This window comes from Uloborus diversus, chromosome 2 (assembly GCF_026930045.1).
Source record: "Uloborus diversus isolate 005 chromosome 2, Udiv.v.3.1, whole genome shotgun sequence".
NCBI classification, from domain to species: Eukaryota; Metazoa; Arthropoda; class Arachnida; order Araneae; family Uloboridae; genus Uloborus; species Uloborus diversus.
In genome coordinates, this window is record NC_072732.1 from 66,879,621 (window position 1) to 66,951,709 (window position 72,089).

Below are 72,089 nucleotides of genomic sequence, written 5' to 3' on the forward strand. Positions count from 1 at the left end.
TTCAAATAACATCTCCCTCTGAAGATCTCCTTCATGAATTATTCCAAAAATCTTCATCAGTACAGGTCCGACTGCATAAAAACAAATTTTTTAAAAAAAGGAAAGAAATAAAGAAAGAACAATACTTTCTATTTTCGCTATTATAGTCGGGATATTAATTCCACAAAATCCTAATTAGCACCATTAATCCTTAAAAACACACACACAAAAAAAAAGAAAAAATTAAATTAAAAGTTTCATTAAAATTTTAAAAAAATCACCAATGCGCTAATGTATAGTCGCCTGGTGAGTCTGGAGACATAAAATGGATTTGGTGGATAAATTTACATTTTAATAGCAGTTTAATGTTATTTGAGCGTTTTGTTTCACTAATTTGGTGGATTAATTTTAACTGCAATACCCTATACATAGTATTTAATGGTATTTTTCCCAAAATTAGTTTGGCGAAGTTTTTACATTTTAATGCAAATTTTGTAATGGCTATAGCGCCAAGATTTTTGAACACTCGTCCCGACAGCGTTATCGTAACTCTACCTATCGAATAAGTTTTTAAAATGTCATTTTTTTTTTTTTTTGCAATTAAATTCATTTTCTTCAACGTATGCATTCTAATTCATTATCTATTTTTGCAATTAAAAGCAGCGTAAAAATGTAAAATAATCCAAATCCATTATTTATCGGAAAAAGGACCACAGTGCTAAACATTCGCCAGAGACTTGCCAAGTTTATAAAACTGCGTAAAATGTTTGCTTAATCTACATTCATAAGATATGAATTTTAATTCCGAACAGAAGATGCTACAAAGAAAATGTTTTGCATGTATTTGGCCTTTCCTGGTAAAAAATAAATATTTTTTCGACGGTAACTGGGGGTAGACTCTATTTTATAACTTTCTTTATTTAGTTACCAGATTGTTGTAGATAGCAAAAATATCCGGCGTTGCCTGGGTGTGTAATAATTGTGAGAAACAATATAGTTACTTTTATTCGCTTTCTTCTGTAACTGAAATAACTCAAAACACACCGCTTTGACGTGATTAAAAATTGAGCTTTTTCCTTACCCATAAAAATAAAATGGCAATAAATACGAAGGACAAAATAGCACTCTTTTAGAAACGAAAAAACGACATTTAAGAATGTACAAATTTGAGGAATTTCCAAAATATAAATTCAAAACTTCACTTGTTTAAAAAGATTTATCCTTTTTTTTTTCTTTTTTAACACAGTCTAAAACCTTGTCTCTATTGCTACTGAAGTACAAATTTTTAAAAAGTGTAGCTGCCCGTAATCCCTTACTGCGATTTAAAATGTTACGAAATTTGCGGTAATCGTTTTGGAATACCTTGGATAAGTCTCCCCCTCCCTACTTTGTAAAACTGTGTGTTATTAATTTTATCAAAGAGATAGTGTCACCAAATACTGAGAATTCTAGTGACCATGAAATGATGCTATCCGAAATGTTTCCGAAATAAGTAGTAAAGTCTGGCAATTGTGTTTGAAACTGTGCGCAAACTTGTGCTGTTTATGGATTTGATGAATTTAGTTGGCGAATCATTTTACATGTTAACAAATGATATAAAGAAAGAAATATTAAAGAAATGGCGATATTTTGGTTTCATGGGGAAAACCGAAAAACAGTATTCGCGTAGTTTTTAGCCTCAAAAACAGCGACAATTGAAAAAATTGCCACATGCCTTAGCTATTGAAATGATTCCGCAAAAAAAAGTTTGGCGAGATTCTTGCTGTTCGATCAAGCACACAGTCAACACAGATAAATTAAAAAACACAATAACCCATTAATTGCCTCAAAGTTGCGTAAAACTGGAAAATATCAGCCAAATCCATGTATTATTTGCCTATCTTGTGCAAAAAATCTTACTTTAAAATTTAATTTGAGAAAAGCCTTGAACAGTCAGACGAAAAGCAAAAATAGTCAACAATGAAACAATTATCTCTATCGACAGGGAGTTGAGATGATACCCTAAATACTATATTGTGTGGAGGAAAGCCTTCGAACATGGAACTAAAAAGCTCATAACTCGTTTTTTATTCTACTTAGAAATATAGGACAAGTGCCAGCTTCAGCAGAAAAATCAGAGCTTTCGATAGACATATAATGTTAATATGTGCAAGTATTTTTTCATCCTAAAACATATTTTTCATACGAAAACTGGGTTTTATCGCCCCCAGGGGGTATTTGCCCCCCATAACGGAGTGAAAACTACCCTATGTGTTATTCTGATGCATAAACTATATTACTGTAAAGTTTCATTAAAATCCATACAGTAGTTTTTGCGCGAAAGAGTAACAAACATATCTTACTAATATTATATATGCGAAAGTTTGTCTGTATGGATGGATGTATGGATGTATGGATGGATGTATGGATGTTTGTTACTCTTTCACGCAAAAACTACTGAACGGATTTTGATGAAACTTTACAATAATATAGCTTATCCATCAGAATAACACATAGGGTAGTTTTCGTCCCGTTATGGGGGGCAAAACCCCCTTAGGGGGGCAATAAAACACAATTTTTGTATAAATTCTCTAATATTGGGATGAAAAAATACTTGCACATATTTACATTATATGTCCATCGAAAGCTCTGATTTTTCTGCTGAAGATGGCACCTGTTCGAAATTTCTAAGTAGAATAAAAAACGAGTTATGAGCTTTTTAGATCCATGTTCGAAGGCTTTCCTCAACTCAATACAGTATTTAGTGTATCATCTCAACTCCCTGTCGATAGCGACAATTGTTGTATTGCTGACTTTCTTTGCTTTTCGTGATTGTTCAAGGCTTTTCTCAAGTCAAATCTTGAAGTAAGATTTTTGCACGAGATTGGCAAATAATACATGATTTGGCTGATGATTTTCCATTTAAACGGAACTTTAATGAAATTAATGGTTTTTATTATTATTTATGCTGATTGAACACTTACTCATTATCCAAACAACCAGCAGATCGCCAAAATATTTGCAGAAAGATTTCCGTAGCTGATGCATTTGGCAGTTTTTTCAACGTTGCTGTTTTTGAAGCCGAAGACTACGTCATAATGTTTCTCAGCTTTCACCATGTAAACAAAATATCGCCAATCAAAAAATTTTCAAAAGACTTTTTTTACTGTATTAAATAATCCAGCAACTAAATTAGGCAAATCCATAAACAGCACAAAAACTTCTATTAATTTTCCTTTTTGCACAATTTCAAACAATCCCCAAATTTTATTACTTATTTCGGTAACATTTCGGATGAAACTGTTTAACGCCATTTTATGGTGACCAAAAATATCTCAGCATCTGGCGACGATATCTCTGTAACGAAAATTAATATATCGTTTTACAAAGTAAGGAAAGAATGGGGGAGCATCATCGAAGGTATCCCGAAACGACTTTCGCAAATTCGGTAAAATCGCACCAAGAGCCACAATGATTAAAATTTCCCGAAATAACTAAAGCAAGTATAAGGGGAATACGAGCGCAGCTACTTTTTTTTAATCACTTCGTACTTCATTAGCCATACAGAGAAGGTTTTAGACTCCATGTTAAGAAAAAAAGTATCAACAGATTAATCTTTTTAAACATGAGAAGATTAATTTCATGTTTTTTAAATTTGTGTATATGCTTAAATATAGTGCTTTCGTTTCTAAATCAATACTACTTTGTTCTTTATACTTATTGCTATTTTAGTTTTATGGGTAAGGAAGAAACTCGATTTTTAATCACGTCAAAAAGATGTGTTTTAAATTCTTTCACTTAAAACAGAAAACAAAAGCAAGTAACGATTTTTTCTAATAATTATTACTGACCCAGGCAACGCCGGGTATTTTTGCTAGTACATCCATATATCCATACAGACAAACTTCCGCATATATAATAGTAGTAAGATTTACCCTATATATATATATTTTCAAATCAGTTTTAGCGTCGTTTAGGATTTTCTCTGAAAAGTTCCCTCGAGATTTGCTTCATGGCTGACTCGAACTTACGCATATTGGATCGCGAAGCCTACCCTTTCAGCTCGAGCCACCGCGGCTACACATACTCTACGTTCCAAGCATTTCATATTATAATATAAATTTTCCCGTTTTCATAACCTTTTTATATTACAGCTCCACTCCTATTAGTCATAGCGTGATGTTATATAGCCTATAGCTTTCCTGGATTATTCAACACAAAGAGAATTTTTCAATTCGAACCAGAAGTTCCTGAGATTAGCGCGTACAAACAAACAATCTCTACTGCTTTATATTATTAGTATAGATAAGTTTTATGCTATGTGTGATGACGTTAGGGAAGGTGTGGAAGGTTCGGGGACCCCCATTCGCAAATTTTTTTGAGTTGGGTATTTTAACTTCATTATTTACTATTCAATAAAAAAATTTTGAAAAAAAAAAAAAGAACCGACTTCAAAATTGCTCTAAAATATAGCACTCTAAAATATAGTGAAAAATAATTTTATTCTTTAAACACCATCGATAATACTTTTAAACATAATTTTTGAAGTTGGCGCAAAAACAAAAAGTAAAATCCAGTGTAACCATGCTTCGTTCATATTTTTTTCAGAAAACCATCCAAAGTTAGGAACAAAACATTTATATCGTTACTCAAATCTGCTGTTATCAATGCATAATGTATATCGTAGTGAAGAAACTAGGCCTGGTTAAATTTATAGTTGTAGTTGAGTTATATGGCTGTGAATGATCTTATCAATCGTTTTTGCGTCAACGAGGAGCCATTTTGGATCGGAGCGCGTGTTTGAGTGGTTCTATTTTCTGGCAAGTTATCGCGTTTGGTAATTTTTCACTGCGAACCATCAGTATAGCGGCACACACGTTTACTGTTTATTAAATAAAATATTATTTTTGGCCAATTTGGCAAAACCCGAAATTTTGCTGTGGTAACCCTAGCTCCGCTACAATGAGAAATCCGATCCAAAATGGCTAAACTTTAGCTGATGCGTCGGCCTGTATATATAGCGGCTCTAGGTTTATCCCTACTTGGAGCCGCTATATAGATAGGCCGACGCATCAGCTTAAGTTTAGCCATTTTGGATCGGATTTTTCATCACTGTTGCACTGCTAGGGTTACCACAGCAAAGTTTCGGATTTCGCCAAATTTGCCGAAAATAATATTTTATTTAATAAATAATTCCCATGTGTGTGCCGCTAATAATTGCTCATAGTGAACAATCACCAAACACGATAAATTGTCAGAAAAGACAACCACTCAAACACACGCCTCAAAAGGAGGGGAGGGGGGGGGGGGGGCTTGGATCCGCCACTGCCTTTCACTATACCACAGCTGAGGAGATTTAAATTTTACGAGCCCCATCAAGCTCGGCATACCCCAGTTGTCTTCTCCTCTTCTAGGGTTGGGCCTCTCTGGTTATCAGAAGTAATAAAGCTGAAAGCAAAAGATGTTGCCATCGGTTTTTAAAACTATTTGCACTGCACACAAACTGTGAGGTGCAAGGTGAAGAAGGTAGAATATTGTGCTCACATCATCTGGGGTTTAGAAAAGCGCATTTCCCTTCATAATGTAATCATTTTCTAAGTTTTCTTTTCATTACCATTTTCTCTTTTAGCCGCTTAAGCTTGTACATAAGTTGTTGAATACTTCAGGGAAAGATGTTAATGAATTCCATCTCTCGTAGGAGTAGATGGTAATGAGAGAGCCGATTTTCTGGCCATGTCTGCGAATGAAGATGGCGATCTCCCATTCTGTGAGATTTCTTCCCTTGCAAAGATAGTGTTAAACCATCTAGGGAGAACTCCTCCCAACCTGATTACCCGAGAGGCTCGGGAAGCGCTTGACCTTAACCTCCAAATTTTCAGGGGCCCCGAAAATGACTAAAAAACTGATTAAAAATGCCAGTTTCTTTTTAAATGCATTTTGCTTTATTTCATTATTTTTATTTATCAGAAAAATTTATGCAATACAATTTGCTCCTGTACTTTCTTTGTTCGAAAACAGGGTCCGATTCCGATACGTTTTCTGCGTGTGGGAGGGGGGGGGGGGGTGAGGCCAAATACTTTTCTGGGGTTCCCCTATAGTCAAACCTAACAATTCTAGCCATTGGCTCAATCGGTTTTAGCTATTTGGGGTCCTATTTATGACTAAAGAGCCCCTAAGCTATTTGTGTGTGGGGGTGGGGGATCTATATCATGACTATTCAGCAAGCACTGGTGGGAAATCTCTCAAGTATCCGAACGAAAACTAAGGAATCTAATTTTCTTAAAACCAAAATGGGGATTGGTAAATATTTTAGTTTAATGGAAATCTTTGGAGGAATTTAAGAACGCAAAGACATAGAAGCAAATTTAATAAAATGTGGTCTCCAATTATTTTTAAGTGCTAGATCAAATGCTCAACTTAGGGATTGTCCCCCCAAAGAATGGAGAGTCCCAACCACCCTTCCATATTTTGCGACCTTCTCTCACCAAGATCTTTCAAAACTGCCTATTTGCGATCCATCAGTGGTCATACCAAAGCCCTAACTTTTTGGCAGGGTCACAAGATCTTCCCTGATTGCCACTGGTGTAATGCCGATACATCCTCGCCTGACCATGTATTACATTGTGTGTGTGTTTGGGCTTCACAAATGAAGTCCTCCAGGATCCACGGCTGTTCCTTAAGTAAAACTATTCAGAACGAAACGAAATTTCCATGATTTGAGGTAATTATTATTTTTCAATTCAATTTTTTGGTGTATTCCAAATGAAAATTCAAAACAGATATAATTCTAATAAAATTTAAGCTCTTAATACCTTTTGCTTTTCTTGTGGCAGCTCTATTGTTGCAGAGCTCCGAAATAGAAGTTAGTTGCAGTTCTTAAAAACATGTAACAACTTTTTTAGAACTGGCTTTTATTTATTTATTTGCGCTTTAGAACATTATTTTTCGCCGAGACAAAGTAAATACATTAAAAAAGAAATAGAAAATACACTAAGTTATTATTTTATTTGAACTTTTAAGGATTGGTGAACATTATTTTATGTTTCTTTTCAGAGATTGAAGAAAAAGAAAACAGAAGACGACACATCAGTAGAGAAATTAAATGAAATTGTTAAAGCAGTGCCTGATTTTAAAAGTGGAGAAAGAAAATACGGTATATGGACAGTTTCTGCATGGTGTGACCAGAGAATTTATAAAACAAAAGAAGAGATTGTGGTCGCTAATGTACTTTCTCAACAAGAAATCTCTCTATTTGATTGCAGTGATTCAAAAATTCAGAACTCAAAGCTCGAATCCTTTTTTAATCAATATCTTCCACAAACAAATTTAAAAAGGAAGACCCTTGAGATTGAAAATAAAATGCTTGACTACGATTTAGAATGCATATTACAGTTATATAAACAATTTGGAACATTTTGTAAATGTTTTAACAATGAATTGCCAAATAAGGATGAATTTAGGACTAGTCTTTTTAAGGATATTTATGCATGCAAACAAAAACCTTTTATGGCATATGAAAAAGTTCATCTTTTAAACAAAGGGGAACATAGAATTTTGTCGGATTCAAGGTGGCTGCATTTGATGTCATGGTGGAAAGTGCTAAATCAAAATTTGAACAACTTTACTGAAAACATGGCTGAAATTGCCCACCATCAAACTCTGCAACCAGAAACAAATGCTTCACAAATAAATCGAGTAGAATTAATAGAAAATATAGACAACTTGTTAAGAAGACTAAAAGTTGCTCAGAGTTCAGCAGAAGTAACTGCTTTAGAATCGTATCTGTGTATCCAGAAACCAAAACCAGCTGCCGGTTGGCCTATCAGTTGGAGTCAAGGGCAAGTTTTCCTTCATAATTTAAATGAAGACTACAAAAGAACGATATTTGTAAAAGAGTGCGGCTACCACATTCTAAAATTGATTTTTATTGTTATGGAAACATTAGAAATGCATTTTGAAGAGCCCAGCATTAAGAAACAGGTAGAGCTAGTTTTGACCGAAAATTTGGAAGACTTTTATTTTATACTGCATACAATGGATGATAAAGTGACGTATCGTGATTTTCTTGCGCCCTTAGTTGAAACAACAAAGAACAAAATGAATGAGTTAATTGATCAATTTTGCAAACACCACTGCAAAAAAGTAATCATTCCACCATCTGCTTCTTCAAACTTGGTCCTCAAGACATTTTACGGAGTTATAGAGGCAGTAGTGAAGCGTGGATGTTTCGGCAAGTGTGATGAAAGGGACAGTTATGATTTAATAACAAACAATGTATTTGAAATACTTAAGTATGGAATAATGTTATCTGAAATGACATTCCAAAAAGAATTTCTCACAGAGGAACTCTTATTAAATATTGCAAAGCAGAAGACTGATCTTCCCGCGAAAAATTTCATTATTAAATCTGCACAGATGGCTTATGCCTTAGTTATAGCGCATAAAATAATGACTAGAAGCCGGGAATATCATATGCTTCCTTATAATTATACTCATCATGATTTTTTATCATTTTTAATATGCATCAATAGATACTCAGATTTTAATTCCTCAGAAACAGATGATATAAGTTTTCAATATTTCTTAAATATTAGAACTATTTCTGATAACTTAATGAAAGAACTTAATGAAGGAATGGGAAACACAGCTAGTTCAATCAATAGATTGAAAGTACTTTTATATCAGTGTCGATATGCAGCAAAGAGCTAATATTTAAAAAATAACCAGTGTTTACTGTTAATATGGAACATGTGACTTTTATCAAATTTTTAATGAACGATTTTTAATTTTTTTTAATCAATTTACATGCATGATGGTACAGGCAAAATAAATAAAATAATAACTATCTCTCAAAGTAGACTTATGCATATAAGACCATGTTTAATCTTCTTAAGAGAATTCACTGTTTGAACTTTAATATACATTGTATAAGAGTTTAAGTCAAATTTAAATTTCATTTTAAAAGCATTAACTGAGTTTTGTTTTATATGCTTTGCAATCAAGTTAGCACTTGCCATGCCTGTGTAAGATTTATGTCGTGTAAATATATTGGTGTCTTCCAATACAAATTTGTAAATAAATATTTATGAACTAGACTTAATATTTGCTTTAAAAAAAAAAAAAAAAAGACTAGGTTGGTTTAAAAATATTACCCAAAACATAACACAAATAAAATAGGAAGTCAGTCTGCACATACGTTCTTGATACAAATGCATTTTGCGAGTAGCATCATTTTAAATTTTCTTAGAATGTTTTGCTGATGTATAGATGAAGCTGTAAGCATCTTGTTTCAAAAAAAAAAAAAAAACCTAATTTTTGGTAATATTTTTTGGAGAACTAAAGTTTCATTCCATTTTAAGTGTATCAAAACACATGCAATGATCCCTCCCCCCTCTCCCAGATTTTACCATTGAAAAGTTTCAGCGCATCAAAAAAAAAATCATATTATAGTTTAAGTTGACTTATGGTACAGTTGAAAAACCATTTGACTACATTGGTAGTTAACTGAACAAAGAAAATATTTTTCACTCTAATATCCAAAACATCGATGATGTTTTGGCTAGTTTTCAAAACTTCTTTCATGTGTTTATTTCGGTAATTTTTTCAAAATTCTAGAAGATTTATGTCCTTTGCTCCTTTATTATACTCCCTTTTCTGGCACATTTTTCTACTTTTTAACAATCGTTTGCAGTATAGCCTAATAACGCTCTGCGCTTAAAAACTCAATAGTGTCAACCCATATAAATATACCTTAGCTTCAAGTTGTAAATTTTTATTCCTCTCTGTAAAGAAGAAGGCATTCTTAAGATCACCAAATTAAAATGTCCACGCAGCAAATGATGAAAAAATATCTCTATTTTTATTTTCTTATTGGCACTAAAAATGCAATCTACAGGTTCAAAGTTGACTAAATAGCATCTTAATTTTTTTTAATTAGTAATTTGGTATGTTAATTAGGGAAACATGTGGCATCTCAGGGTTATGCTTTCCATTAGTTCTTAAAAATTGAAGGGCACTTTTTTCATTTCATTTTCATAAGTGATCATACACAAATGATGTCACGGTTGGGGGGGGGGGGGGAGCAGAAAATTTGGAGTTTGCAAAGAGAAGGAAGAGAAAGGGTAATAAGAAGTGTGACATCACTCATTTTTCCATAACAATGTTTATTATAGTAATACATGTAAAAAGGGAAGGGGGTAAAGTCAAGTGTGACACTTAATGATGAGGGGGGGGGGGCAAATATGATAAAGTGTGCCACCATTTGAAGAGAGTCTCACAAGAAGAACAAAACCAATAACAATGTTTCAGAAGATATGCATACTACTGGAGATTAATTTTCCTAAAATTTCACTTCAGAAAGATCCTTGTTTCATCATATAAATCATACAATCAAAACTTGGAACTTTCAGGATACTCTTTTTTTCTAAATGAAGCATTTTACATACTGTCTGCAGCATATATGTTACTGTGAAAGTCAGAAATCTGGTAAAGGGTACTAAATAAAAATATTGGTGGAGGACCGAATATTTCCTGTGAATCACAGGAGAAAGTCAACGTTGTCCAATTTTAGTCTCTTTTACTGTAACATATATATATTTTTAGAACTAAGATCCAAAATTATGTTTTGATGCATTTCTTCTTTCTTTTATTAGTTTATTTACAGTTAAATCTCGATAACTCAAATACTCCTTTATCTCAAAGTTTTCCTCAAGTCCCATGGTCCCAAACTCTAGTGGAAACTTCCCATAACTCGAATGTTTTAGCCGGTCCCTTGGCACTTAGAGTTATTGAGAGTTGACTGTACTTACTTTTCAGGGTTCAAGTGTTTTGAACAAAAATAAAGTACTTTCACAAAAGGTTTTTTCTCACTCCTTAGCAATAATAGCAGAAGTAATTAAAAATTGCAAAGCAAAAATGTTCAGCATTTTTGTGATGATATGCATAGACTTTCCACACAAACAAGGCATGAGATAAACCTTCGACAATCACGGTAGATGGCATTTTGATTCCTCTTTTTGTTCTACTCTTTATCTTTCCTCTCAAAAGCAACATTATAATAGGAAACAGGGGGAAAAAAGTAAACACAGAGATCACAGTAGAAAAATATAAATAATTTACTGATTTTTATATATTCTGAAGTACAATAAATGAAAGAAATTTGGAAGTTTACTGTATAGTACAAGCATAAAATGGAGGATGCATTTACAGTAATTCAAGCATACAACACTTAACGACAAATAACTTCGATTAGGATTGAGTTTTGTACAAACACATCAGTGACGAAAATGCTGGGAGAACACATGAAAATTTTATTAAATCCATTCATACACACACACATAAACAAAATAAAAAATGAGTTTCATAACTTATCAATTAGTTTAAAGATTTCATTAAAGCTTGTTGACATATTTCATAAATCTTTCTTTACATTATAACATAATATGAATTAAAAACTTGTAATTTATCAAATAAAAACGCTTCAAAATAAATTACTAATAGGGGAGGGGGGGAAGCAATTTAAATAAATGGCAAGCATTTAAAAAGCAGTACTGTTATAAATCTTGTTTAAAGAATTAACGGCACATATTAAAATAGTATTGATAAAATTAAGATGTAATGGGAAACTGTAATACTAAAGTTGAAAACAAAACATGAGTAATAAAAACCTTTACTTGATAGAATGAGTTAATTATTGCATCACTCCCCCTCTTTGGGTTCAAGTTCATAACCATTGTTACAAGTTTGTCAATGTGATTGAACATTTCCTTCATTTAAAGAATATTTTTATGTTTCAGTTCATTTTTGTTTAGACTGAATCCTTATATCACAGAAATTTTTTTGTCCTGGCACTGATTTGAAAAATAGTAAATATTTAATTTTGTTTTAAAGTTTCATTTTTAGTTTAAATGCTGAAGTAGATTTTCGTATTAAAAATAAATTTAATATTACTGCTCTTTCCTAATGATAAAAATCTTTTATTAAATTATTTTTACCAGTTTCTCAAAACCTGATAAATTGAGGTTCCATACAAATATTCAAGCACTGCAACACAAGATGTACTGTACATGTATACTTATATATGCATGTTTAAGTGTGTGCAGTGCATGTTAAATACAAGTAAGTATAATTATGTTTTAAGCACATTATTATTAATATTAAATTTATTTTTAAACAAAATATAAAGATTTTGCAAACAGTATTTTATAACTATAATATTTTGGTTCTTTCTTGTCTCTAACAGTATTTTTAACAGGTGAAGTCTCAACATTAAGCATAATATTTTTTTTTCTGTATTTACATGGGATTTGCGTTTGCTGTTTTCATTATTCAAAAGAAAAGTTTTGAGTGTAATCATATTCAATTGTTGGGATCACAGCTTGCATAAATTTTAAAAATATTATTAAATACATGTGAACACCAAGATCTCCTCCTCCTTCAGTCACTGTTTGAATAATTTTTTTCATCACTTCTGCATGCCTATTAGGGAGAAAAAAGAAGACATAAAACTAAGTATTATATTTCACTGATGTAGCCGCTTCGAATTTCTGTTTAACTGATAGTGAGAAAAAGCAAGTAGCATGCATATGCTGCATTGGAATTAAGTTACACAAATCAAATCAAGACAACTCACTTAAAAACATCATGCTTATACAGAATTCCTGCCCTTTTCATTAAACAAAAATGAAGGACTTTTAAGGATCTCACAGAGGAAAAAGAGGGAGTTAATACAATAATTCATAATTAAACAAAACAATATGATTAAAGAAATGTCATTCAAATTATCATGGAAATGTAACATAAGGTCATTATAATTTAAAAATGAGTAAATAAATGTTGAAAATCATTGATATATTTAAATATTTGTTTGCAGAAAAGTTTTTTTTTTTTTTGACACAGTTCTGACGATAGTATTTATTATCTTCACAAATTCAGAAACTATCAGTTTTATTCCACAATACTAGATTGAATTATAGAAAACTGTTTAAATGTTCATAAATACCTGTTCAAACATGGTAAAAATTAGTTTAAACAAGGGCTGGGCGATATACCGTAATGTATCGATATATATTTATTACCGTAGTAACAATATTCAGATTTAAAATCTGTTTGATATATCGCCTGACCGGACTTAACTAAGAACTAATTGAAATAATGACTTAAAAATGCATATTTATTCATAATTCTTTGTGAGTGGATCAATCTAATGAGTGGATCATACCTGCCAACTCTTCCAGATTTCCCATAAGTTTTACGGTTTTTTATGCCTTTTTCACTTATTATGATTACCAGCAGACTTTTCCAGTATTTTCGTGCTTTGCAGAACCAAAAAATTGTATCTCGCCAGTTTCGGCACTAAGAACGTGTCAATGCAGCACCTCACCATGTCTAAAGCCAGGGTTGCCGTAAGAGAATTCACTTGCTTCATTCAGATAGAAACCAACAAGAGACACTTGTTCCATTGGATGAATATCATTCCAGAAGCTTAAGCAGTTTTTACTAGATTACATACTTCGAAAATGTACGTAAGTTTCCGTATTTCAGAAGTAAAGTCTTTAGATCGGTTGTTTTTCACACGTTTCGATTTCAAGCAGATACCAATATCAGTATTGAGTTGGCCTTGAAGTGGTATCAGAACTAGCGGGGTTACATCTTTTTCATTCAAGATCCGATAGTTCATTTGATATGACTTATCAAACATAGGTTGTAGAATTGGGGTAGCATATATTAGGATTTCCGGTTCTCTGCCAAACATCGATTGTCTTAAAAAATGGAGAATAAACTTGCATTTCTGAACTTGTATGGTTTTTGCAAATTATGTAAAGGAAGAAAATTTTAATGTGCTGATGATTTAAATATGGGTGCTACTCCCCCTCGAAAGTTTACATGGAATTTTCCTCCCCTCCTAAAAATGTTATTATCCAATAATGAGGTCTGTTTCAAAGACTTGAACATTTTCAAGCACCATTTGTAAAATTTTAACAATTTGGTCTGTGCTTGCGACTCCCCTCACCACATGAGCGGGGGGAGGGTAGTTGCAGCGAATATTATTGAAAAAATTACAGAAATATCACTTACTGAGGGCTTTTACCAATTGCATATCTTGATATGTATAAATATATGTCCAAGAGCCTTCCCCCCTCCAAATATGACCTCTTCAATTAAGATGACCCCCCCCCCCCGAAAATAAACATGACCTCTCATTAAAGAGACTAAAATTCGTTCAAAAACCTTTAATTATTTCAGTGATAAAGTCTGTCTCATGCCCCCCCCCCCTAATGATGGGCACTTCTATTTTAGCTATTATTATTGGAATAAATTACAGACTGACATATTTACGGATCAAGATTTACGATGACTTTTCTATACTTCAGATCATGCAGCTAGGAGTGCCAATTCTCCCCAAGTGCATTGTCAACCCCTCAATTTTACCAAGCCTCTCCCCCTCCAAAGAAAAGGATCTTCAAAAAACAGAGGCTAAGTCTTTTTGAAATAACATTTGATTCTTTCAGTTACACAATGGCCTCATGCCCTTTTCCCATGCAATTATCATTGGGATAAACTACTTTAATATTTAGCTTTCAAAATGTCTGATGGCTTTCCCTTATTGCAGATCTCAAGATACAAATACAGTAAAACCCCTCTAATGCGGACACTAGCGGGACAAATTTTTTTGTCCACAATGGAGGGGTGTCCGCTGGACAGGGGTTTAATAATGTTATTCGCATTGGAATCGGGGAATTAAAAAATGTTCGTATAAGAGGGGTGTCCGCACTTGAGGGGTGTCCGTTAGGAGGGGTTTTACTGTAATATAGTTAGAGAATCACCCCCCCCCCCCCTCTAACTGCAATGACACCCCTCAATTCAACTAAGTGTCATCCCCTCCCCCCAAAACCGGGTTCCCCTCGAGAAGAGTCTAAATTAATTTAAAAATAACTCCTTTGATATTTTCAGTGGTATATCCAGCCCTCATGCCCCCCCCCTCTTCAAATGGGCACCCCAGATTTATCATTAGAATAAATTGCTGGAATATTTATATTTCAAGATTTTTGTAGGTTTTTTCTCTATTGTAGATCTTAATATATAGATCATAATGCTAGGGCTGCCAATCCCCAATAAGTGTGATGGCTCCCTCATTTTTAATTTTACCAAGCCCCCACCCCCCCCCCACACACACAAGAAAAAAGCAAAAACAAGAGTCATTACTTAAGAGACTAAAATACTTTCAAAATAGGTTCCCAGATAATTTCAGTGGCATAGTCAACTTTAAGACCCCCCCCCCCCCCGCCGAATGGGTACCCTCTGCTCTAGGCATTATTATTCGCCTAAATTGCTGGAACATTTGCTTATCAAGATGGGTCGATGACTTTTCTGTATTGCAGATCTTATAATGTATGTGATGTAGCTGGAGTGCCAATTTCCCTCCCCAAGTGCGGTGGCTCCCCTCAATTTTATCACCCGCCCCAAACAAAAGAAAAAACGCCACCATATTTTTAATGGATTAAAATCCTTCTATAAAAAATTAAATGGCATTGTCTGCATCATGACCTCCCTCTCTCCTGCAAGGGCTGTTATTATTCTTAATGTTATTGCTATTATTATTTGCATAAATCTCCCTCCCCTCTCAAATGAATTGCGCTTTCCCCCCAAAACTCGACCCTTTATTGAAGAGATTACACTCCTCTTAAAATAACTTCTTTGATAGTTTCAATTGTATACCCAGCATCAAACCCCCCCTCCCCTCCTCCAATGGACTTGTCTGCTTTAGCTATTATTATTCGAACAAAACCGATTTAATATTTTCTTTTCAAGATGTCCAATTGCGTTTCTCTGTAAGCATATCTTAATATGCAGATGATTTAAATAGGGGTGCCCATTCCCCCAACTGTGATGGCACCCCCTCAATTTTACCAAGTCCTCTTTTCCTTCACAAATTGTGACCCACTCATAAAAAGACTAAAATACTTCTAAATTAACTTCTCCAAATGTTTCTGTGGTATAATCCTGCCTCATGATCCCCCCCCCCCTGACAAAAAACACATAAGAATCCTTGCTGTAGCTATATTGTTAAAACAAATTGCTAAAATATTTATTCACCAATATGGCCTATGGCTTTTCTCTGTTGCAGATACTTATGTAATAGATTTTGCAGCCCCCCACTCCCATAAAATGTTGAATTTAACGACCTAAATATATCAATATTTTGAGATTGATATATCACAGTATTAAAATTCTGATATCGCCCAGCCCTAGTTTAAACTGAACATGGAATGTAAACTAAGACACTAAATTGTTAACTTTAATTAAAGGGAGGTATATTTATCAAGGATGCATGTAGAAATTTAGTTTGGGAGAGGCGCAAGCCAAATATAATGAGAAATTTCCAAATTTAAGTTTAAGTCATCAAATCCTTATTCACACTGAGTGGTTCAAAATTTGTTTTGGAAGGGGTCAGGGTCCCTTAGGCTCACCTCTTGAATACGCCCTTGGTATTTATATAAATAACATTCATACAAATATATTGTCTATTTAACCATCTACAGTCAAATCCTGTACCAGCAAAGTCCATAACAGCAAAAATCTTGCTTCAGCAAAGGCTTTATTCCCATGAAATTGGAGTTGGGGGTGACCAATGTCAACATTTGTAATACTGGCATAACCAAATTTTGATACAGCAAAATGATTTTGCTGGTCTTTTTATACTTCATTAAAACAGGTATAACATTCCAAACAATAACACTGAACTTAGAATCAAATTACCTGCATGGATGAACTGATGCTCGTGGAGGTCCAGGCAGATGTGGATGAGTTTCCATTGTAACAGTTTTCTTCGCATGATCTTGGCTTATATCTTCATACATTTCTTCTATCGTTAGAGGCTTGCGATTCTATTATGAGATAAGAATACATATTAGTTTCAAATGGAACTTTTTCTTTCTTTTTCTTTTTTGTAATCTACCTTCATGTTTCATTCACATATGCATCTACAACCATTAACTGACAGTTGGCATTGAAGTTGTTGGCATGCAAAAAGTAGCTTCAGAAATATAAGTAATCTAGCATTATTCATATTTAAAGGTTTTTATATTTTGCATAGTGAAACGGGAATAAGTTTATGCAGTATGTGAACCATTTTTGTGAACCATAATTATGTGCTTTTACACTTATTCATGATTTACCTCAAAAATAATTTTAGTTACACAATACCAGTGAAAAAACTTTCTATTAAATATTACATAACAGCACAGTGCAGAAAAATATCTTCATTTGAGATCATAAAGAATATTTTATAAGATTATAAATAGTTCATTAATCATGAGACTATAGTAAATATGAAAATATAAACATCGAAATCCCCAAGAGAATTATGAAGGATCCTGTATACAGTGGCGTAGCTAGACCCGACTTTCGGGGGGGGTTACTTCTTTTATATATATATATATATATATATATATATATATATATATATATATATATATATATATTATATATATAATATATATATATATATATATATATATATGTATAATCGCTTGGAATTTTTTCCTTTTCTTCTTTTTTTTTCTTTCTCTTCTCTCTTCTTTTTCTCTTTTTTTTTTGAGACTAACTTTTCGGGGGGGGGGGGGGGGGGTTTGTCCCCAAAACCCCCCCCCTTAGCTACGCCCCTGCCTGTATAATATTTATATAAGATTTCATTTAACAGGTCAAAGAAAGAACTTTTGAGCTAGTTCTGTAAATCACAAACAAAAAAGAAGCATACCTCATCATAACCAAATAGCCACAACCTTGGAGTTTGATAATATTTATCATAAGTAATATTTAAATCATATGTACGAGTGGGAACAATTCCTGTTTCAGTAGAAGCCATATTCGAATCTTGACTTTCGTTGGGTTTTATAGCTGTGGAAATATCCAACGTAGCCTACACATAAAATAAAAATAATTATAAATAATTGAAAAAAGAACAAGAAAATGAATTATAACATTTAATATACAAATATCATTGTAAATGAAGGTTAACTTGAAACCAGGGCTGTTCGATTTTAGCCAGGTCAAAAAAGGCCGGCCGGCCTTTTTTTGGTTTAAACCGCTTAAAAAAAAGCAGGTTTTTATTAGAAACAGCTGGCTTTTTTAGAAAAATAATTTTTGGTGTATTTTTTATTGTAATTTAATCAAAATGATCTTTGTATTCTTAATGCAATAACTACTGCTTTAAATTAAATTCCATGAAACAAGAATAAAAATTTGGTAGTTAAATGACGTCATTCAGAAAAAAAAATATATAAAAACTCTATATTAAGAAATAAGTCTAGTTCAATGGAATTCAAATGATTATAAATCAATTTCAGAAATTCAAAAGCTCACATGACACTGCTGCTGTCATACCAGTCATTCGGTTCAGACTTTAAACAACAATGCACTTATACCTTTTTTTTAATCACCAAAACTGTTTTCTTATTTTCTGAAGAAAAAAGAAAAACATTAAAAAAAATAATAATGTTCTAATAAGAATATATAAGAAAACCAACCAGACTATGTTAGTGGATGAGTTTAAACTCGGCCGGAATGTTTTAGATCTACAATTGTTAATAGGTACATAACATAAATAGTTGCCTCTGTGAAACTGAGCCAACTGATCACTGTAATAATGTTTTGCTTCGGGCAGTAAAGTAGCAGGAACTGGTAGTTGAATATTTTTGGGTTTTGGAAGTACTTGTTTATGGGAAGAAAGAAGCACTTGAATCAGGTTTGTCTGATTTTGACCTGGAGAAGAAGGGGGGAGGGGGGGAAACAAAGAAGATTTTTTTAAGTTTAAACCACTTATAATGTCATTTAGTTTTTGTTTTCAGATATATTAAGGTACTAATCTACAGCAGCAGAAATCTAAACTATGATGTTTAATGAATGCAGAATTTTGTTCTGTTTTACTTATACACATCACGATTAATATTTAAAAAACATCAATAAGGCATGAAAAGTGTCAAATTATTGCGTAAAAGTGTTTTAAGGTTAGAAGGAAGCTATTTTTTTTGTATCAAAGACATCAGCTTAGGTGGAGGATCATCCAACAAAAGCATAAGGGTTTTGTCAGAAATGATTTGCAGTTTTTGTGTATATATTTCTTTTATTATTTTACTTTCAGCAAATGTATTGTTTTATTACTTAAATTAACATTTGCTAGTTGATTAAAGTGTACAGAGATGATCATTATCATGAAGAATACAGTACATGCTTTATAAAAGCCAGAAAAGACCGCCGTTTTTTTCTCAAAAAAGGCCAAAAAAGACCGGCTTTTTAAACAAAAGCCGGTCGGCCTTTTTTAGAAAAGGCCGGCTTTTTTGCAGCCCTGCTTGAAACAGAAACAGATTTAAGATGCAATCAATTTATATAAGCATAAACCAAACTTTCAGAAACAGAATACAATAAACTCCCTATTATCTGTGCTGCGGATTATCCATGGCTAAAAAAAAAATCAAATTTTTTTTTTTGGTGATTATAAACTGGATGCAGCTGAACACACACATCTTAACTTGATATCTTTAGATATTCCTATGTCTTCCTTCCTCCTTCCTTGCAATGACTTCAAACCTTTCAAGGTCACCGAAACCTGACAAGTTGAAAACTTACTTTTACATCTAAACTACTTACCCAAAAACAAGTGCCCGGACCAGTCTTGCTCGGAAAAATTCCCCTGCCCTATGCATTTTTGGTATAACCTAGCTTGATCTGCCTCGGTAAATTTGTTTGCATGATTTGCTCGCTTATCTGTGTAATGAGTTGGAGATTATGAGCTATGCTTGCTTTTTTACATACATTTGTTGACATATGCTGTTACGGCTTTAGCTATAGTTTAAATATATGCAAGTGTTATTGTTTTTTTAAGCTTTTGCATGCAACAGTATTAATTTCACTTATTTTTCAAGTCATTCGCAATTTTGCTTATGAGCGGTTAGCGTGCCACCCTATCCTGTGGATAATCGGAATTTACTGTAGATTTTAAAACAATATGTTAAATACCTTATCTTCATTTTCAAGCATTCCACTTTGCATAAAAGCATTCATATCTAAGGCTTCTTCTTCCTCATCATCATCGTCCTCTTCATCATCATTCTGCAAATTATCTGTTGGTCTTCCTATAGGTCTAGAAACAGTTTCCTAATAGTAAATGAAGCAATAGACTGTAATTAACAAAATAATTCAAGCAGTAGGATAATTAAGCAGCACTCTGCTAAAAAATAGTTACATATCCTGTAAATAGTAATTATTTTTGAGATTAATTTGTTGTAATCTGGCTAAATTAGGAGCTTATTCCATTATTTTTCATCTAAAATTATCTTAGTAACGTAACCTGTAAATAGCTTCTTGTAATGTACATACAACCCCCTAACATTCGGCTAAAGTATACGATCCCCCCATTTCTGAATGATAAGATTTGTGAATGGAATAAAAAGAAAATATGAGAAAATGGTAGAATGGTGTAGGATTTTCTGAAATATTTGAGAACTCTCTTTCGAGGTCTATAAATAGCCATGTGGCAAGCTTAAGGTCTCTCCACTGAGCCGTTGCGCTGAGAGCATGTATTTAGATCTGTGCGTATTAGCCTTTGCACTGTGTTTTTGGGTATTTGGATATATACACGTGTGCCATCATTGAGTTGACGGTGTTAGTTTATATTTGCCTAATTGCTACGGTTAATTTAGCAGTTGCTAATGATATTTCTTGTACATAGTTGTAAATAAATCTCCTGTGTTTTTCTCAAGAACTGTGCCGTCATGTAAAGAATTTCTAGAAGTGGCTGAACTAGTTACAGTATTTTAAAACTTTTAAATATGGACAATTTGAATGAAATGTAATTTTAAGAACACTAATTATGAAAACAGCAACATGTAATTCATTTGAATTTTTACAAAATTCGAAAACCTTTCTTTAAGTTTAAGCTGAACTTTATTAAAAATCAGAAATAGAAATAAAAATTGATTTTAAAGGTAAGTTTAAGAAACTAATGCATGAATACTTGATTCAAGTGGCTGTAGTTCTCAAGGCTGTTTATTTGATACCTTGGTTCTAATTTAATTGGTCATAAAATGGACAGTTAAGGAATGCAGAATAACAAAATCTTGATTTTATATTCTCACTGGCCTGGGAATACGAAAAGATGAAGACTCGATGAGCGTTGTGCAAATGCATCCAACATCACCTAATTACAAAAATACTGTCGTCCGCAGGTAAAGGGCCAGTGGCGCCGACTCCATGGGGCCTGAGGGGGCCCGAGCCCCCTCAAAAATATTTTTGAGGGGGCAGAGCCCCCCCCAATAAATCAAGAAAAGTATTAGTTTTATTATGTTTTCTAAACTCATAAATTTATCTTTTATTTTCCTTGTTTGAAGATAGTTTACCTTGTAATATACATTCAGTAATTAGTTAAAACAAATAATTATTACGGTAGTAAGCAGGTTAACTGAAAAGGAGTAGTGTGAATAATGATGGTGTTATAATGCTGCAAGCACACTTAAAATTTGTCCCAGTGCTCGAACTTACGGGTCAAATCTGTTGCCGGTGGGCAGCGCTGCGGCGAGCTCATCTAAGTGTTGCTGATCTGGAAAAAATATATGAGGGTTTGATTTGTATATTAAATGGGAGGCGTGATTAGTTTGAGTACTTTTGGGAATTGTGTTTAAAAGAAAAATCTTCACAAAATGATGATCCTTCGCTTCCTCGGAATCGACATATACCAAAGTATGAAAACAACGAAGCCAGTTCACCGCATGCTTTCAAAATCCCAAAGGCACTTTACAGTGAGGTTTGTGAAATGGTGCAATCTTGCATTATTGGGCGGTTTACATCAACTGAACTCGCACAGAACATTGCAGTTGAACAAGAGTGCTTGCTTTTATTAAACAGAGGTGAAACAAATTTTGAAAAATCAATTGAGTTTTCAAAAATAACCTAGACATTGATAGACTGCGTTTACATTTGAATATGTTAGACGGTATAACTAATGAAAAAACTGGTCTTAAAAAAAAACATGCATAAATTAAATTACCTTTTTACGAAAATACTGTGCGTGTTAGTGTTTATAATTCCTTTTTTCAAAGCCAAAAAATATGTGTCAGGCTTGTCGAGTTTTTGGGGTTCTAATGTTGATTATATGACTTTAAAATGCTTTAAAAAAACTTTAAAACTCACTACTTTTCATCTCAAATTTAGAAATTTCTCCCCGGTTCCCCCCCTCTCCCATTTTTTTAAAAGTCTGCGTCTCTGGGAGTGCCTTTCCATTCAAGTCAAGTGTCCTTCCTACGTTATAATATCAATGCTTAACTACGGCACTGCACGGCTCCCCATAAAATAGAACAAAAAAATCTCTTACTAAGACAAGTGATAGGATTTAACAGTTGAACCAGAAAATTTGTAAACCAATTTTTAGAATCTTTTACTTCGAAAACGCCGTGTCACATACTGTTTATTTGTTAAAATTATACACATCAGAAAATATGGCATTTTCAAGGTACAAAAATCTGACCTTTATTTGGGGTGGGGGACCTCGGAGGGATTACATAACACCCTAAACCCCCGGTGATGTCCGGCCCCCCCCAATAATTTTTGCAAGTCGGCGCCCCTGTAAAGGGCAGTAACTGCAAATTTTTCATTTTGTTGAACTAACATGGAATGATCAATTTCTCAGAACAGATTCTGAGGTCATAAATACTGCTATCACAAATTCTAATCCTTCATGCAAATTGGCTGATATTACTTTTTGGCAGATGTTCGAAAAAGGCTCCATAATTTTTATGTTATTTGCCGAAATATTGCCTATTTGTTATGAAAATCCTTGCAATTGTTCTTTATATATGTTTTTGAGTCTTTTCCAGCAACAAAGATTTTTCAATAATTTTTCCTTTTGATTCTTCAGTAAATATTTATTTCCAGCAGCAGACAGATGATCAATAAAGGCACAATTTATTTTTAAGCTTTATAGAGACTTTTAATTATATCTTTATTTTGATAAGTATTCATACATAAATTAGAATTTCTGCCAAAACTTGATCACACCAACCTGGTTGCTGTAATATGTAAATTTGCAGCGTCCCAAAGACTTATGGTTATACGTAAGATTCAAACATTCATAAGAAAGATACAGAAAAAAATGTTGTGAGGGCATAACACACTAGTTCAGTATGTTGGAAAAATTGAACGTGGCACTCATATATACATTTTTTCTCCAGATAGTTGCACTCTTTTTTCGTAGAAGGTTGACCAACTCTGCTTGCTCTAAATTAAGCAGTCATACTGAAATGAGCAAAACACACACATCAAGTTTTGATTTTTATCCTCATTCAGATAGTACACTATTAGACCCCAATTTTGGAACCCCGAAATCAGGAACTTTTTCCTTTAAATATTTAAAGAAAATAAAAATCCTCATATAAATAATGCTGATGATCAAGTAACCCAAGTATTTCAACAATGAAACTCTTGCCATTGCATGATAATTTGATAATGTGTTTTGGTAAAGTTTAACATGCAGGGAAAGGTTTGTATTGTGACAAGGTTGAACTTGATCCGGTAGCTTAACTGTTTTACTGGAAACACTGTGTCATTTCAGGGGAATGAAGAAACGAAAAAGCGGTCAACTGTGAACGCTACCTAATGGAGTTTACTGTAAGCCCACTGGAGTTAGGGTTAAAATTTCAACTATCACAATATCACCAAATAGGCAATTGCTTCGTTAAAATGTTGAAGCAATTTTCACCTTTTCATAAGTATGCATTACAAAGCCAATTGAAAAAAAAGTACAAAATTATTTTCAGTAAAAATATGATTCATTTAATTTATCCATAAGCACATTGCATAATAACAAGCAACATCCGCGGACTATATGCAGCTGCAATTTGTCTCCGACTTGTTTTGGCATAATTAAGTATACCTTCATTCAGATTGAGAGAAAAATAAAAGACATTTAGCGAAATGAATGATGCGAAGAAAATGAATATAGGGTTCAAATCTTCCTTACGGAAACTTTTTGGAATTGAAAACTCGAAATTGCAATTTTAGACACACTTAGGAGAAGACGTTTGGAAAGCTTCCCCCGAGCATTTTGCAAAATTTAAGTATTAAAGCAGCGATTGTAGACATCTCCGGTTGTGTTAGGGGGAAAAATGGGTTTAGTGATCATCCTCTGGTAACTTTTCAAAACTGAGGTTTCAAAAAATTCAATTAAAAAAAAAATGTTCCATGATGTTATGGGGGAAGGGGTTCTGAAATACTCCCACAGAGTTATCACAAAACCGAAGTTCTAAAATGCTATTTTAGAATACCTATTTCAAAGGAAAATGAAACAAATAATTTCAGGGACCTCCTTGGTTAAACCTCTATACTTTACGTGAAATACACCGCCAGCTCAATCATTTCCAGCCGAGTACCCCCCCCCCCAAAAACGTATAAATTAGATAGGTAGAAAGATCAGATAAAGAATTAACCGCCCCCTCCTAGAAAACTTTCTGGATCCACCCTCACAGCAAACCTAACTTATTCTTATTCCTCACTTGCCTAAGAATTTAATTTAGAAAACAAATGAAAAAACTCACTTTAGGTTCCATAGTCATTTCTTGAACCTGGTCTGCTATTGATGCAATTGCACCATCTGTAAAGAATATATTAAAATTAAAATATAGATGGAACAAAATCATTGAAAAAGTTATTTATCTTTCACTGCACCAGGAGATTCAGGATGCCATTTCTCTTTTTTCGTCATTACTTTATTCATTGAAGTCAGTGATGTTCCCATCAACTTTTCTGAGGGTATACTCCCAGTAATCTATTACGCACAATATGTGTTTATGTGTATGCGATCATATACATAATATGTCATGATATAAAATATTTTGGAGCTTGAGGGTTATACGCTATGTGGCTAAAAAATGTTTGAGAGTATATAGCACATCACACCCTACTGGAACACCACTGATTAAACTAGCGGTACTCACACGGCTTTGCCTGTAGTAGAAAATTAAAAGGTCATTTGGTTCGCCTATATATTTACAAATAATGGATGATGAATTTCTCGCCAATTTGCTATGTTAATTGCTCGCCCACATAATAATTTCGTAATTTACTCTTCCATGTTTTGATAATTTGCTTGGTTAAATGTTCTTAAAATTAGAATAGAAAAGAAAACAAAATCGAATTTTCGAAAAATCGCTTTGAGGTGCACACCCCCATACTACAAACAAACTTTGTGCCAAATTTCATGAAAATAAGCCGAACGGTCTTGGTGCTGTGCGCGTCACAGAGATCCAGACAAAAATCCAGATAGAGAGACTTTCAGCTTTATTATTATTAAAGATTAAAAGAGTTTTAAAGTATGACACATAATACTTTAAAGGTTCTAATTATATAACGCAAATTCTTTAGAAAATATTATCACAGCATCCTCATTTGAATAAACTTACTCAGTAACTTGACTTGAATTAACATAATTCAGATGAGTTATGAATGCTAAACCCCATTGCCCAATTCATTTGGTAATATGTCACCACAGAAACAGGTTTGTCCCACACAAAGCGGCTTGCCCCATCACTCGCAAGTCTTCCCGCTCCACTCTTTTCCCATCTCCACCCACTCATTCTTTCTACCCAAGAAAGAATGAATGCATCAGCAAACATTCTGAAGGAAAGATGATGGCAGAAGGGAGGTGAAGGGATATTTAGGGGATTGATTGAAAACGCTTGGCCAAGAAATGCAGAGCAAAATAACTTCTTTGTAGAACTGCGGCTTTCCGCTAATTTTGCGGAGCAACGACACAAGGTGCAAATCAGTTGGTTACCCTAAAGACGAAATTAATTGAAGATGGTTATAAGAACTAATCACTAAAGCAGGCCTAACATTCTAAAATTTTCCAGCGAGGTGAGGAGGACAAAGGGTATGAACTTAACAGCCCCATTCACATGAACATGAAAACCTTGCTTTAAACAGCATTCTGGTTATTTCCAGGGCAAATGTGGATCTTTTTCCCTACTGCTTTTGACTGCAGTAAATGCAGAGGATTTACCCAGAATGCACGTTGCAAAACGAATTTGTTCACTAGTTGGGTATAGCCGCTAAAGATCCTGGGTAAAACTGTTTTCTCAGACACTGGGTACAAGCTCTTTTTGCATGTGGACTGTGTGTATTTTCTAACTGGTTTTTTTTTGGAACTCGATTGAACCCCCCCCCCCAAAAAAAAGAGCAACAACTACACTTACTTACATGTGAATACATTAACTTTCTAAAGCTAAAGAGGAGGGGGCTGAATCATGGGATGTTACCATGGAGGACATTATTACAAGCCAAAATCAAATATTTGAATTTTAGTTTCAGAAATATGTGTTTAATGGTAACATATGACATAAGACACAAAATATAACAATTTTCTGTCTAATTATGACTGTAAACTAACATTTTCATAAAAAGTTTAAAAAGTTTAGAGTAAAAACTGATGATTTAATGTAAAATCAGTTGTCAAAAAGAAATTTTTAGAAGCAAAATATGACAAATGAACATTTATTTCAAACTGTGAGCAGGGAAGTTTTTTTCAAAGAGAAACATGGGGAGGAAATAATTCACATGACATGCATGCATACCTATTGTGAATAAAAGTCAGCATTGAAATAATTTTATGTAAGTTAATTTTCGCATGTCCTAACTTGCAGTGTCTAAGCAGCTTAACTCCCATGCCCTAACTAAAGTCACCGGATAAAAAAACAAACAAAAGTGCTTCTTCATGTAGTGATTGTTTTTTTAAAAGACATTTTAACAATAAAAACTTTCTTTCATACAATTAGAAAATTTCAGCAATAATCCTATTAGCAATATAGTTGCATTTTGGATGGATGAATTTTAATATGATTCAGTGCTTTATAATTATTTCTAATTTTCCGACACTTAAAATATTTCCAATTTATTACAAAATATTAAAAGCAAGTTTTAGTTTAAATAAAAGTTTTGGTAGGCTTTATGGTGCAGACTTTTAATATCATTAAAAGACACAACTTCTTCTTGAGAAATGAACAGCAAAACAATTTATTGGATTTTAGATGCCCATTCAATACATATTTTTTCTTTTTTCCTCCATTATTAACTAAAGAATTATGTTGAACTTAAAAAGTTAAATTTAGAAAAAGAACATAGAAAGAATTAAGGATTTAATCTACAAGAGCCTTAAAAGTTCTTTTTTTTTTTTTTTTTTTTTTTTGCCTTTTTTGAATTTGTACCTTCTGAGATTTTAAGCACAGGACAGGAAATATCATTTAACAGTGCAAATGAAAGTTTTTTTTAATGGATAACTAATGACACAGTATTTTATGTTTTGTATTTTTTTTAAGTGTTTTCCTTTTTTGTCATTTAGTTCAAGTTTTCTAAACAATAATTCAAAACTCATATTTACACATACTTATTTACTGAAGAGGATTTCTATGAAATAATTTGTGTAAAATGTAATAATTTACATTTTACACAAAATGTAAATTTACTACTGTAATAATTTACTAATTTTTGCAGAACAGCTTACGACCCCTTCCTCATGTTTCTCCATATTTATACTTTCTGTCACACCCCTACTACTTCAAACCACTCAACCCAGCTCTGCATAAGCCAGGGGTGATTGTGACTCCATGAAAAAATACCTGAACTTTTTTTCCAAGAAGTATTTTGAAGGGCATATATATTCACATTACGTACATATACGCATTATATTACGTTTTTTGTAACTTATATACATAATTATTGGATGGGGCTAACACTTGAAGTTTTAATTGGACTTAATACGTCCATATGCACAAAGGGAATTAAATTCTTTTAATTTTTCTCATTTCTTAAAATTTTTCAAAGAATTTAATTTTTCTCCACTGTATCTGAATTCTTAACCATTAATTACATTCATTTACTAAAAGTGCATAAAGATTTCAGAATTAAATAAAGTTTGGGGCAAAAGGGGCAGCATGTATTATGATCACTGTGCAAGTGACATCACACAATTCAGTCTGAGTGGACTTCAGTGAGTCTTCTAAGTTCAAGAGTCTCTTATGCTAATTTTTAGCCCTTAGTTTATTACATTAACAAATTCTGCAATTCTAATAATTAATTTTGCATTTGATAAGTGACAAAATGTTTTATTTCGTGAATTTTCAAAATTACACTTCTTTTATTTATGCAAAAAAGCTAAATGAACTTAAATCCAAATTGCGAATCCAACTTAAGGAAATAAAACGACTAAAATTTTAAATGAATAATGAAAATATTAAACAATAACCCACTGGTTAAACTAAGTACTATGTGTTTAATTTGCTTGCTATCCAATTTTGAAATGAAAATAAATTATTCGTTTTGAGATAGAAAGATCAAAATTTTGAACGATTACTTTACAATATACAAAAAGAGAACAAATTGCTAACACTACTTTTTTTACACCTTTCATCCTTCTATTTTTTAAAAAAAAGCACTAAGTTTTGTTTGTTTATTTCTCGCTTTGATGAAATCTGAAGGAGGAGAACGCTTTTGCCCTGTCGCAGAAGTGGAATTATTTGATGGACTTGCTACACAAGAAAGCTCAGAACTCTGTGAAGCCGGCACAATAATTGAGGAAGAGGCATCTGAAGTAGATATATATTTTTTAGTGGTTTCCAAAATACTAAATGTAGTAATAGCAGAAGAGGAAGTTGAAGCAGATATGATGGTGTTCTTGTTGATCAGAGAATCTTGATATATAGACCAACTATTTACTAAGTTGTCTCGCAACGTTTTGTTCAGAAACTCCTTTGTAGGGTTTTTAGAGCCAAAAGCTGCACAAGAAGTTTTTCAATAGAAAGTAAATAGCATTTAATAGTTTGGATGGAATCTAAACTATCACAGTTCAGGGATGTGCGGGATTCGGTGATTATATCGTATGTGCCCTCAACAGACGGTCTATGAAAACATGTTAATACTGCCTTAACTAATTTAGACAGAACCGGATATTTTTTTATCCCAAATTCTTCCATATTAAATACAGTGGTCCAGAATTTAAGGATTTTCCTGTCTTCAGAAGACTCTGTTGATCAATTAGCATCCACTTTGTAATTTCTGATCTCTTGATTTAATTCATCAAGTTCATTGCCATTGACAACATTTGGCAAATAGTCAGCCAGTTTCAACAGTGCCTGAAATGTTGTTTCTCCCCGCAAAGCTGGATTCAAGCCTGTAAATTTAACAAATAAAGAGTTTTTTAACGGCAGTTTTTTAATCATGTACTCTGTACACTTAATATAGCTTTGTTTGAAAACAGATATAGCTTCTTTCAATAAGGGATTCGTTTTTCCCAGACCACGAAGAATTCAAGAAGCATCACCACCAACAAAAATTAAGTTATCAGGCAAATGACACTCTATATCATTAACATTAATTTTTAATATTTGGTCATACGTTGCCAATTTGGCTACCACTTCATGCTTCATAAAATAAACTAAAAATTGTTTTATTAGTTCAAACAATTGGACATGAAGCAAATGAAGCAAACTCTCCCTGCTCTGAAACAATTTAATATATTTGTTCAAATGAGGGAGAGCTGCATTATAAAATCCAATGTAGAGTAGCGTTTTTTCTTTGTGCACAAAGAGCTTCTTTACGATCCTCTTTTCTTTTCTTTCCTTCAGCTGTCAAAGGTTTCTTTTTTAATAGACGACTGATCTTTTTGACTTCGGAGACTTCAACTTCAGACAGTTCCCTTTTTTGAAAATGTCATCAATAATTTCTTTGTAGATGCTTTGTTCAGCCATCCACGGAAAATAGAAAACTACTAAGGCATCCAATAAGTAGATAACCCTTTCCAGAACAGCCAAGATGTAGAGCCATCTATGATTTGGTCTGGAAAGGGGCTTTAGGGGTTTCACTTTTAGTAACTTGCATACTTCAAAAAAAATTTGTCGTTTATCGTGACTTTTGAGATCAATATGTATATAATCACATAAACTTTCTAAGTACCTTTTAAAGGGCTTGGAAAACTGCAAAGCACAGTTGTTCACTGTATGGCAAATATTGCCATCAATATCTAAAAGATTGGTAGCTTTGCTCTTCAATCTTTTTTCAACTCCGCTTTTTTTACCATGCATGGTATTGCATGAATCCATCAACACACTAATTAAATTACTCCATGGAACTTCATTTTTTTCAATTAGTGAAACTATTTCCAAATAAATAGACAATGCAGTTGATGAAGAGAGTTGAATGGATGATAGATGTCTCACAATTATTTTATTTTCTTTTTCACAATAGTACTGTGCTAAAACAGCTAATATGCTATCCGAGCCTCTTGTAGTGCTTTCATCCAAATTCAAAGAAAATTTTGAATTCCTTAAAATTTCCCACTGTTCATCTTTGATTGTTTTGGCAAGTCAGTTCAGCTTCAGTTTGTATGAAAGAGTGGTTCGATTTAACTTAAGGGAGTTCAATGCTTGTAAGTGTTTTGATAATGTTTTGGCTAGTTCCACAATTTCTGGAGCTACAGCAAATGAAAGAGAATGTTCAGCAATAAATGAGCACACTAAAGTTTCAGATCGACATTTTCTAGTAAGAAAATCAACAGTTCTGTTGTCTTCTTTCATCTCATAATCACCAGCTGGATAAAATCCACCTAATCCACCAGCATTTTTTAATGATTCCCGGTTTCTTTTATGAGTATTTGTAGAAGAATGTTGCAATAATGCCTTTACGCCATCATTAGCATATGTAAAGGGCTTGCTGCAAGAAACTCAAAAGCAAAATCCAGCCCTATCAATTTTTTTACACCATATTTCCATTTTTTCATTGTAGGAATCTACTCTGTTTAACCATTCCCAATTAAACTTGTTCTTCTTTCCTGCATCGATGAAGCCAATATCTTCAGATTTATCCAGATACCTCATTTTTTAAATGAGAACATGCAAAGTTCAAATGAATAAATTTATCAAACAAAAAGAGTAGCGAAATGAAAAGTAAGAGTTAACTAGTAAAATTTAATTAAACAAACTAATTTATATTTACGAGGAGCCTATTAATACTATTAATAACGATAAAGTATAATTAGAATTAGTTCAATAACAACAGAACGCATGCACACAAAGATCATACAGAATATAAAATAAAAAAAATATTGGCATACGATAAATTCCTCCAACTGCCATAAAGAACAAAGACAGGAGTCAAAGCTCTTATCACTTTTCTCTTCCTACCTCCCCCCCCCCCCCCCAAAAAAAAATAAAACTGGCCACCGATTTGATGATTTGATTTCACCCGTTCTCAGTTTGACCTTGAAGCAAGTGTGAATGCATCATCTGAAAAATAGTTTCTTTCGCAGAAAAAAAAAAAGGAAAAATGTTAGAAGATGAATCTTTTTCTTTTAGATACGCGGCCACAAATTAGAATACCTGACCTCAGCAGTGAAGAAAAATCGTTTGCGGCAACCCTTCCCAAAGGGGAAAAATATTCTTTCAAGTAACCCTCTTTCCTCTTCTTATCTAGCCGTTATTCTAAGCCCCACCCCAGCTGTTCTTCGATAATTACCATAGAGTTTGCAAAACATGACGGTGCTTTATACCAAACAAAACGTGCTTTATACCAAACAAAACGTCTTCAATTTGGAATTTCGGCATGCATTTCATTAAACATCGCCCTAAATTTACAAAAGCGGGTTTTCTGAAAATATAGGAGTTCCGGTATTTTCGAAGCTGAAGATACCGGAATTCAAGATGAAAATACCGGAAATCCGGTAAAATATCGGAACACAATCACCCCTGATAAGCTTTACACAATGGAAAAATAAGCAATTGCAAACCAAGAAATTACCAATATCATTTTGAAATGAATTTTCACTTTTACTGAACATGAAAAATATGGAAATTAAAGCAGACAAACATACCTGAATAGTGATGAGTATCAATCCAACCACCATCATCATCATCAGTTTCAATAAGTTCCTCATGGTGCTCAGTATATTCCATTTCCTTACAACGTTTGTAACAGGGTACTAAAAGAACAATTTAATAAATGGATGTTAAAAAAACTCTTTAAGTTAATGCATTGTAAAATTAACACAAAAATAATTTAAAAATTTCTAAAAAAGCTGTTATAAAAGCAACAATCTGAATAACTGACACCTGATACTACAAGGTGATACATGCTATCGGAGAGTGAAATAAAAAAAACATTAGCAGCTACTTACATTACAATTTTAGATAGAATTATTTTTTTCAAAGCTAGTAGTTTTTTAAAGCTCTCCAACAAGTTAAACTTTTAGTTAAACCAGATCCAACTTTTTTAAAGCTTTCCCCCAAAATTTTGGGAACACGAGAATGTCTATTTTGATGGATATTTATGTCAAGAATTGCTATGAAATGGATTTTTTTTTTCACAAGCACCTTGCTGTCACATCTCCAGATGGACTTTCCGACAGCTGAAAGTTTAAGCTCTTGTTGTTACAAAGATGATAAAAATAGCAAAAAAGAGGGATTTTTTACATATATATATCGTGGCCCCTGAGCAACAGTAGGATATCCTAATATTATTTTTGGGATTAGATGTCTTAGTGTTGCTCAGAAGCGACGAGATATATAATACACATATATAATATATATCTATATATATATATTAGAGATATATATAGATATATATATTAGAGATATAATATATATCTATATACATCTCTAATATATATATATATATTAGAGACGTACCGAGTGGCACTTTGGCCGAGTAGCCGAGTACTCGGCCTTTCACTACTCGGACGAGTTACCAAGTACCAATTATGTTTTAAGAAGAACCACCGACACACATGTGATGAATTTTGAACTTATTGGAATAGTAGTATAGACCTCCTTGTCCATATAATAGTTTTATAAACTAAATTCCTGCTGAAATTTAATTATGCATTATATAAACAATTTTGCTTGTGTCAAAAATTTTATAAAAAATTATTTTTAAAATTAAAAATAAATAAATAAATAAAAGGTATGATTAATCAAGTTGGAATTAAGACAAATTACAGTGAAATCCCTCTAATGCGGACACTAACAGGACAATTTTTTTTTGTCCGCTATAGAGAGGTGTTCGTAGGAGAGGGGTTTAATAATGTTATTTGCATTGGAACTGGGGAATTAAAAATTGTCCGCATAAGAAGGGTGTCCGCCTTTGAGGGGTGTCCGTTAGGAGGGGTTTCACTGTATACCAATCAATTATAGTTCTAGTCCGCCAAACATAAGTTTTTAAAAGCAGTAAAACAAATGTGCAGGAACACTGCAGACACGTGTTTCTGACCCCCTGTTACAAGGAACGTCTTTTTCAGTGCATAACACGTGAGCTAAAGAATTTAAAGATATACGACAAAAAAATCCGACTTTTGTCGGATGCCTTTAAATCCACGAGCTCTCATTTTGTGCATTGAAAAAGAAATTCCTTGTAATGCCAAAACACGTGTCTGCAGTGTTCCTGCACTGTGCTTTTAACGTTGTTTTATTTCCTTTTATTTTTTAAGCAAAGGTATTTTTTATAACTAATTTTTGTTTGTAGCAAAAATCCATTTTTAATCAAAAAATTCCATATTTTCTATACTTACCTTTTTTGCATAATTTTTAATAAATAAGTTTTATTAACTTTGGGGACATTAAAATAAAGATTTATTTCATTGAAGCATTACAAACTTCATTTTTCTCAAAATTTAAATTTGACTTATAGATTTTAATTGTAAATGATTGCAGAATATAATGCTTGCTCTTTTTTTTCATAAATTTTAGTATCTGTCTATAATAACTTGTAGAAAATTAATGCAATACTGCGTAAGACATGAATAGAACAGTGACAAACACAAGATTAAAAAAGAACAAACCTTTATTTGCAAGCACGGAAACTCAACTGATTTAGTGTTGGCGTTGCCAATCAAGAAGTGCAAACTAAACATCACAAATATTGATACGATATAAAATCGATATATTACAGTACTTCCCTTCAAAAAAATGTATAAACACTATAATACAATAAAACAATTAAAAGCCAAGTCTATCGGGTTTCTTCCTATTTCTCAATGGGTATCTCCTAACAGGAATTTTAACATCAACATTTTCATTTTGCATATTAGTAACATTATCTTGTACAATGCATTCGGGATTTACATTATTATCAAAAATAGGAGAACTAGTACTACAGTCTGGTACATTATTATTAGAACTTGACAAATTATCAGAAAATGATGAATTATTATCCAAACATGGTGTATCATTAGAAATATTAATCGGTTCACTGTCCTGAATAAAGTTATTTGAAGGTTTTATTTCATCACAATCAGACAGTTCTTTATGCATATCATCTTCAACTATATTTGAATCGGTATCAATAACAGAAGATGGACGGATTTGCTCATTATGCGCTAAAAAAATTTTACCATCAATGTTGACTACCCATGTGTTAAAACCTTTTGGCTTAACTAATGTGCCTTGAGTCCACTTTTGTTTACTTCTATGAGATCGTATCCACACAATTTGATTAGGTGAAAAACTATAATTTCTAGACTGGGAACGGTCGTGATAAAATTTCTGCTCGGCTTGTTTCTTTTCAACATGCCAAGAAGTGCAGGGATGGAGTAAATGTAATGTTGTTCTAATATGACGACCTAGAAAAAGTTCAGCTGGTGACTTTCCAGTCGTACTGTGAGGAGTCGAACGATACATTAACAAAAATCGCTGAATTTTGTTACCAATAGATGAGTTATCATTCCTATCAGCTGACATTTTATCTAGAGCATATTTAAACGTTTGCACAGATCTTTCGGCTAATCCATTAGATTTTGGATGATAAGCAGGAATCAGGGTATGCACAACACCAACAGATTTTAAAAACTGCGAAAATTCATGAGAAATAAATTGAGGACCATTGTCCGAAACAATTTCTAAAGGAAACCCATACCTTGAAAACAATTGCTGTAGAGCTGCTATAGTACTTGACGATACCGTAGAAGACATTTTAATTACTTCGATCCATTTGGAGAAACTGTCAACCACGATTAAGTAATTACTTTGACACTTCTGAGCAAAATCAATATGGACACGATGCCATGGTGCTTTCGGCCAGCGCCATGGTTGAAGCGGAGATGCAGGAGGATCTCTAGCTGTTTTCTGACAAGCCAGACATTGAGATGAGATACCTTCTATATCTTTATCCAAATTTGGCCACCAAACATGGCTACGAGCAATAACTTTCATCTTCGTTGTACCCTGGTGCGTACCATGCAGCAAATCCAATACTCTGCTCCGGTATACACTTGGAATAACAACACGCATGCCCCACAACAAACAGTTCTTGTCACACGAAAGTTCATCTCTCCTATTGAAGAAAGGCTTTAACTCAGGATTATCAGTACTTTCTGGAAATCCACTCTGAACATATTTCAGTATTACACCAAGAACTTTATCTACTCGCGTAGCACGAGCAATGTCATCCGACATCAGAGGCAATTCGTCAACATAAGATACCTGAAAAATATCAGAAGGATACATATCTGTTTCAATATTTTCATCCGGTAATCTAGACAAAGCATCAGCATTCTGGTGTAAAATTCCCTTTTTGTACTTAATTGTATACTTAAATGAAGATAATAATAGAGCCCACCTTTGCAATCGTGCAGCAGACATAGCAGGAATGGATTTATCGGGAGCAAAAATAGTCAACAAAGGTTGGTGATCCGTGACCAGGACAAATGCCCGTCCGAACAGGTACTGATGGAATTTCTTGCAACCGTACACTATAGCTAGAGCTTCTTTTTCTGTTTGTGAATAATTACTTTCAGCTTTAGTCAACGTTCTAGATGCATAAGCAACGGGACGTTCCTCCCCTTTCACTATATGCGATAAAACTGCCCCTAGTCCAACAGGGGAAGCATCACAAGACAGTTGTAAGGGCAACCTTTCGTCATAGTGAGCTAAGACAGTTTTAGAAGTTAACAAAGATTTACATTTTAGAAATGTTTCCTGGCACTGTTTGGACCAGATCCATGGGACATCCTTGTTAAGTAATTCATATAGAGGTGATAACAATGTAGATGAATTTTTAATAAATTTAGCATAATAATTCAAAAGTCCTAAAAAAGATTTGAGCTCTGTGACATTTTGATATTTTTTTATTGCAGACACCTTTTCTTCAGTTGGATGAATTCCAAAATTCATCTATTATATGTCCTAGAAACTCAACTTTAGTTTGCATAAAAACACATTTATCACCATTAAGATGCACATTGTATTTTAAAAATTGTTGTAAAACTTGCTCTAATAAGCGAAAATGTTCTACTTTTGTAGTTGATGAAATTAAAATATCATCCTGAAAGCAAATAACTGAAGGAAAACCTTGCAAAATTTGTTCAATAATAGATTGAAACATTGCGGAAGCGGAAGTAATACCATACTGTAATCTAGTAGGTCTTACTTACCCAAGATGAGTATTAAGTGTCAAAAGTTCCTGAGATGCGTCATCTAATTCAATTTGTTGATATGCATGAGTCAAATCCAACTTAGTAAAAAACTTAAATCCCCGAAGTGTTGCGAATAAATCTTGCTGGGTAGGTAGAGGATATTGATTCGCATCCAACATTTTATTGACACTGACTTTGTAGTCGCCACACAACCTGACTGTTCCATTCTTCTTTGGCACAACAACGAGCGGCGTAGCCCATCTTGAATGCTCAACAAACTTCCAAATACCTCTTTGCTCCAGAAGCCTGATTTCATCAGAAACAGCCTTTTTTACTGCATACGGAACCGGTCTAGCCTTGCAAAAAATTGGCTGAAAGTCATCCTTCATTTTAAGCACAGCTTTAAAATGCTTAATTGGTTTGTCACTCACTTGAAAAATATCTTTGTATTTTCCCTTAAGAGCTTCAACACAACTTTCACTTTTAAAGGATACTGAAAATATTTCACTCCAATTTAATTTGAAAATCGATAACCAGTTCTTTCCAAAAAGAGATGCACCATCATCCTTCACAATAACTAACGGTAACATTTCGCACTGATTATCGCACTTAACTTCCACGAGAATTTCTCCCACTACTGGAATTTCTTTTCCATTGTAATCTTTCAGTCTAGTAGATGATGTCAAAATTTTAGAATTTTGTAAACTGTTCCTTACCCATACTTCTGATGTAATAGAAACGTCAGCGGCTGTATCTAGTTCCATGTCTAAACTTTTGCCATTAATAGTGACCAGAATTATATATTTCTTATTTCCCGAAACTTGATTTACTGATTTCACAGCATAGAGCGAAAGCTCAGATTCACTTTCCACTACTTCAACCTTTTTAGCTGAAGAATCTCTACTTCTACACACTGGTGAAATATGTCCTATTTTGCCACAACTGTGACATTTAGCATTTTTGTACTTGCACTTAGCAAAATCATGTGTAGCACCACAACGATAACATTTCAAGTTTTTCTTGCCATTAGTATTTGCAGCAGAGTTCATACGTGGTTGAGGGTTTTTATTTGCGTTAACGTGTTCAGTCTTACGAACTTTATTCACAGCTGGTGCGAATGTTTTCATATTAGCGGCATCGCTTTCAGCAATTTCAATTGCAACAGCTGTTTCCACTGCATCTGATAGCTTTAAATTTTTTTTTCGCGAGAAGTCGCTTTTGTATATTTTCATTACACAATCCACATACGAATCTATCCCTTAACGCTTCGTCCAAAAATGAGCCGAAGTCGCAGGTAGAAGCCAATCTCCTTAATTCCACTAAATAACGAGAAACTGATTCACCAGTCAGTTGATTTCTTCTATGGAATCTGAATCGCTCAGCAATGAGGATTGGAGACTGTTTGAAATGCTGTTTCAAGATACTTGTTAATTCGTCGTACTTACAATCTCCAGGAGATTTTGGTAGCAGCAAATTTCGAAGAACTTTGTAAGTCTTTATTCCTATTACAGAAATAAAAACAGATACTTTCTTGTCTTCGACTACGTCGTTTGCAAGAAAAAAATGTTCCAACTGCTCCACGTACAAATTTATGTCGTCATGTTCCGCTTTGAACTCGTGTAAAGTTCCGATGAGGCCTAACTTGCTCATTTTAACTACGGTGCGTTTTAACCAACTTTTAGAGTTCACTTTTACTCACCTCGTCGCCATTATAATAACTTGTAGAAAATTAATGCAATACTGCGTAAGACATGAATAGAACAGTGACAAACACAAGATTAAAAAAGAACAAACCTTTATTTGCAAGCACGGAAACTCAACTGATTTAGTGTTGGCGTTGCCAATCAAGAAGTGTAAACTAAACATCACAAATATTGATACGATATAAAATCGATATATTACACTGTCTTGGACAATATTCAATTTTTTCCAACTACTCGGTATTACAGTGCCCGCCACTAATAAAATCACTGGATTATAAAATCAGCCGCTTTATAGAATCAAATCTAGAAGAACAGAATCATTTCTATATCAAAACATGTTAGGTTTATCCTTTAATAAAATCATCCTCGCCGTTTTATAAAATCAAACTTTTAGAGAGCATGTGTTAATTCTTCTCTGAATAGAACCAGGATTTTATTTTTTCTTTCAAGGATTTAAAACATTACAGCACTAATAAAATAACAAATTCTACAAAACCGGAAACAAAAGGTAAAGGTTGTACGTTTTTTTTTTTTTTTTTGGGGGGGGGGGGGTTGAATGAAAAAAAAAAAAAGAAGAATGAAGCAGTCTCAAGATAATTGTTTCAGAGCCATATATTTAGTTGGTGCTGATGCCTGTTTCCACTTCGCAGAGTCAATCAGTTCGTGCTCATTCAGCTATCTACAGCGGTTGACGGTTCAGTTTTACAATTGAGTTAAAATTGTTAGCTAGCAAGTCGTGACGACTTGAGTGTGAAAGATTAATTCGAAATTTTGAATTAGTATGACAAGCTTCCTAAATGTAGTTAGTGTGATGCTGCAATTAAATTAGGGATTTCTCAATCTTTACTTTCAAATTCTCTTATTCAAACAACAATAAGTCAATATTTTAAGACCCTTGAGAAATTTTAAAAATGTACCTTATGTAAGTTAAAATGTCAACTGTATTTTGCAACTGAACTAAAATAATACAATACATAACTAATCGTAATTTATTTCGTTTTTAGAGTATTTATACTTAAAAACCTTTTATTTTTTTCAGTGCATGTGTGCCGGTTTATAAAATCAGCCGCTTTATAAAATCAAATGTCCTCAGAACCAATGTGATTTTAATAAGCGGCGGGCACTGTAGCCGAGTATCTGATCAGAATTTGGCCGAGTTCCGAGTAGTTACCGAGTACTCGGTACGTCTCTAATATATATATTTTTTTCTTTTCGATTTGCGAAAGGTGCAAAAACATTGTACCATTGGTTACTAGAGATAATCATACAAAAGGTATCATTTAGGATCAACATTCAAACTCCAATAACATGTTTCAATGTTTTTTTTTTGTGCTTTTTAAATATATTCTTTTTCTCTGATATTTATCTTTTTCAGAAATTGAATTCAGCCCAAGCAAGTGATTAAAAAAAAAGTTTCACATGAATAAAATAAATAATTAAGGTAAGTAAAATACAAGTTGAAAAAAAGGCAGCAAATATATACTGCAAACAAACAAAGTTATGAGTTGACGTTTACTTCGCTGCCTTTAGTGCATTCTTATTTTTTTTTCATATGTTCATTCTGGTGACACAACAAATCAACCTTTTTGCTGTGTATTTTCTGTGTATGGACTTATTAAAATTCTCTTAACAATACAGGCTTGGAAAAAATTCCTGGCAGACCAAGGTAATTTAGAAGAATACACAAACGCCATTTGCAGAAAATTTTGATATTTTTTAAAACAAATTTTTGTAATATTCTTCTTCTTTTTTTTTTTTTTGCTGAGCAATAAATATTTATCTCAAATTTTAAAATACCCCAATTAATAATATTCTGAAAACAGTAAATACAATTGAAAAAACATTCTGGTTGTACAGTAATAATACTCTACTGACTTTCAACTTATTTTTTCTGTTGGCTGTGATATAAGACTCGGGAGGAGAACTGCGTTTTTTGGCAGAAAATTTTTAAGCAGTCATTTGAGTTCGCAGACAGTTTTAAATTTTATCTAGGTCTTATTCCTCGTATGAAAAGAAACAACAATAAACACATAGTGGTGTTGAAGAGTCAAACATTTAATTAAATACATTAAAAATTCAGAACCCCATGATATGCCTGATAATGAATAACAACATTAACATGAAACCTAACATTAATAACATCTAATGACATAACATCTTAGAAAATATTTTTGAGGACATAAAACTAATTAAATTTGTAAAACTAGATGAAATAAAACATTTTATATACTTTTCAAGATTTTGTTCTGGCATATTACCATTTCTCGTAACAAGAAACTGCTTATCTGGAGGCAAATAAGATTTTAAGTTAGCTTCATCTCCTTTTGCCCATTGCCATGTTGGGTAATGATGGACCAGATGATCACCAGCAAAGACAAACTGTAAAATTTAATTACTACATTTATTTTAAATAATTTAACCTTTGCAGTGACAAATTAATGCATGAACAAATATGCAACATTGTAAGAGAATGTATTCTAGGCTATTTCAACATTTACAAATAAACTAATGGTGATAGCTAAGAAATCATGTGGAATTTAAATACACAACACTACTTTATTTCACAGCTTGGAGAAAAAAGTTTTTTTTTTTTTTTTTTTGGACAGTTAAGTTACTTTGATAAAAATTTAACTAATAAAAAGTATCAACTAAAAATTCAAAATGTTTCCACTTAGATTCTATTAAAGAATTTAGAAATAATTAAATTAGAAAAAATGTTTCCTTAACATTAGAATTTATTATTAGTATATTTATTTTTAACAAAACGAAGACTACAGCACTTTGGTCGTGGTCCCATGAAAAAATCTGTTATATAAAAGTTCTTTTAAAAGTACAGTCAACTCTCGATAATTCAAAGCTCCAAGGAACCAATCTAAAACATTCAAGTTATTGGTAGTTGGAGTCCCCAAAGCAGAATACTACTAAATTTGCGACGTACGTCGCAGAACAGATGCCTGAGCTGCAGAACAATTCTGTTCAAATATGAGAGGAAAACTGATAAATTTTCTGCAGAAACCACTGTGCAGAAAATCTGCAAAAACTACAAATGTTCCACAAATATCTTCCAAATCAAGATAGAATTTTACAGAAATTCTGCAGATTTCTTTAAAATTTTTTTTAAATTTCTGCAAATTATTACAATTTGGCATAAAGCTCACAATGTTGAATTCGATAAGTCCTTTGTAGGACTTTCCTAATCGATATTCAACCACTGCGATTTCGGCCACACATGTATGTTTTGCAAACATGGCCAACATTGAAACACGTCCATCGCCAGAAATTGCATGTCTAGCTAGAGCTTTCAATCCCTTTGCACCCAGAAAATATTTCAATTATTTAGAAAGTTTTGAAGGATTTTATCATATGCAACCCTAACTCGACTCATTTTATTAATTACTAGAAGTACCCGCACAGCGATGCCTGTGCTAAAAATGTAATGAAGGTCCGATGAATAAAAAAAATTGACGCTCCCTCCCTCTCTGATGTGAAATGATCATTTTTCTTTGTATAAAATGCGTACTCACCATTTCAAAAAAAAAAAATATTTAAGTTTTGTTGGAATTTAACTTTTCGTCAAATGATTAAATTAGATTTACATTTACTTTTAAACTCTATTTAGCGAGTTAAGCGGTTTTTACGGCAATATAAAATATTTTGCCAAATAAACAAAAAAAAAAGACATCAAATAATATCTTTCAAATGTAAAAATAATTCCATAACTCTATTGTTTATCGCCAAACTTGCCCAGCAACCATGCTATCATAATCCATCCGTCTAACGGAAAAAAAAAAAACATGCCGTGGACCATTCAAAAACCATCGTCAGAAAAAAAGAAAATGTTGTACATTTCACTTGGATAAAAACAAATCAAAAGTTTCTTTTATTTCAAAACAAATTGCCAAAACAATGAATTTCATTAACGGTTCCCTTAAAACAATAATCCTAGACTGAACTACTCATCGCTTAACGCGCCAAGCGGCCATGCACCGGAACCGAGTCCCTTTGTGAGTGAAGCGGATGTTTTTTCTTTGGCAATAATAAATGTTTCGCCAAACAAACAAAAAGGTATATGATCACATTAACAGTAGCTTTCAAACCTTTATATATTAAGAGCTGCATTTCCCGGCTTTGCCTGGTCTACCTTGAAAATAAAAGTTGTGTCGAGTGACATATATTCAACAAACAGGCTTAAATAAAAGAAAAAAAGGAGATATTTGGATAATTGGGAATCTGGCGTGGTCGAATCATTTTTGGCATAAATAATTTTATTTTGGTAACCCTGCTGATTTATAGTAACCCTATGTCAATAGATAATTCCTGTCTCTTTGTTTAGATTTGCAATGAATACGTCTCGCGCAGTCGCTGGAGCCCAAAATTGACGCCAATGAAGAAAAATCGCCAGATTCCCAATTATCGAAATATCCCCGAAAAAAAAAACACCATGCAAAATTACCCTTCCAAACATTGACGACAGATATTAAAATACTTTTAAGAAATTAAAATGCAAAAGATGGATTTTGAAAGCATAACCATGGAAACATGAAATAAAATAAGTTAAAAATTTTAAATGCAAACTGAGGAAATAAGCAATGGATTCAAAAAGCGTAACCGTAGAAACGTGAAAATAAAATAATTGACAACCTAAATCAAAATGACGTATTTCGAAATTGATTTAAAAATGCGTGTAATTTTTTCCTTTGAAGATAGAAGCTAATTTTTTTGACCAAAGGTCAAGATATTTCTGGAGTAAAAAATTTCGCTTTTTTCAACGGTGTCAAAAAGAAAACTGAGGGACAATTCCTTCACTTTTTATTGATAGATTTAATGAAGAAAGTAGTGCCTAAATTTCAGCTAAGCCTAAAAAAGTTCGAGCAAAAAATGCAAATTACTCCCGTCGTAATGAAGTTAGAGCATCGAAACAAATTGCTTAGAACGCGGAAAATTCTACCCTTTTCAACGATATACAGTGCTGTGCAAATTAATTGGGACAAGCAGGAAAATTTAAAAATTATTCATAAAGCTGTTTATTTATTTATTATCTATACATTAATAATTGATATGTCCACCTTTTGCTTTAATCACGGCTCTTACTCTCTTTGACATCGAACTGACTAGTCTTTCACACATTTCTTTTACTTCTGGATCGCGAAACCACACTTTAATCACACTCTCTATTAACTTCATTGGTTGTACAATCCATTCTCCTCATTCTTGCTTTGCATATCGCCCATAAGTTTTCTATTGGGTTCAGATCTGGTGAGTTGCCCGGCCACTCAAGCAATGACAACTTTTCTGAAGCGAAAAAGCTTTTGGTCAGCTTGGAATTGTGACAGGGTGCCAGGTCCTGCTGAAACACACAGTCGCCTTCCGGGAACCTCCTCCGCAGTGTTGGGATGAGTTTTTCTTGTAATACTTTGATGTATTTCTCACTATTCATCATCCCTTCGATGGGATGAAGGGTTTCTGGCCCTGAGGCAGTGAAACAGCCCCAAAACATCACTTTTGGGGGGTGCTTGGGGGCTTGCTGGATGTGTCCTGGTCGAAGAGGCTCTCCAGTTGTGCGACGAACGACACTTGCTCTGTATCCATGCACTTCGAAGTGAGTCTCGTCAGAAAAAATAACTTTTTTCCACTGTTCCACAGTCCAATCTTTATGTTTTTGTGCCCACTTGAATCTTTTTTTCTTCATTCCACTTGTCAGGAGCTGTTTTTTGATTGGGCGTCGCGCACGACGACCACGCTCAAGAAGGCGGCGACGAACTGTAGACTCATCTACCTCCACGCCATGGTCAGCGATGGCTCTTGTAATATCGCCACTGGTCTTTTTAGGGTCCATGACACTCATTCTGTGGATCAGAGCATCATCTCTTGGTGTGGTCTTACGTTTCCGTCCGCAGCGCCCTTTCCTGGATGCCTCCACTGACCCCGTTGTTTCATTGAGTTTTATAATCCGTGAAACACTTGATTTTCCAACCCCAACAGCCTCTGATATCTTCCTAACTGTGAAAGAGGTGTTTTCACTAAGTGCGATTATTTTTGCTCTTTTGCGTGGGGTAATATCCATTATAACTGAAAAATAAAAAAATACTGAAAATCGCTTTAAAGTCCTGCAATTCGCAGAGAAAGAAGAAACACATGTGAACACAACCAAGCTTTATTAATCAATGTCCAACTGACGAATTGGTCGTACTCAATACATAAGAGACAAGTTCAGACAAGTAGAAGACAGTTTTGGGCAGGTTGAGACTTGCAAGTTGCAGTAACAAGGATCCAAAGTCCTTGTCCCAACTAATTTGCACAGCACTGTATAATATTAATATGTGCAAGTAATTTTTCATCCCTTTAGTAGCCAATAATAGGCAATTTACGTGAAATTTGGACCTAAATTGGAATAAAAAAGAACTATTTATCGGATTTTTTTCGAATTATAGCCTATGTTACTCAGTGAGAAGGCACCTTTCATTCAGTGAAAGAATTTTTCAAATAGGTGCAGTGGTTCCGGAGATTACCTCGAACATATAAACACACAAAAATCCGCCCTCTCTCTTTATAATATTAGTAAAGATTTTAGTTATTTATTTATTTAGTAACATTACTTTAATTGCTCGTTCATGCCATCTAAAATTAACCAAAAAAATGTAGTTTGCCACCTAGGTTCAGATTTTTATAAAATTTTGTATCTTTGCTCTTTGTATCTTTGCATTTTAGAAAGCAAATAAAGTATCTTTGGAGAATCTCAATCGGTTTAGGTTTGACACCTTGTTAAAGTTTTTTTGATTTTATAGCTTTCATGTGATCAACTAATTTTCCAAATTCAGTGCTCTTTAATTAGTCATTTGGTTGAAAGCTGTGATGTTTCCAAAAATACCTCATTCCACAAAAATAAATTGCAACAGTCCAGTTTAAAAAAAAAACTATATGAAACGATTTTAATTTTTGGCACCCAATTTATGGAAAATGTCACGTTTTCGTGTACAATGCTTGAAGTACTTGCAGAACAATTTTGGTCAAATGATTTTACGTTGCAGAACATCCTTAAGTATTCTGCGTTGAGGGTTTGAGTTATTAGGTGCCATCTCAAGTGTTTGGGACCGAATGAAAAATTTAAGATTAAAGAATGTTCTACTTAGTGTCTTCAAGTAAAAACCACTAACCATAGATAGAAGGCTCTAACATTTTACTATAAACTTCATCAATGATTAGCTTAATATTTAATTACTTTTCTGTGTACCATTAAAAAAAATTAAGACCTTTTTTCAACTTTTATGCTAAGAATACTCTTGAAAATAGTTCATTCTGCACTCTATTCATATAGTTCATACACATTATTTTTTCCTTCATTTTTTTTAACCATGAACTAAGCAGACTGCCTCAAGAACCCGCGACATGCATCGCACAGTTTCTGCTACGGGACCACAAATTGGTCAAATATAAATCAAACATTTGTCCACCAAACAGTCAAGACTAATGTTTGCAGAAGTTAATTCATTCATACAAACTGAGGCTTGTAAAGGTGAGTAGAGGACTCTTCTCCATCCATGCTCAATCTACTTGATGCAAATAGAATCAAGACACTGAAACTATATGTTATTTTCTTTTGAGGTTGCACCTGCAATTTTTCCTTTAACGAAACTTGCTAATTTTTATATATTTTTTTTGTATTATAGCGGGTTCCAATCGTCACTCCTCAATGGATACTTTAATAAATTAGCAAGTTCTTTTCTCATAATTTTCCTTTCCTGGAACCAGTTAAATAATTAATTTGTTCTTGCAAGATGAAATGAGCCCAGGCGACTCCCTAAGCTGTAATGGAATAGTGTAATGAACTCGTGCATGTGCAGTTCATATCTAAACATATGGAAATGTCACGGCTGCACAGCAGGTATGAATACAGATCAACTGATTTTTGATAAAATTTTCATGTGTAAACAAAGTAACATTTATTTTTGTCTCGATCCTATATAGAACATAACTAGTCAAAAGAATCAAAAGTTCAAACTCAATTTGGTGACAAACAAGACTTATCAGAATGTCATAAAATTTCCCAAAAGTTAATTTGAGAGTATGTTATTATAATTCTGTGCCTTTTAACAATTTTGAGTAAATAAGTAAATAAATCAATAAATGACCCATCCTAGTATGTAGAAAAACATTCTCTTGAATTTTAAAAAACTTCTGCTGAAAAAAGCATTCTGTTCAAGGAGTATTATTTGCGTTCGCTTGTAAGTAATTACATAGAGAACCAATTGCATACTAGAAATTAAACTGACAAATAAACTAATTTCTGTTAATTTTTACCTCATCTGGAGTCAGCACACCAGTTTCTTTAAATTTCGATTCCTAGAGGAGAAAAAATCAATGCAGCAGATAAGAACTTCGATGCTATTAAAAAAATAGATTAGGTACATATTCAAATTTTTATCATCAAAGCAAGTATAAATAGCAGACTTTTAAAAACTTGAAAAGGAAAGATAACTTTAAAAAATCGTAGATAGCCCGTTGAAATCGGAACAAAACTCAATTTATCTATTTCAGCAGTCATGCTCAATCAAAACAAACAAATCTTCCATACTTGGATAAATATAGATGCACTCCCAGTAAAGGGGGATAACCTTAGTACACCCTAAGTTTGTCAAAACTAACGAAGTATACTTTTTGCAATCACCGGTGTTCAATATAAAACATCAAAACAACTTTTTCATAATCTTTTTTCATGTGGCAGATTTTTGTTTGACAGATACACATTTTATAACAAAGACTTCTTACAGGTGTAGAAAAACATATATGATAACTCCAACCTTAAATGGAGATCAAGAAATTTTGCTATTGCACAATTAATGCTTTAAAATCAAATTTACAACGAAAGCTGAAAAAAAAAAGAAAAAGAAAAGAAAGTGCATATTCCGAAATCATATACGTAATTAAAACGGGATAAATCCAGAATTTGTGGCAATTCTAAAGATGAACATTACTGTTATAGAATGACAACTCTCTATCAATTATAAAAATTATTAAAAACAAAATCTTGATTCATTTATTTTAAACCACGCAAACAACAGATGCTTTAACAAGAAACACAATAACATTTAAAATTATGAGTGTCAGATTAAAGGAAAGATAAACTGATGACATGAGCTTTTACTTTTAATACGGGTGTAAAAAATTCAGCGACGTTGAGCGCAGTCCCTTTAACGTTATTAATAACTCTTTGCATTTTGAATTCTAGAAGTTATGATCTAAAATCAAGATTTTTGCAATAACAAACACTTTTTACATTAAAATCATGACAAACGCGCGTGACAATGATTACATTCGCTTACACCCCCACGCAATTGGCGGACATTAATTACAGCTAAATCCTGGCGATTTTTACAGGGAAATTTACGGCAACCTTGACGCTTTGCGACGCAATGGTTTGGCGCGCGAACAAACGGTAGATACACGAGGGGGCCTGAGGATTTAGGTGATTGTGAGGTACGTTTTAATGATTAATTTGAATTTATGTTTCACAAAAACACAAATTAACTCTTGAAATTAGTAATGTTGCAAGTTTCATTTGTTATTTCAACGAATATTTATTCAAAATCTGCCTAATGACTTGCAAAATGGTTTCGCTCGATCTTAAATGTCATAAATGTGATTTGATGTCAATAACATGTTACAATGTATTTAATATTGAGCTATTGAGATGAAATGATTAATTTATGTATTTCTCTTTCTTCAAAGTGATCTCGTAATGGTTTGGCGCTCGTGAACATGAGAACAAAGAGGATTTTGCTTTGATTCATAAAGGAAACAAACAATGGTACAATTTTATTCATATTTTAATTAAAGCATAAGTAAACTTAGATAACGGCTTGTAATTCAGTGTAGATTTCATATTAAATCAACTAATTTCTAAAGAAATGCATCTTAATAGTATCTTACAAAACGGTTTCGCTCAATGATGAACGTCGTTATTATGGATATGAAGTAATAAGGATTTGATTTCAATAATTTCTTGCTATGAACTTAATACTTTGCTCGTTAGACGAAATGTGATTTCTCTGTTAACTAATAACTATTTCTGCAATAGTTATTATATTTAGCTTCCTATATAAATACCAGAAACAGTTTTTAGACTCTGGGGAGGAAAAACTTAATTTAAAATTTGAATGCAACACTATAACAATGCTATTGGAATGGCATACAATAGTTCTAAATAGGTATCCATCCTATTCAGAAAATAAGTAGTATATTTTGCTTCTCAACATGTTATTAATTAAAATATTCTTCAACAGGTACAATAGTAAACTAGCTGTTATCAATAGCTTATTCTCTTTAACTCTTTTTTTGTTGTATATTACACTAAGGTGTGACCATCTATTATAAAAAAAAATACTTCAGCTATGATTGCTTCATAATATTACATCTGGTTCTGGTTTCATTTGAGTAAAATTGCAAAGTTACAGACAGGAGCAAAATATGGTATTTTCTAGAAGAAAAATAATTTATGCATTTTTCTTTTTCAAAATGCAGGTACCTATTAACCAAATTATGTTTTTAAACAGGAGTATATTCATCTGATGCAGATTCTTACCTTTTTGAATTATAAAACAGTTATCAAACAATCATTTTTTTCCTTCTAGCTTCTGCTATTTAATAGAATTCTGTGTAACGGAAATCTCAAATTAAATAATTCACTCATCATCCTTTAAAAGATCTGTCAATCATGCTTTTATTGCTGAATTGCTTCATGACTTTCAGAAAAATAACATGCAGATTTGATTTTCTTGCCAGTTCCAGATATTGTCACATGCTTAAGGATAAATACTGAAGTATTTAAATCAAAGTATCATGTGGGGTGCAGTAGCTGTGAGCAGCAACAAACGCTCCAGGTTAAAGTGCTTATATGTTGAGGATTTTTACTGCTTGATATTTGTTTTTATTCTTGAGATTTTTTTCTCCATTCGCAGAAAGATGTCCAATCTATTTTAATTTATTACAGTTCTACTTTTTGAAACTATTCTATATTGTTTATCTGTGTAATTATTCCTAGGCTGTTATGAAACTTGATCCTCAACTTGAATTGGTTTTGTATCATACTATAATTTGAGAATTTTCCTGTAATAAGCAGGTCGTGCATTCAATTCTTGAATAATTCTTTTTATGAATTTGTCTTACTTCTATTCTTGATGTAATATTATGAAGTAATCATAGCTGAAGTATTTTTTTTTATAATAGATGGTCACACCTTAGTGTAATATACAACAAAAAAAGAGTTAAAGAGAAGAAGCTATTGATAACAGCTAGTTTACTATTGTACCTGTTGAAGAATATTTTAATTAATAACATGTTGAGAAGCAAAATATACTGTTACAAATTCTGTAAATAGTAATTATTGTAGGAACGTAACCTGTAAATAGTTTCCCGTAATGAATATACAACCCCTTTTTCATTCGGCTAAAGTATACAACCCCTATTTTCTTTCTTTTCATTGATAACGGTCTACGCATTTCGCGAAGAGGTAAGAATGTTGTGGAAAATTCTTTTCGGTGTATTTAAGCCGTTAGCGATGGATAAACAGTTAGTTTCGATTCAGATTTCGAACTGAGAAGATTTTTGCTCTGTTTATAGCGAGGCATTTCGCTGTGTTGTTTTCGTATTTGGAAGTAAATACGTGTGTAACCGTTGAGTTTACGGTGTTGTGTGATAATTGCTTAATTGCTGATGAATAATTTAGCAGTTGTTGAAGATCTTTCCTGTACATAGTGTAAATAAATTTCCTGTGTTTTTATCAAGAACTGTGTCTTCATTTCAAGAAAGTGGAAGTCGCACCGAATCCGTTACAATTGGCGCCCAACGTGGGGCCTCTTCTGGACTTTCTTGGAGTAAGTGTGACTTTGGACATTTTTTCATAAAGACTTTTTTTTGAATTAGGACTTTATTTTTTATGGTGATTACTCGCGCAATGGATGAACAATTAAAACAACTTCTTGACGCAATCACCTCTGTGAAGAGTGATATGGCTGCTAATCAAGAACAATTAAAAAGTGACTTGACTGCAAGTTTTACAGCTAATCAAGAACAATTAAAAAATGATATGGCAGCTAATCAAGAACAATTAAAAAATGATATGGCGGCTAATCAAAACCAATTGAAAAGTGATTTAACGGTGCTGAAAAATGACCTAGTTTCTAACCAAGAGGAAATTAAAAACGATCTTACTTCGGTAAAGACTGTGATGGAAAATAAATTTAATGAGATAGAGCATCGAGTTGATGCTATTGAAGGAAAGTTTGAGGCAGTTGAAGGCCGATTCATCGCAGTGGAAAATAAAATCGAAGAGAAATTTGAAGAAAAATTAAGTTCCGTTGAAGGCCGATGCAATGCTGTAGAAAATAAACTGGAAGAAGAAGATAGAAAATTTCATCAACTTAAAGAAGACATCTTTAAAGACCTGGAAAGGAGATTGGCGACCGCGGAAAGCAGCTCTGTACAGTTTGGCGCTCCCACATCGGTTGCTCGACTGTCCATTAAACTTGCCACCTTTGATGGGAAAACTTCGTGGCAGGTTTACAAAACTCAGTTCATGATAGTGGCGGAAGCGAACGGATGGGACTCTGCTACCAAGGCCTGCCATCTTGCAGCATCCCTGAGAGGTGATGCAGCGGACATTCTTCAGACCCTTCCGGACGGCCAGCGCCTGGATTTCGCCGCCCTCACATCTGCGATGGAGCTTCGCTTCGGTGAGAAGTGCCAGAAAGATTTCAGCCGACTCCAGTTGAAGTCCCGTTTCCAGAAAACCGGGGAAACCCTGCAAGAGCTCGCGGCGGACATCGAGAGACTGTCTCATCTTGCTTTTTGCGACTGTCCTGCGGATGTTCGGGACAACCTGGCACTCAACTACTACATCGACGGGGTTCGAGATCCGGAAATCCGGAAAGCTCTACGGATGGCGGATGTCAAAGACCTGAATTCTGCTGTTGTGTATGCGATGAAGTTGGAGGCCGCCCAGCAAGCAACCCATGTGGATCGCCATCCCATCCGAACTCTGGAAGCTGATGAGTCTGATTCCAGGTCGTCCCACCTCGCTGAACTCGAGAGACAACTCGGTGACTTGGCAAGACATCTGAGCTGCATAACAGCCCAAAAGAAACAAGAGCAGAAGTGCTGGAAATGCGGTAGTGAAGGACACCTGCGAAGGAGTTGTCTGGCTCGCCAAGCTACGCGAGGGAAGGAAATCACCACCACCAGAGCTCTGCAGATTTCCTCTTCTAGTAGTGGCAGTGATGGACTTTTCATTTACGCCCATGTAAATGGGAATCCTTGCAAACTGATTGTCGACACTGGAGCCAATGTGACAATCGTTAGGACAGATGTGGCTCGTGAATTTGGATTGAAACTGCTGTGGACATCGCCACGCGTAAGTCTCCAGACTGACAGGTGACAAAATCGAGATTGACGGTAAAGTGGACTTGGAAATAGTGTTTGGGAATGCCACCTACCATCATACGGCATTCGTCGCTAATATCACGGACCCCTTCATTCTCGGATTGGACTTTTTGAAGAAATATGACTTCACTCTTGACTTCAAGACTAATGAGCTGCACTCGATGAGAGAAGACATAGCCGTTTTCCCTGCAGAGAGTGATGTAAAATCCGCTCATCAAATAATAGCTCAAACAGATTTATCGATTCCCTCAAGGTCAGAATCATTAATACCTGGCTCCCTTGAAGAAAGCAATAGTTTTCGATTTGGACTCATTGAATACCCTAACCTAAGCAATAGCCTAAAAGGAGTACTGGTAGCATCTACGCTTGTGGACCTTTCTAAGGATGTAATTCCTGTGAGAGTCGCCAACGTGAGTGAAAGGCCAAGGAATATCCGGAAAGGCGAAGTGTTAGCAACTTGTACTCCCGTAAACTGCATCATTAGAAGAATCAATTCCCCCGAGACTGTGTCTTCTGAGTCCTTGACATCGAAGTTAATTGGGAGTGCACCCTTATCGAAGGATCAAAGAACTGCTGCGGAACAATTGGTGGACGACTTCAAGCATCTGTTTTCATCTACATCGGAGGATGTTGGCCGTACGAATTTAACGCAGCATAGGATTTACACTGGAGAACACCCCCCTATTAAACAGCATCCAAGACGACTACCATTCGCTAAGAAGGAAGAGGTTGAAACCCTTCTGAAAGAGATGAAGGAGAATGATGTAATCGAACCCTCATCCAGTCCTTGGGCCTCTCCCATCGTCTTGGTCCGAAAGAAAGATGGCTCCACCAGATTTTGTGTCGATTATCGACGACTGAATGAAATCACCAAGAAAGACAGTTACCCTCTTCCACGGATAGACGACACCTTGGACACTCTTTCCGGACACAAGTGGTTTTCGACCCTGGACTTGAAGAGCGGCTACTGGCAGGTTGAGATACACCCTGATGACCGAGAGAAGACGGCGTTTACAACTGGACAAGGCTTATGGCAGTTCAAAGTGATGCCCTTCGGCCTCTGCAATGCACCAGCTACGTTCGAGCGTCTTATGGAGACAGTGTTAAGAGGACTCTCTTACGAATCCTGTCTGGTCTACTTAGACGATATCATCATCGTGGGACGCAGCTTCGAAGAACATCTGGCAAATCTTACGAAGGTGCTGCAAAAGCTTAAGGAAGCCAATCTGAAGTTAAGCCCGTCCAAATGTAATTTGTTCCGCCGGGAAGTGAACTACCTTGGTCACATCATCTCTTCTGAAGGTGTACAAACCGATCCAGAAAAGGTGTCTGCTGTCAAGAGTTGGAGTCGTCCCGAAAACATCCATCAGCTGCGAAGTTTCCTGGGCTCTGCACGTACTACAGGAAGTTTGTGAAGGGTTTTTCCAACATTGCACGACCTTTGCATAAGCTGACGGAGAGCAAGCAAAAGTTTGAATGGTCCAAAGAATGCGAAGATGCATTTCTACGACTGAAGGAGGCTTTAACATCAACGCCTATCCTTGCCTATCCTCAGCCTGAAAAATCCTTCATCCTAGACACTGATGCGAGCAACGAGGGCATCGGAGCTGTTTTATCCCAAGAAATTGACGGAAATGAACATGTCATCGCTTACTGGAGCAAATGCTTATCAAAGTCGGAGCGAAATTACTGCGTCACCAGAAAGGAGTTACTGGCCATAGTGAAAGCTGTAGAACACTTCCATCATTACCTCTACGGCCGAAAATTTCTGCTTCGGACAGATCATGCCTCATTAACTTGGCTTTTGAACTTCAAAAATCCGGAAGGCCAGATAGCCAGATGGATACAGCGGCTCCAGGAATATGACATGGAGATCAAGCATCGAAAAGGGTTATCTCACGGTAATGCTGACGCTTTATCAAGGAGACCCTGTCCTGAGAACTGCCACTATTGTTCCCGAATCGAGAAGCAGTATGGAACGACTAGCCCTACCGCCTATCAGGTGACAGTGACTCCAACATCATCAGAACCTGATCCATGGAGTGATGACCAAGTTCGAAAAGATCAACTTGAAGACCCCGACATAAAACCAATTTTAGAGTTCATGGAAAGTGACAGTCGACGCCCTAGCTGGCAGGACGTTTCCATCTTCAGTCCTGCAACAAAAAGATACTGGGCTTTTTGGAACTCACTCCATTTACGGAACGGCGTGTTACACCGGAAATGGGAATCTGACGACGGTAAAACATCTAGGTGGCAGTTACTACTTCCCCGATCAAGGATTTCAGAGGTTCTGAAAGAAATACATAGTAGTGCGACTGGAGGACATTTTGGTGTGTTGAAAACCCTCCATAAAGTTCGGGAGCGCTTCTTCTGGAGCAAGGCGAAGGATGACGTGGAGAAGTGGTGCCATTCTTGTGACGCCTGTTCTGCTCGTAAAGGACCGAAGAAGAGAAGCAGAGGGAAGCTACATCTGTACAACGTTGGAGCTCCTTTCGAACGAATTGGGATCGACATCCTGGGTCCTCTACCAAGAACTGCTGATGGGAACAAATACATTCTTGTTTCCATCGACTATTTCACCAAATGGCCGGAAGCATATCCCATTCCAGATCAAGAAGCTACCACTGTAGCAGAGACCCTAGTCCAACATTGGATCTCGAGATACGGAACACCTTTGCAGATTCATTCCGATCAAGGGAGGAATTTCATCTCTGCTGTGTTTAAGGGCCTATGTCAAATTTTCGGAATTGAGAAAACTAGGACAACACCACTACACCCACAATCGGACGGCATGGTGGAGAGATTTAACCGCACAATCCTGAATAATCTCTCGCTTATGGTATCCAGAAATCAACAGGATTGGGACAAGAAGCTACCTTTGTTCCTGCTGGCCTACCGCAGTGCTGTCCACGAGACTACCGGATATGCCCCATCTCAGATGCTCTTCGGACGAGAGCTTCGGCTACCTTGTGATCTCGTCTTCGGTCGTCCTCCGGATGCGCCTGCATCGCCTGAGGAATACATCCAGGATCTCCAGGCCCGGTTGGAAGACGTTCATAACTTCGCACGAGAGCGAATCAACATCGCGGCGGAGAAGATGAAGACCCGATACGACACAAGGTCTACTGGACATGAATTCAACGAAGGCGACAAGGTTTGGTTATGGAATCCCATCCGACGGAAAGGTCTGTCACCCAAATTGCAGTCGCATTGGGATGGACCCTACAAAGTCCTTAACCGACTAAATGACGTCGTAGTGAGGATCCAAAAATCACCTAATGCAAAACCTAGGGTTGTACATTATGATCGGTTAGCCCCATACTATGGCCATAGTTCATGAGTATTACGTAAACAACCATGGTTGATAACATAAAAGTTGTAGATAATTTTTGCTTTTAATGTTTAGTAATATTTCTTGTTATTATTGTGTTTTCTGTATCTGTTAGTTATTAATTAATGTGTATATTTGTAAACTTGTGATAGAAGTTTGGCACCCTTTCTGGGGATTGTACTGCCCGGGACGTGCAGTCCTTAGGAAGGGGGCAATGTTACAAATTCTGTAAATAGTAATTATTGTAGGAACGTAACCTGTAAATAGTTTCCCGTAATGAATATACAACCCCTTTTTCATTCGGCTAAAGTATACAACCCCTATTTTCTTTCTTTTCATTGATAACGGTCTACGCATTTCGCGAAGAGGTAAGAATGTTGTGGAAAATTCTTTTCGGTGTATTTAAGCCGTTAGCGATGGATAAACAGTTAGTTTCGATTCAGATTTCGAACTGAGAAGATTTTTGCTCTGTTTATAGCGAGGCATTTCGCTGTGTTGTTTTCGTATTTGGAAGTAAATACGTGTGTAACCGTTGAGTTTACGGTGTTGTGTGATAATTGCTTAATTGCTGATGAATAATTTAGCAGTTGTTGAAGATCTTTCCTGTACATAGTGTAAATAAATTTCCTGTGTTTTTATCAAGAACTGTGTCTTCATTTCAAGAAAGTGGAAGTCACACCGAATCCGTTACAATACTAATTATTTTCTGAATAGGATGGATACCTATTTAGAACTATTGTATGCCATTCCAATAGCATTGTTATAGTGTTGCATTCAAATTTTAAATTAAGTTTTTCCTCCCCAGAGTCTAAAAACTGTTTCTGGTGTCCAGTTGCAGAGGCTGAAAATTCCTGACTGAATGGCACATAGTAGAGGGAATTGGTTTCATTTGCTGCCGTTTCCTCTGCTTATGCTTTTCGGTTTTTTCCGAGCTTGAAGAGTAATTACTGAATCAACGGAAGTGTGGGTATGTTTGATCTTTAAAATTGTTACTTTCTTATGGATGCTATTCTCTATTGTTAATCTGTGTAATTGGAAACTTGGGTTACTCCCAGACTGTTATAAAACTTGATTCTCAACTTGAATTGGTTTTGTGCCATACTATATTTAGAGAATTTTCTTATAATACACAGGCAATGCATTTAATTCTTGAATAATCTTTCGTATGAATGTGTCTTGCTTCTATTCTTGATATAATCTCTATTATGAAGCAATCATAGCTAAGTAAATTTTTTATATAATACATGGTTACACCTTGGTGTAATAGATGACAAAAAAAGTAATAGCAAATAAGCTATTGATAACAGCTATTTTACTATTGTACCTATTGACAAAATATTTTAATTACAAACATGTTGAGAAATAAAATATATTATTTTTCTGAACAGGATGAAAAACAGTATTGTGTCCATTAGCATTGTATAATATTGTTGCTTTTAAATTAAATTGTTTTTTCTTCCCAGAGTCCAAGAACTATTTCAGGTGTCCAGTTGCAGAGGCTGGAAATTCCCGACTGAATGGCACATTGTAGAGGGAATTGGCTTGATTTGCTGCCATTAACTCTGCTTGTGCTTTTCGGTTTTTTCCGAGCCTGAAGAGTAGCTACTGAATCAACTGAAGAATGGGATTCTCTCTCTCTCTCAACCTCAACATTCCAGGGTCCCCATACTTACTACAACATGGAGATTAACCAGTTGGATGAGGCCTTGAAGACAGTTCTGGTTTTTTGATTCAGACCAGGAGCCAAGCAACCCCTGATCCAGCAGTCCCAAAAGTATCAGTTTGGCATGGGAACTTGTACTTTAACCATGGATATATTTAACAAGCCCTGGTCACCACTAACGATCACTGAGGTCTTCAATCGTCTGGAATAAATTCTGGAACACATTTTTTTATTTGTGTTATACAATCAACTCTCAATATCTCAAATATTCCTTGACGGGCTGTGGTAACTTCCCATAACTTGAAGCTTGAACCAGTCTGAGATTTGAATGTATTATATATTTTCACTAAACATAATGAAGTGTAACCAAAAGTGTGGGGAATTAGTGTCATTGAACCCCTTAATTTCCAATGACTGGCACAACTAAACTTTTTTTGTATGTGTGTGTGTGTGTGTTTTTTTATAAATAAAGGGTTTTTTTTTTTTTTTTTCTCATATCACTTCTTTAAAAACCTCTCTCTCTCACTTTACACAACCTTTATAGAAATGTATAAAGCAATTTTACTCCAGGTGTGGGAGCTTCTTTGAACATCCCATGCTTTGGTCAGTGAGTCATCATCACAAGTAATCCCTTTTCCTTGATACCTCATTGCTATTTTTTTCATGTCCTGATATCATACCCAAGGGTGCCTCTAGGGTCAGGGACTCAGCTGCATTCCATGTAGTCTAGTAATCAAAGCTGATGTCATTAACCCACATAATCCCTGATCTGGGCCAAAGGGAAAACCGAAGATTTTTGTATTGCTATATGGTTATCCTAAGGCTTCATGTTAAAAGTAAAGATGCTTTTGAAAAAAATAATGGCATCAACTGCACCACCTGCTTAGCAAGATTAAATCAACTTTATTAAAAGAGTTTTGTTTATAACCATGTATCAAATTTCTGTTTCATTAATCACAAAGTAAAGATTACATATTTTGAAATGGTGCCTATATTTTTTGTAGCTATAAATAAAATTCTTATATCCAAGTCTATGTGTCTGTATATTTAGTTTTTTCGACTAAATAGTTATATTTTTGCAAACCCTCAAATTTGCTACTTCTGTGTGATATCTTACAAGTGTGATAAAGTTACATCAATTTATAAACTTTATTTTTGCTATAAAGAAGCCAGAAAGGGGAGGGACCATTTTAATCAGGTGAAGTCTGGTTGCTAATGTAGCAGATAAGCATTAGTTCAGTTATGTTTGATTAAATATGAGTAGAAGAAATTGTCTCAGACATACAGTTCATCAATTGTTTGTATATTTATATATTAGAGAGGATATGTTTCTCTTTTGAAAATGAACACTAATAAAAGGTATAATGAAATATTAATTAGAGAAACTAAGCATTAGTTTCTGACTGATGAGTGGGAGAAATTGTCTCAGTCAGGCAATGTTCATCAAGGACATGCTTATTTATATATATTAGAGGATATGCTTTTCCCTTTTTTAAATCAGTACATGAATTGTAAATAGAGCTCACTCATTTTCGCTTTCTCTGTTGTAATTTCTTAGTTTTCCAGATTTTGTTTATTTTCCAAACATTGGCAGGGTTTAATTTCAAATTAATACTTTTATTGATAAAGACAATGTATAGATTAAAATTAAAAACTGTTGTGTAACATTTGTTTATCACTTCAAATTTTCTGAAAAATTGAAAAAAGTAATATATTTTTATGGCTGTGCTAACAACATGGGCGGATTTATGGGGGGTCAGAGGGGGACAATGCCCCCCCAGTTTTGGGAGGACTTTATGTAGTAACAACACATCTTCCAAAAATTAAAAAAAAATCATTATTTTTTCGTTTTTGAACAGTACAGAAGAGCATGGGTGGATTTATAGGGGGAGGGGGCAAAGGGGACAATGCTCCCCAGTTTTGGGAGGAGTTTATATAGTAACAACTTATCTTCCAAAATCTTATAACAAAAAAAAAAAAAAAAGACATGATTTTTCCTTTTTTGAATAAGAAATTAAAGTTTATTTTTTTCTTTTAAACTTAAAATAGCCGTTTCTTATAAAGTTTGAACAATACTGTACAAGTGTATAATCTACTACTCAATTTCAGAGGCCGGAAAGTGCAAATTATTGATAGGTTCTAAAATCCCTGAAAAGAATTGGCGCAGTATAGCCTACAAGGGCTCTTGAACCAAAAACCCAATCTAACCAACCAAACCTTGAAAATAATTAGACAAGTCTTCGAAACTCCTAAGCAAAGTGTGCTTCAATTTTATTTCTTATCAAGTGTATAAATTAAGAATTGTTCAAATGGGTAGTATGTTACTCTCTTGATACCTATTCTCTAAATCTGTGCACCATTTCTTTTAAAGTATTAACTTGTATCACAAAGCACTTGTAAAGCGTAAAACTTAAAAAAAAAAATTATTTGCCTATTATTTCCAATTAACCCTTATAAGACTTCAAAATGCAGAATTTTATATCTATTTTAGATAATTGCCTCCGGGGGAGTAACCCCCGGGTCCCCTAAAACTGGAGATATTCTATATCCCACTTAAAAGGGAGCACTGCGTTACTCTTTTAATACCAGCCCCCTCTCTTTTAAGGTCAATTTAAAAATGACAGCATGATTACACACAGTAATGAAAACGACACATAAAAAAGTAAAGAATGGCCTTACGCATCACAGAAAACAGACAAAAACATGGGAGGGGGAGGGCAATTAAAAATGTTTCTTCAAAAAAAAAAAAAATCCTGCCCCCCCAGGAACTCAGTCCTAAATCCGCCTATGGCTAACAAAGGGCGTACCACAACTATGGAACCTGGGCCAAATTGAAAATATCAAAAAGAGATTAAAATTCATGATTGATATTTCTAAGTTCCACAAAATGGAAGGGATCGGTGTAGTACATTCTGTCAAGAGGCCGCAAAATAAAGGATAAAGTATAATATAGTTAAATAGAAATGAAAGAGACTAATTAGTTAACAAATATTTTATTGATTTCCTCCCCCATTTTGCGGATTTATATGTCGTGTATTTTATTCATTTTCTCCCTTATGGAGAGAAAAAAATTTAAATATGTTTTTATTTATTTATTTATTTATTTTTTCTAGTGACTCAAGAATTTAAATGGAATATCAACGTCATTTTTTGCTGGTGCGGAGTAGAGATGCGACAATGCATTAGCATATCGGTCAGCGGCCACTTTAACAATTTTTTTCAGCCGATTTTTACCGATTAATCTGCGAAAAGATGCCACGAAGTGCCCACGATAACATTCGTACACATATCCACTATAATATTAAAATCTGTTCGCGTCTGTCTGTCTGTCTGTCTGAAGATCTATCTTCTCTAGAACCACTGCGAATTGGGAGTCAAACGAGATACCGATCAATTCGAAATTTTCCAAAGAAAACAATAGGACCAATCTCGTAATTGTGCGACTTTAATTAGCAGAGATATTAATTAAAACGTTATTTAACATAACGTTATTAAGGAAGTTTTATTTCTTTCCTGTTGCCATTTTGCATATGCGCGAGCAAGTAAAATTCTAATAATTGTTTTAAAAGAGATTTTTTGGCTGCTGTCCAAATCTTAAAACAACGTTTCCATCTAGAATTCCATTTTAAATTAGTTTAAAATTGGTTGCCCTATTCTGACATAGCCTTTATTTTATCGTCTGTCCTTTTTTTATTTTTTACATTCAACGTTCTTAACTCTTTTCAGCATATGAAAGTTGTTTCTTTAGCTATGTTTATTGATTGTAGTGTAAGTTTGTTATTCACCGATCTCATATTTTGGTACATTTAGGATGTGCGACTAATTATGTTTATTTTGTTGGACTTTTTCCCGTCACATGGGTGAGTTTTCAAATTGTAATAACTCTCTTTTTCCTTCCTGTTTCTATTTTTGAAATACAGTTTGTATCGTTAAAAGAACATGTTAAATTAAGATTGTTTGAATTTCTTTAAGTGAAACAGAGTTGAACAAAAATATTGTTTTTAAGGATTTTAACTAAAGCTTAATTCGAATCTGATGACTTGGTATTAAATTAATGCTAATTGGTATTTATTAAGTCTTGGTGCTTTATTTTCACGTAAGCAACCAAAAAGTATGTGTCATTTTATGTAAAAAGCTGATCGTAATTGTACATACAAATGTTTCAGATATAGTCTATCAGATTTAATTCAGTTTAAAGTGAGCACAGATTATAATTGATAATGCATGTATTTTTATCTTTTGTGCTAATTGAAAATACGCATAACTTGCATTATCGATAACTATGATTAACTTTAAAGAGATTTTTGCCAAAAATATGCTCTACTGGTGTTTTGCAAACCTTGCATTACGCGTATTTATTTGCTCCTTAGCGCTTTAGAAACTGATGTCAGAGTAATGCAAAAACATCAATTGGACCTCTCTTTCGTTTTTTACGTAGCCCGTGCAACGCCGGGCACGCAGCTAGTATGATCAATAAAGACTGGGATGCCTCGGAAAATTATATTTCTTCTAAGGCTGCCGCGAATCGAAAAAGTTTGGGAACACCTGCGCTATGGGATAGAATCGAAACCAAAAGTGAAACTTTTCGGAAAACGATGGACCGCGTTTCTATTCCCTAGTTTTCAATATATGAAAAAGAAAAAAAGCTACATTTTAATTTAAAAATGTAGATTTCACATGTTAAGAGCATCTGTTAAATAAGCGGAGACAAAACCAGAAAGTTAGAGAATGATGAAATTTTTTCAACAAACACTACCTTTATGTTGGTATGATGAATATGATTTTTGAGACTTTGATACTAATTTATATACCTGAAATTATTTTCGTTAGTAAATATTGGGCAAAATTTGACTATATTTAAAATTAAGCTGCCCAGCCACCAGAAAAAATGTCAATGCTTTATTAAAGGTATTTAATAAACGCCCTTTCATAATAATCGAAGCTTTCTTTTTTATTACTAATTTAAAATGGAAATATTTTCTTAGTTACTCCGTAAAATTACACATACAAATGTCTATGTATGCAGGCAGTCGAGGAGGGGGGGGCGGGGGAGGGAATAACAGTTGCAATTTGGCCTTGAGCTCACAGATTGGTCCTGTAAACGAGATGCCTGTTCAAAATTTTGTTTTGCGTTTTTTTTTTTCTTTTTTTTTTAACTATGGGATTTTAGGAGTTTACTAACGAAAATTTTTTCTAGCATTTCATTTGCATTGGGCTGCGAAAAAACAAAGAAATAAATGCACAAAAAAAAAAAAAAAAAAAAACTGATCTGATTAAAACAAAAAAATTATCTTCGTACTGAAATGAGAAATTTATATTAAACAAAGTATAGAATACGCAAATTTGCTATCCATTGCAAATTTTATTAAGGAACGGCTCCAGATGGAGACGGGTACCCCCCCATTTGAGCTCAAGAAGAGCAATATATGTGACACGACCCCCTCCCCCCTTTTCTGAATAACCCCCTCTAAAAGCAGAAGTTGGATCCGCCCTTGATTTATGCATGCTCTGACTGATTCGAGCACTTTATTATGTAAGCATGTATGTAAGTTTGTAGCAATGTGTCTTTTGTCCCAAAGGCCCGCCATTTCAAATTTTCTGGAATGGAGGGAGGGGGGATAATGTCCCCCCCCCTCCATTCTAGAAACTTACATTATAAGTTCTCGAATCAGTCAGATTGTGCGCAATGCATTTAATTAAAAAAAAAAAAAAAAAACCCACCAAATTCGTACAAAAATGCCCAATTTCAGAAACATTTAAAAAATCCAGGGGGAAAGGGCAATTGAATCCCTGATCACCCATATGACGAGCATGGTTGTATGTGTTGGGGGGGGGGGGGATTCATGGGACAGAACTGCGCTGCCATTAAAATTTTCTTTACAGGTATTTTGGTTTCGTTCTTGGGGAGGGGGAGGAGTATCACACTCTTGAAGGAAAGGGCACCCCTGCAGATCATGGAACAAACTTTGCCGTTGATTTTTTTTCGGGGGGTTGAGGAGTATTTAAAGGAGTCTTTTTTCTTTCATTTATGGTGTCTCTTTTTTTTTTTTTGGGGGGGGGGGGACTTTGTACTACGTTTTCATATAGGGGCTCTAGTACAGATAGCTCCAATGAATTATTCGAGTCCCTGTATGAAAAGTTTATGACCCTATATGACTCTACCATAAGTATATTAATCAACTAACATATAACCAAATTTCACGGTGAAGTTATAATAAAACAAGTAACTGCATTTAAACTGTGTTGTTTGTTTGTTTGTGGCTTATTAGTGCTTGCTTTTCAAACGTGGTACAATTCGATTTTTTAAAAATAATTTTTCATATTTGCCTCTTATGTGACATTAAAATATTTTTAAATTAATTAAAACGAATTGGATGAATAAAACACAATTTAGGAATGGTTCTTAAGTTCAATTATAAACTAATATATTTAAATCATTAAAAATAAAAAATTGTTTTTGTTAAATGTTTTTTTTTCTTAACTGTACACCATTAATGAAGTAACTTAACTCGATCCGTAACGATTGTATCAAAAGAATTGCTTCATTTTGCTTATCGCCAAATATGGCGATAAACAAAAGAATCTAGCAACCTTTTTCAAATATGGCGGCTGGATTTAGCTGTATTTAACGGACGGTCACGCAATTTGCAATTTATTTATCAATCAATATTGCCATTTGCAACAGAAATAATAATAGTTATTTTTATTTACCGCCTTTACTTTTTCCCACATTAAATAATTCGGCTCTAAATAATTATGAAAACTAATAATAAAAGTAATGAAATAAAAAATATCGATGTAGAGCAGAAATAGTTCAACTTTGATGGGGGATAAATGGGTTTCATTTGGGAAAAATGAATTTTGCTCACTATTATCGGATTTTATGCTGCAATATTTGGAACATTATTTCTGGAAAATGAAAATTAGTTTATAATTTTTATCAAATCATGGCCCCAACGAAAGGTCGGACCGAAAAATCAAGCACTTTCACTTTAAATATTTTAATTTCAGTGGTTGCCGCTTTCAATTTTTCCACCAATCGCATTGCTCTAAAACTCACCTTGTTTTTCGAAAGTTGTTGGGTGCTCGTGGCGGTATATTGGGTGGTCTGCAAGATATGTGTAATTTTTAAAATTTAATCCCTTTTACAAAGTTACAAATACGTAAGTTTTTTTAGTCAGTTTTCGTTTGTTCCATTTTGTAAAAAACACCTTAAAAAGCGTGGTTCAACTTGCTCAAGTGAATTGTTGAATGAAGCTTAACTGCATTACTTTAAAAACACTTTTAATTTATAATTATGGTTTTTGAATTAATGTTATTTATTTTTTATTTGATAATTTTAATGAATGGTGTGAGGAGGATATGGACAATTTTTTCACGTCAGTATCTTTCGACTACTTTTGCCGCTTTTCGTTATGTAAACATACACATTCCTCTGGGTAGTGTAGGCTAGTGCTGAGGTTTTTTGCAGCGTTATGCGATTGAAAATCCTTGTTTTATTTGCAGGTATATAAACAAAACTTAGTTAGGCTTAGAGGACGTCTTCATTTCTTTTATTTCCCTCTAATGCATGTCTTAAACGTCGTGTATAGAGTATTTTAAAATGCATTCGGAAACATTATATTCATTTTAGTTTGCTTTAAATTCGGCTTGTTGACCGTTCTCATTTCTTTTGCTCTTGAATGTAGTTTAGCTGTTCTAAAAAATATATTGTTTTAATTTTGTGTATTCACTTATGTATTTAATGTTAACTAGTTGATGATAAGGATAAAATTACAAACCGATTTTGTCAAATGCATTTAAGTTATGTATGTCATATGCTTAATATTCAATAAGTATGCATGATATTATGCAGTAATTCGCATGGTATTTTTTCCTAGAGCCCTGAACTTTCTCTGAATTCTTTACCGCAAATATTAAGGTTCAGAACAAATAACTAAGTTGCAAATCTAGCCTTACAAATGAAAAAATGGAAGAAAAAAGTTGGCTCTTAACATTTTAAGGCAATCAATTGAAAACATTTACTTGTGACGTGACATTGAAATTTCAGAAAGTTATGGCATGAGCAGCTTTAAATAATCCTTTGTGAAGAAATAACACTTCAGCTAGTAAATCAACTTAAAATACAATCCAATAATGAATAGACTGTAAAAAATAACTTTAAGCTCTCTCGGTTTAGAAGTGTAAAAAACAGCCAAATACATAATTTAAGCAGTGTTACTCTTAATACCATTATAATTGACATATTTACTATTTGACCACTGATAAGACGGAAAGGCAAGCATCTGGTTTATAGGTAGTAGGGCTGGATTTGGCAATTCACATCCGCCAAACATCCCACATCATTAAACCGGTTTAGATTTTTATCTCTAAACTGATGCATTGATACCGCATCATTGCCGTTTTAATCTCATAATTGTTTAAGAGAGTTAGTGAAAGCCGAGCCGTTCCAATGGGAGGCGACTGTGACCTACCGAAATTCGACGATGTTTTTCTGACGATTCGATGAATTTCAAGACTGCCTTGTAAAATTCTCTTTTTACAAAATAATTTGTGATGCCACTTCTCATTAAATGTATGTTTGTGTTCATGCTCATATTTTATCATTTGGAAGAATTCAAAGTATTATTTGGCAAATTTAAGTTATTCACGAAAAGAAATAAAAGGTTTTAAGGGGGAAACCCGTTAAGACCGGTTAAAAATCGATTTTTTTAAATGTCATAAAATGTTAGTGGAACTATTCAAGAATATGCTATAAAAATTTCAATTCAAAATTCCATTAGTTCTAATGCTATGAGCACTTAAAAAATCTGAAGATTCGGAAATGTTCACAGCAGATTTTTTTCAATCGCGTTTTTGTCCAACTTTTTTTCAATTGGTGTACATCTAGCACAAATCGTTATAGGTCAATTGTTCTGAAATTTTGTGTGAATATTCTTTATTCATTGCACTCTATTTGTACCTAGTTTTGGGATAATATTATAATTGAAAATATTTTTTTAATTCAAAATAGCTGACCAAAAATGGTAGAAAAATAATTTTGTGATCAAACACCTCAAAAGCATGAAATATTTTTTTAAACCAGAATTAGATTCATATTCTGAGGAAATGTGTTGTTAACAATTAAAAAAAAAAAGGCGTGCGGGGAAAAAAAAAGAATGCACACTAGCAATAAAGGTCAAGATTCACGGTCGGCGGTCGGCACCCGCCACGTGGGGATCTTGTTTAAAAAAGTGGCGACCTAAAAAACGTCCTCAGTCGCCCCCCCCCCCCCTCATCCCCTGTTGGTTGTTCCCAGAAAAAAATATCTGGGGGTGAACCGGAATTATGCACAAACTCAAGAGGGTGGAAGAAAATAAATCGCTTTAAAGCTCGCCTGAGGATAAACACATCAAGGAAGATCGTTTTTTGACCAGAACCGGAAATACAGTTACGTGTGAAACATAGACGCCATATTTGGTCACTCACAAGATGGAAGTAGGCAAAGTACTCAAGTTTGCAAAAACAAAGCAGAATTTGTTGTTTATTCAAATGCAAACTAATGAAAATAATGCAAAATTGGCTGTAAAGCATTTTATTTATTTTAAATTATTTAAAAATTTTCTTGAGAATTGAAAATTTTTTTGTATTTAAAACTTCATCTTATATTACATTGGACGCTAATGTGCTAAAAGCTATAACAGTTCAATTTAATTGATGTTTAATGAGGATTTTACACTTTATAATTATTTTTATGCTATAAATTCAAAAACCTTAATCTCAATTTGTAGCGCAGTCGCCATATTTGGTCATTTCCGAGATGGAAGTAGACAAGATTCTTTAAGTGCCTAAGTTTCCAAAAATAGAATTAGATGTCTATTGCAATACAATGCAAACTATTGAACGTTACGCAAAATGTGCCGTTTTTTTCTCCTAGATAATTATTTTTTTGAAAAATGCAAATTTTTTCCCTTGAAATTTTATTTTCACAGCATTATTGGTTAGACGCTAATGTGCTAAAAACTGACTTTCATCTAAATTATTGTTTTTTGAGGGATTTTAATTATTAAAATTACTTTCATATGTTACATTTTTTGCATAGTCACCATGTTTGGTCATTCACAAGATGGAAGCAGACAAAACTATTTAATTGCCCAAGTTTTCAAAAACAGAATTGGAGTATCTCAGTGTAAACTACTGAAAATAACATAAAGAGGGCCAGAAATTATGCTTTTTTTTAATTAGTCATTTTCTGGAAAAGTGAAATTTTATCAGCAAAATTGCATTTTTTGTAAATTTCATATGAAATGCAGTTTTTTGCTGACTTTTCATTGATTTATTCAGGCCCAGATCTATAAACTTTGGACCCCCTTGCAGCAAAATCTGTAGGGCCTCTCCCCAGAGGCCAGCAGTAGTCTTAGTGCTAGTTTGTTTCCATTTTGTCTTCAATTTCTTGAGCCATTGGGCCCCTTAAGGATGTGGGATTCAAATTCCCGTGCCCCCTCCAAAAGATTTTTCTGTATCCGCCCCTGGGGGGGGGGGGATGTGATCACTTCAGATAGTGGTACCAACTTTGAACTTATCACCACTTATCGTCTGGCGGGTGCGATGTTTATCTGTTTATGGGGGATGTTTAACTGTTTATCGCTACTTAGGGTCTGGCAGGGCAATGTTTAATTGTTATTTTGGAAGAAAGTTATATGGGTTTGATTTTTCGATGCTAAAAAGGATAATTAATTTTAAATAAACTTTTTTATTCATAGTTTTTTTCGTTAGATGCCTACATTTTGAAAAGCGCAATCTTTTTAGATTCGATATGAGAATCATACTTTAATCTTTTTTCAAGCTAACTTCGCTTTATTAGGATGCAAATAAATGAAAAGTCTCTTTATTTTTGTAACAACGCTTATTTTAAGTTTTTAAAGCGGAATTCCATTTTCTTTCATGAGTCAAAAATTTAAATGCTGAATTAATGGTTCATTATTTATTTATTTATTTTTGATTCAACTGTGTCCAGGAGTTAATGAAATGTTTATCATAGGACTCTAAAGTGCAATTCTAAAATAATTTTATCAGAAATATTTATTTTACAAGCCTTTTTTATACTTTTGATGTTATCACTTTGGGTGCGTTCATAAAGTCGAACGCGTTTAACGAGTGAAACGAGTTAACCGAACGAGGCGTTCAAAAAGAGAACGCGTTAGCTAACTGGTCGTTCAGAAAGTGTAACTCGGTTAGTTTCGTGAAGCGAAATTCTTAACGAAGCTCACGAAGGAAAGAGGTGGTTTGCTCAGTTAGAAAACATGGGGGCGCCCAGTGCATGCAATGTTTATGTTTTAAATGCGATATATGTGCGGTTTATAATGAGTTTATTGTTGAGCATATGAAATCTTGTAGCGATAAAACATCAAGGTTTACAGGGTTGAGAAAATTTTAGTAAAAGAAATCGATATAAATGCTTCATGCTTTAATTACTCATTTGCTCTAGACAACTATGGCACAAGATAATAATAAAAATAATGCATTTTGAATTTTACTAGCCTTTACCGATGCTTTGTACTTTACTTTTAGTCAAATAATTTAAATACACCTTTGCCTACCATTTCTTAATGGGGGGGGGAATGTGTCGGAGATCGGAAATTTTAAATCAAAAACACACTTTGCATTTTCCTGTAGCTCATCAAGAAATAATTCAAAATACCTTGTTTAAGTCGGGTCATATCTGATTTTATAAAAGTTAGTAGATTTATAGTGAAATGTTTTCTATCCAAAAAGAGTCGGTGTGACTTTTTCTGCATATACCGGGGATACATCAATTTAAGAGTAAACAAGACTGTTTTCCATAAATTTTTTAAAGATTTTTTAGAAATTAACAATATTTGCAAACAGTAAGGCAGAAAATAGAATGTGTGGGAACATATTCTTTTGCTTTTTAAAAAAAAAGTACTATTTGTTATTCTGTGCTAGGAAACAATGATGGAATATAAAAAAATATCTTAATTAAGGGTCATTCCACGTCAAATCAACCACAAAAATGGGATTTTAACACCCACCCTCTCGGAATTTGATAAAACTTGGTATACTTCATCCCTTTATGGTTATAAGCAACCCCCTAATTTTTTTTCTTTCAATATCAATTCGTTTTGATTTTATAGCCTTTTAAAATTCGGCGATTTTGCATTTTTTATCATTTTTGAGACACTCAAACTGAGAAGATATTGTTTATTAAAAAAATTGTTTCTTGGTAAGTAATGCTATAATCTTTCTGAAAATTTTTGCATAAAATGTAAAGACTTTGAACATGTTGATAAAAAATATCTTAATAGTTTTAGTTTACATAAGAAATTTTTAAAAAATTAGAAAAGTGAAAATTTTAAATTTTTTTTGTCAAAAAAAGGTGCTGACATAATTCTGAATTTCAACAAGAGGGTCAGCTTTAAAAATCATAATTTTTTAAAAAAATGATCATGAATATGTATTGTAACTTATCCAATAAAAAACATTAGGGGACTTTGAGGGATTCTGCCCCCCCCCCCATTCTGAAAAAGAAAAAAGCAGGAAACATCATACAGACAATCTCTTCCATATTCTTAAAAACTGAATTGTCAGCAATTACGACAAAAATTCAAATATACAGTGTGTTGAACATTGGACTCAAATGTAAAAAAAATCTAAGCTTCTTTTTCATTTGAAATAACTTAAAATATGGGGCAGTTCCACCCCAAATCTACCGTAAAAATGGGATTTTAACATGTACCACCTCAGATTTTGATGAAACTTGGTATACTTCCTTATTTTGTGGTAAAAAGCAACCCCTTAGTTTTTTTTTCTTTCAATCTCAATGTATTTTGATATTATAGACTTATTAAATTTTTTGATTTTGCATTTTTTGTCATTTTTAAGACATTCAAACTGAACTGTTGTTTAACCCGTTCGCACCCAGCGTCACGCGGACGCTACGCAACAATTCCTCTCTTATCAGTCCAGCGGCACGTATCCGCTACGCGCTCTGATCGACGCTGACGTCCCAGCGTCACATATACGCTTTCTCGAAATGGAACGATTGAATTGAATATTTAAACGATAATAGATGGCGCTAAATGGCTATAACTTTGATCATATTCGAGTCACATGGTATTTGACCTTCATGTACACGCTTTAGTTTCTTATTTGGACCTCTCAATGGGATAGATTTTTTTTTTATGTAAACAACAGTGAATTACTGCTCTGCGCATACGATTTATGAGGTCTCAATTGCTCTTGTTTATATCTTTGCTTCTCTTTTTTTGTTGCGAGTAATTGAAAGAGATATACATCTAGCTGAATAAATTATGGGGAAGGGGGAGGAAGGTTGAAATATTTTTGCGTATGTGTTCCAGACTTTTGGGATTCCCCGTTCGATGAGAGTATAGGAATGATTTCAAGTGGCACTGAAGTTTATGATTATTTTTGAATCCTTTCTGATATTGTTCTTCTTTATTTATTCTTTTTTATTTGGAGACTGGAACATTGCAATAAAAATGGTTAGCGAAGTGAGTGAAAGGGAATGTTTTCGAGAGAATTATGAAGCAATTTTGAGACTTGCTGCGTGGGAATTTAACTAGTTTAAATTCGTTGACCTAAGTTGTTTTAATTAAAATTACATAAGGAACATATTTTTTTGCTACATTTCTTTTTCTTTGATTGCACACTCACGATGTCTAACTCTAACTTTGTTTTTGTGCACACATTATTTATCTTTGTGCACATAGTTAAAGTTTTAGTATTCTACTTGTTTCACTCCCTTCTAATAATGCAATAGTCTTTATATTAATAATTAGTAATCAGTAGTACTTTGTTTAAGCAAATTTAAAATTTCAAGTTATTATTTTGAAATGCTGATTTTATATGAATATTTTTGTTCAGTTAGGCTTAACTGCTGTAAATGCTCGGGCCGATGGCGGCGTTCCATTTCGGAACGTTCGGTCCCGTAGCAGCGCTTCGTTTTCCATGCGCTGGTCCTCAAGGGGTTAATGGGGAAAAAATTGTTTCTTAGCAACTAATAAACTTACCTTTTGGAAATTTTCATAAAAAATGCTAAGATTTTGAATATTTTTATTAAAAATATTATAATAATCTTGGTTTATACTAAGAATTTTTAAAAAATTGGAAAAAGAAAAATTTTGATTTTTTTTTTTTTTTTGGTGAAAAAAGCTATTGTCAAATTTTTAACATCAGGGTCATTTTTAAAAATCATATTTAACAATGAAAAATGATCATGAGTATGAGTCCTAACTTCCCCTATGAAAAAAGTTATGGGTCTTTTAGGGATTCTGCCCCCCCCCCCCTCTTCAGAAAAAACGAAAGCATCAGAGAAAAGCTCTTCTATGTCTTTGAAAACAGAGTTCCCAACAATTATTTTTTTTAAAAAATATATATAAAGTGTGTTTAATATTGAAGTCAGACATATAAATTTAATATTTAAGTTTTTTTTTTAAATTTGAAATAGTTAAAAATTGTTTAAAATATAGACATTCTGAAAATAAGATATCATGAAATTTAAAAATTACAGACAATAATATCTGCATACAGATTACTGCATTTTAGTTAAGACAACGAAAAACAAAAATTAACTCTTAACACCAATTTATAATCATGCAGTTTCTAGCACTTTCAGGATCCCCCCCCCTCCCACCTAAACCCTTATGTTTGAGAAAAATTGCTATAGTGGAACTGTATTTTGTAGTAAGTTACCACCCTAATTCTCCTGGCTTGCTAATTCTGTATTAGCCACCAGTTTGTTTGGCTCTCTTGGCTCCCTTAAGAGATTTTTCGCCTCCAGCTCATGTGATTCCTATTCCGGGCTGATGAGTGCTAAAAAGCACGAAACTGCAGTCCTCAGATGGAATAACTGAGCCGGCGGTGTATTTTAAGTATAGTGGAACTGTTTTTCATTTTAGTGTTACTGATGTACAGCAGCAAATTCATCCTTTTCATTCCTTGAAAATAGTTAACACCCCTTAAAAGTTAATAGCTTGATTGATTAGTAATAATATGTTCTAAATAAAGTAAATTACCTTCCCCCCTCCCTTCATAGCAAATGATGAAATAAATTGCATCTCTCATATTCAATGGATTTTTGTATATTTTTAATGAGAATAAGAAACTAAATTAGTACAGTAAAACCTGTAAAGTTGACCACCCTTGTAAGTTGACCACCTGTCTAAGTTGACCGCTTTTGTCAGGAACGGAATTAGTCCTATTTTATATAATGAAGGAAAACCTCTGTAACTTTACCACCTCTCTATCTTGACCACCTGTCTATCTTGACAACTAATATATTCCAGCTTTGGTTTGGAGTATTGTAAAAAGCCCTTTGTAAGTTGACCACTAGGCAAAAGCAAAGTTTAATCAGTTATGCCTCAAATAAGAAACTAGACATTTTAGAAAAACCTATGAATATTTATGTTTCCAATCGAAAAACATTGGGGTACTGGGGCTACTGTTAAGTCCTAGAAAATGAGCCTAACTTCAATAAGGAGTTATTTTGTTGAAAAGTAGATTACCATGGTCACAAATGTACAAGAAAAAAATCAAATGAAG

The 72,089-nt window shown here is 33.9% G+C and overlaps 2 protein-coding genes across 2 annotated transcripts in view; one reads left to right on the forward strand and one right to left on the reverse strand.

Moving 5' to 3' along the window:
* Positions 1-9,795: 9,795 nt before the first annotated feature.
* LOC129217095 (ubiquitin-like-conjugating enzyme ATG3) lies at positions 9,796-47,418 on the reverse strand. Its single transcript, XM_054851343.1, has 9 exons — positions 47,240-47,418; positions 46,396-46,437; positions 40,356-40,476; positions 31,862-31,969; positions 24,543-24,598; positions 19,975-20,112; positions 17,717-17,878; positions 16,717-16,844; positions 9,796-12,435 (listed from the first exon to the last, which is right to left on the reverse strand). Exons 1-9 carry the CDS (start codon positions 47,309-47,311, stop codon positions 12,282-12,284), a joined length of 981 nt encoding a protein of 326 aa, XP_054707318.1. The 5' UTR covers positions 47,312-47,418; the 3' UTR covers positions 9,796-12,281.
* Positions 47,419-63,611: 16,193 nt separating this feature from the next.
* LOC129216347 (G2/mitotic-specific cyclin-B3-like) overlaps positions 63,612-72,089 on the forward strand; it is a 55,634-nt gene continuing 47,156 nt past the window's right edge. Inside the window, exon 1 of the mRNA XM_054850560.1 lies at positions 63,612-63,691. The gene's annotated coding sequence lies outside the window, so the exon portion shown is untranslated. The remainder of the gene's footprint in view (positions 63,692-72,089) is intronic.

Bases quoted from the DNA above. Each gene is read 5' to 3' on its own strand.
- LOC129217095 (XM_054851343.1), bottom strand. From the start codon at position 47,311: ATGCAAAGAGTTATTAATAACGTTAAAGGGACTGCGCTCAACGTCGCT. The intron at 46,438-47,239 runs GTAAAAGCTCAT...TTTCTCCTCTAG, and splicing joins TTTTTACACCCGTATTAAAA to GAATCGAAATTTAAAGAAAC. The intron at 12,436-16,716 runs GTAATTTGATTC...TCTCCCTAATAG, and splicing joins GCATCAGTTCATCCATGCAG to GCATGCAGAAGTGATGAAAA.